The sequence below is a fragment of the Lampetra planeri genome, chromosome 35 (assembly GCF_965212315.1).
Source record: "Lampetra planeri chromosome 35, kcLamPlan1.2.h2, whole genome shotgun sequence".
In the NCBI taxonomy this organism is placed as follows: domain Eukaryota; kingdom Metazoa; phylum Chordata; class Hyperoartia; order Petromyzontiformes; family Petromyzontidae; genus Lampetra; species Lampetra planeri.
In genome coordinates, this window is record NC_136141.1 from 3,236,446 (window position 1) to 3,308,534 (window position 72,089).

The window sequence follows — 72,089 nt, forward strand, 5'->3', positions numbered from 1 at the left end:
CCAAAAATGTTTTTTTCCATTTTGAAAATAAAACATGCTTCAAATCGCTATAAACTATTGTCATTGTAGTGCGTATTTATTGTGGCGCTGCACTCTGATGTTGTAGGAGAAAACATTTATTAAAAAGTATTTAATTAAGTAGAACGTTTTGTCTATATTTATTTAAAGTTGCGCATTTTGATGTGACGTCACATTTCTCACCCCCCCCACCCGCCTCGTCACAAATGTCTGACCCCCCCCCCCAGGTGCGTGACGTCATTTATGGACGGCCCCTTATCTCCACCACTTCATTCATATGTACCATTGTTCATTCTTTTTTTTTAAAGCACATTAGTTAAGGCGCTTTATGAATCCCCTGAAGATAAGAAGAAACGGCGACCGCGTGGGTCGCGAGGAACTGATGGGATGACCTTTACGCTGGAATATAATTCGCTGTTTCTTTTTGCCCATTGAATTTAATGGCTCGTGTTTGTTGTTGTTGTTGCTGCTGTTGCTGTTGCTGCTACTACAGATAACTTTTTTTTGCCACAGGGCTGCCTAGATAAGAGTTAGTGCTGGGGTCTATCTCTCTCTCGCTCTGTATTCCATCTCCTCTCTTATTCCCCTCCCCTCTCTCCGTCTCCCATCTTTCTCAACCCTTTCTCTCTGGCTCTCGTCTCTTTATGAATCTCTAGATCACGGCTGGGGATCATTGCGATTACGCTCGGCACTGCTGGCTACTTGGAAGATGCCCCCCCCCGCCCCTTCTCGGTTCTTTGCGCCTAGAGGCAGTGACAGGGCCCAGCGGGAGCACGTTTCGCCGTTTTTCACGGAGGGTTCGCGGTTCGAACCAGGCCGACAGCCCTGGTTAATACTGCAGCTGTGTTAACCCAAAAAACGGCGTTAATCAGAGTTGGAGGCTGCATTTGTTAACACAATGGGGCCTGCTCAAAATTACATTTTAAATAGTTTTCTGGTCAGTTTTGTGTTGTGACCGAAACGTCGTGAGAATTGTGTTATGTTTTATTTATATTATTTTATTTCTATTCTACATGACTTTACCGAAAGATCCAAGAATCTAAATGCCACTCCGCACGGCTGCGTCTGAAAAAGAGCTATAGAGCTCAGCGGGGCCTCACCTGGTAAAATAAAAAAAAATTATGTTTAGTTGCAGATAAGTTAATAAAAAAAACAACCTTCGTACCAGAGCTCGATCCATAAAACGACATATTATTAAATTTCGATTTAAAGCTTTCGTGACTGCAGGGATTCATCTTCTTGGTTCCGTCCTCAGGTGGAGAACAGACCTGTTATCCACCTGAGGACGGCTGCTTGCGTTGTGGCCGAAACGTCGTGAGAATTATTTGATTATGTTTTATTTTTATTATTTTATTATTTCCATTTTACGTGACTTTACCAAAAGAACCAAGAAGACATTATTATTTCTCTCCTTCCCTCTCTCGCCTTCACGGAGCAAAGAGACGAGAGGACAACGAGGATTATACGCTCGACACGCGGGACCGGTCGCTTCTTAGCGACCACATTTTAAACCCTGAACGCAATAAATTGACTCATCCCACACCACCCACCCCCTGGCCCCCCACCCCCCGTCTCTCTGCCCCCCCCCATCCACCCCGCACGGTCAATCGAGAGGTCTCAACCCCAACCCCCAGGGATTTATTGCAAACACGGAGCCAGCGAAATCTCAGAGAGCGCGCCCGCCCTGCCAGAATAAAATAGATCCTCACCTTCATCGTCGTCGTCGTTATCACCATCATCATCATCAAGCCACTGCTGGATGAAGCCCTTCCAACCACAAATCGGTCGCCACTCTCCACCACCACCACCGCCCACCACCACCACCACCGCCGCCCGACTGCCCGGCGATTCTGCAATGTGATAATCCACCCAGTGCCCGCACGCACACATGCGTTGGTTTCGTCGCTCCATCTCCTCGGGTGACGAGCTCTCTCGGCGGTCGCGTTCCGTTCCTTGGCCGCCACTTCGTTGTTAAAAGCTAAAAACGATTCGGTTCGAATTCAGGCCGTAGACGGTCCGTGGTTATAACCGGGTTCTCAAACACAAAGACAAAGACCCCCCCCCCTCCGATATAGCCTTCGACAGGCTGTTGTGGCAAGTGCTGTTAGCGAGCAGCACCTATGAAAAACGAAAAACTTTTATTTTACCAGGTGTAAGGACCACTCAGCTGTATAGCCACATTTCGGAAGCGACCTGCCCACTATTGCCAGAACAAAATAAGTCGCTTCTCGTGTGTAAATGTAGAGCAGAAGACAGAGACTATAAACGCACGTTTCTAAAATATGGAGGGGAAAAAATCGGAGGATCGAACCAACGACCTCCTGTATACCAGGCGAGGTAGTTAACATCTCCTAGCCACCGTGATGATGATGAGAGAGAGAAACACGCAAACTTCAAATATACAGCAGCAGACGTATGGGTGGGGATCGAACCCACGACTGCCTGTATACCAGGCGAGGTAGTTAACATCTCCTAGCCACCGTGATGATGATGAGAGAGAGAAACACGCAAACTCCAAATATACAGCAGGCGTCAGGGTCGAGATCGAACCAACGACCTCCTGTATACCAGGCGAGGTAGTTAACATCTCCTAGCCACCGTGATGATGATGAGAGAGAGAAACACGCAAACTCCAAATATACAGCAGGCGTCAGGGTCGAGATCGAACCAACGACCTCCTGTATACCAGGCGAGGTAGTTAACATCTCCTAGCCACCGTGATGATGATGAGAGAGAGAAACGCGCAAACTTCAAATATACAGCAGCAGGCGTCAGGGTCGAGATCGAACCAACGACCTCCTGTATACCACGCGAGGTAGTTAACATCTCCTAGCCACCGTGATGATGATGAGAGAGAGAAACACGCAAACTTCAAATATACAGCAGCAGGCGTCAGGGTCGAGATCGAACCAACGACATCCTGTATACCAGACGAGGGAGTTAACATCTCCTAGCCACCGTGATGATGATGAGAGAGAGAAACGCGCAAACTTCAAATATACAGCAGCAGGTGTCAGGGTCGAGATCGAACCAACGACCTCCTGTATACCAGGCGAGGTAGTTAACATCTCCTAGCCACCGTGATGATGATGAGAGAGAGAAACGCGCAAACTTCAAATATACAGCAGGTGTCAGGGTCGAGATCGAACCCACGACTGCCTGTATACCAGGCGAGGTAGTTAACATCTCATAGCCACCGCGGCTCTTGGCCGTAGGCCAACATCCCCTACCATAGCAACAACGCGCTCTGCGCAAAGCCCAAACTTATCATTCCCTAGCAGCTTGAATGACGATGTCATTGACCTGCTGCGCATGTTCTTCTAATCCTCTTCCTGTCTCTCTCTCTCCCTCAACGTAATTCATTTTGCCCGCCTTGTGCTCTTCATCAATCTGTATTTTATGTGCCAATAAAGAAGCCATCGGCGCACATTCCAACGGAACGGGAAGGGTAGTGGGGGCATGGCGATCATGTTCATTTCGACTTGCTTGTGTACGTGCCCTCCGGGTAGCCCTGCGTGGTCTGTTGAACCCGCAACAATTTCGGTCCGTCCCATGACCCCGAACGCTGCCTCAAGAGTCTCGAAAGCGCACCTAGCCTGGCACGGGCGGCGCACTGCGGTGACATCAACCCCCCCTCCCGTCGTCCGCCGCCCCCCCCCCCCCCCGTGGCTTCAAGCGACCTTGGGGGTTTAACGCAGAAAGAGAGAGAGATGGAGAGGGGAATTTGCAAATGAGTTTGGGATGAGTGGCATTTTGATTTTGAAACTCGTGAGTTCATGCCGAAGGCCGAACCTCCTCCCCCTTGCGCCCCCCCTCCTCCTCCCCCTTGCGCCCCCCCCCCTCCTCCCCCTACCGCCACCGCTCGGTAAATGATGGGGGGGGGGGGGTGCAAAGGCTCTCAGCTGAGATGTGCTGACAGTGGCCACGCAGCCGCATTATCGTAATTAAAGGGCTTGTGCGGTACGGCCGACGGGTGATAGACTCAACACAATGACAAAGATTCCCCGTGTAGCCTTTAATAGGCTGTTGGGGCAAGTGCTGTTTAGCGAGTAGCATCTATGAAGGCAGCCGCGGCACGTGTGATTGTGTGTGTGGGGGGGGGGGGGACCACGCCCGGCCGCCTTTGTCTCTCTCCCCAGTGCTGATGTTGTATACACACCCTCCCCAGCTACTGACGTAAGGCTCAGTCGACCTGAGGAAGGCCCAGCAACGGGTTCAGATATTCGTCACTGACATTAACCGCGAGGGGGGGGGAGGGGGTGGGAATAGAACAGCGTGTCGCCGGGTTCGTCGCGAGCCCGTTGTGCGCTAACCACAATGCCACCGCTCACCAAAAACAAGACAACAACAACAACAAACGTACACACAGCCCGCCATCCACCCCCAAGTGACAGCGCTGACCCCAGGCTCGCGTAACGTGGCCCAGCGTCTGAGAGGTCACGGAGGTTCGCGGTTCGATACGGGTGGGCAGCCCTGGTGAACGCCGCGGAGTGCATTGGATCATACAACACCAACGTTAAAACTCTCACGACCCCTCTTCTTGGTTCTTTTGGTAAAGTCACGTAGAATGGAAATAATAAAATAATACAAATAAAACAGAATATTATTTTATTATTTCCATTCTACGTGACTTTACCGAAAGAATCAAGAAGATGAATCCCTGCAGTCACGAAAGCTTTAAATCGAAATTTAACTCTCACGACGTCGTTCGAAAAGAGTAGGCCACTGTGTGTCGGCGTCGTGGTAGAATTTCTTTTTCGTCAAATATTAATGAGAAAAATACCTGCACGAAACTCGATTAAGGAAACACCATTCCAGCAGGATATTGCCCAATTGCACGGCTGCCTCCAACTGCCCAGTTGCGTCCTTCTCAAGCCTCCTCTGCACCACCGACTGCGCGCTTAACCGTTTTCATCGCTCGCATCTCCACGAGAAAGAACATACTAATCTCTGGCTTAATATTTACGGATATCATTTTTTGTTTGTTATCGTTGGTGAAGGATTAAAACAGTAGCCAAAACAAAATCGGCACGTGGCATTGAAGGAAGAGGGGGGGGGCGGTGGGTGACTGGGGGAGGTAAGACGAACAAACCCGCCATGGATGACCTGTGTTAATGACGAGTGAAAACGCTGGGCCCCCTGTTTATTTTTCTTTCCCCAGCGCGATATGAAATGCCTCTCGTATTAATGGCTGCTGCATGGGTCTCACAGACGGGGCATCCGGCCTCAATCGCCGCTGACGAAGACCGATGACCGGCTCATCGCACCCTCCCCTCCCGTGTGCTCTCCGCACGGACACGCGGACACACGCGCGCGCGTGTGTGTCTCAGGGTGCCGCGGTGGCTAGGAGATGTTAACTACCTCGCCCAGTATACGGGAGGTCATCAGGCTCGATCCCGACCTGGGCGCCTGTTGTATATTTGGAATCTGCGTGTCTCTCTCCCCGTGGTCACGTGGATTTTCCTCCGGGTCCTCCGCTGTTTCCCTTCACATTTAGAATCAACATCACATTCTGTAAAATTGCCGATGATGCTGGATGTAATTGACCAGCGAAACGTCGTTACTCAAAAATTTCAAATGTTTGTGGATTCACTCTTTAACACACCGGTGGGCTAAAGTAGTGAACTATTTGTCTTTTGTCAACGTGACACTTTTTTACTGATTGGCCGTGTCGGGTGGTGGAGGGTTACGACACATTTATAAATAACGCGATCAAACCCAAAAACGTTTATTATGAATGATATTGGTCGTGAAAGCCTGCACGTGTTAAACGAACATCACTCGTTTAGAGTATTTGGCTGCAATACAATTCCACGTGGTGATGATGATGATGATAAGCCACTTCGTCGAGTTATCGTTTGTGGCCAGGTCGCTTCTGAATCAGTGGGGCCTTTAGCTGATTAGCAAAAAGTAAATTTCGATTTAAAGCTTTCGTGACTGCAGGGATTCATCTTCTTGGTTCTTTCGGTAATGTCACGTAGAATGGAAATAATAAAATAATAAAAATAAAACATAATAAAATACAATTCTCACGACGTTTCGGCCACAACGCAAGCAGCCGTCCTCAGGTGAAGAACAGGTCTGTCGGAAAGACGGCGTCTGAATGAACACCACTAAGCTTGGCAGCGTATATTTAAGCTGGGTTAGGGGAGGAAGGGCGCCTTGACAAAGACATTTGCATATCAACAGAGGAATTTAGCATATTTATGGCAAATGCAGATATGGGATTAGTCACTACTTGTGGAATGCGTAGGAGTGCGCGATGGAGAGCCATCGATGTTTTTCCGTTGTCAGGATGTCGCAAACACCTTAACCTTGATCAATCCACTGCTGGCTGAAGGCCTTCACAATCCGCCGCCAAACGAAAGTTACCTGGAAAGATTACACATTTTTATTTGTATTTAGTTACTGCAGCTACATACTATTAACATTCCTTCCCTTTATTAATGCTACCCCTATCCCCTCCCTTTGATGCTGCGAAACCTGCATAATGCACGGGCATATGACTTTGAAACCCCCCGCCCACCTCCTACGCATTTCACAAGTAGTACTAATCCCATATCTGCATTTTCCATAAATATGCTAAATTCCTCTTGATATGCAAATTATTTTGTCAAGGCGCTCTTCCCCCACCAACCCAGCTTAAATATACGCTCCAAGCCTGGGGTTGTTTCATTCAGACGCTGTCTTCCCGACAGACCTGTTCTTCACCTGCTGGCGTTGTGGCCGAAACGTCGTGAGAATTATTTTATTATGTTTTATTTTTATTATTTTGTTATTTCCCTTCTACGTGACTTTACCGAAAGAACCAAGACTATGATTTATTTAACTTTCCTATAAAGCGTGTACTCCGATCGCGTTGTTTGAATTGTCCGTCGTCGTAACGTTCTGCCCCCGTGTCCCTACTGGACACGTGTGCAAAGAGCTTCCGAACTCATCGGATTCCCCCCAGTAACAAATACGGATTCCGGTTCAGATGTCTGCTACATTAAAGCATAATTAACATCTGCACTCATTACACCACGCGGGCCTGCAGGCTTTAATCTCCTCCCCAGTCTATACCCACACCACGCACCACAAAGACGGTGCAGGAGAAGTGGGTAACAGACAAAAGCGGCAATGGTGGCAGCAAGGGGTAATGAGGTAATGTTTTATTATTTATTTTCAATTGTGCGCGAGTCACAGGTGCGCGCGCGCGTGCGTGCGCGTTGTGCTCAGGTTAATCAAGGCTCGTGTTCAACATCTGCGAGTCTTATCAGAGGGTGCTTTTGTTTGTGGCCAAGATTGTTTACAAAAAAAAAGACAAAAAAACATTTTCCGGTCGTGTGTAGCCGTGCAATAATCGAGCTCTGCGCGTTAAATTACAGCCGAGTCTTTATTAATCTCACAGAAAAATTGCGACTTTAGCATACCTGTCAACCCATACGGTTTACCCCGTATTCTTGTACAGGGAAATTGAGTTTTCAGGTCCATACGGCGTGCAACCGTTTCAATAGGCGCAAACTATTTTCTGTCTATTTGTTTGTGTTTCTCCCTTGTGATGGGACTTTATAGGATGAACGTTGAGATGTATAAGGGCACGGGGTGACCATTATTGGCAACTTGCAGCTCAGCACACGGCAGATGCCTGCGCAGCGCGACTCACGACCTCCTCTTGATACCAAGATCCAGGATGGTCATGACAATGCGCCGTTTCTCGGTGGCAGCCCCAACAGTCTGGAACGATATCCCTCTGCACATTCGCAGCATCACCTCAATCGCCTCCTTCAAGAGAGACTTAAAAACTCACCTCTACAATCATGCTTTCGAGCGACTCTGAGCTTGGCTCCGCGCCTCTGAGTTGCGGCCACTACGTCTGCAAATTTGCGCGCGTTACAAATTGAACTATTATTATTAAGGTCGGAATTGGTCTGTATGCTTTTAGAGAGGGGGGCGGAATTATTTATTTCTTAAATATAGCGCCGTTGCGAGGAACGCTACGCGTGTTGCAATCAAAACGCGCGCTTAAACGAACACCAAAATCAACGCGCTAATTAGGTAAATTGTATTAAGCTGTCGCGGGGAGCGCGTGATTGGGGGGGGTTGTACATTAGCCGTGCAATATGTCGAGTAATTAGCCGAGGCCATCCACGTTTGACAACACGGCGCAGCTATATTTGACTTCTGATTGACTGCGTCGGGTTTTTTTTTCATTCAAATATTAACTTGACATTAATAACTTGACATTCATACTCCACCCCCCCCACCCGGCTCCATCCAGAAGGTTGCATGGTTGATGGGATGTGTAAAAAAAAGCATTTTATATGCTACGTTGAGAAACAATTATGGGAAGAATGCCGAAAATGTATTTGGTGAAGCGACGTTGAGCGATTACTGTGCGTCGTTTCTCGTATCGTTTTGCGTGCAGAATTGGAACTCATTACTCTGCAGAAAGCCGATATTGCCTCTTTACGGCCGGGCAGTTCGCGAGCATTGTCCCAGGCAAGGATGCCTGACTCTGTGTGTGGCTGATGAGACACCCACATGTCGAAACCGGTGTAAAGTTTGTTGTTGTTGTAATAATTGTGTTGCTCCAAAGTCGCTGATAGGATGCAATCTCCAGAAAGGAAGACCGGGTTGCCGATGGGATGTATAAAAAAAAAACCCCGCTTATATTTATTCTGTTATTAACATTCTCCTACAACGACGCGTCGTGGTTGCTTATTTCGTGCGCGGTTAGAACTCTCGGAAGGGGTTGACAAACCCAAAACGCAAAAGGTTAAGTGGGTCCCTTTCGGGCAACTGGCATGGAAAAAAAATGCCATGGATGTAACACCTCTGTCGTTTTCCCTTTCGGCCAAATGCAGCGGCTGAAGGGGGATAAGGTCAGCAATTAATGTCAAGGTAGAGTTGAGCGGACAGCGTTACTCTTTACAATTGGCGAAATGCAAAGGGGCATTTACGCCGGGAGAAAATGAAGGCACTTTAGGCGCTGCCTTCTACTTAACGAGCTGATGGCAAATATTTCACCCTCCCAACGGCGGAGAGCCGCTCGTTTTTTCTCCGTGACACCGTTTCGGAACAAGCTGGGCCTTCGCAGTTTCAACATCGGAGTGCGTGATTTGTGTGTCTGTGTGTACGTGAGAGAGTGGGGAGTGGTGGTGCAGCGGTTAGCGTGCTGCACTATGAACCTGGCAGCCCCGGGTTCGATTCCCGCTCAAGGTCAACACCAGTGACGGTTATCTGAACCGGTCCTGGGCCTCCCCTAGGTCGACTCAGCCTCAAATTAGTACCCAGTGCGATGTGTAAACATCGCCACTAGGAAGACAAAGGCGGTCCGTGCGTGGTGCTGACCACCCACCCCCTCGTGTGCCGGCCTTCATAGGTGCTCGCTAACAGCACTTGCCCCTACAGGCTATTACAGTTATACGGGGGATCTTTGTCTTTTTGTGTGTGTGTGAGATAGAGTGCTCAATTGTATGTGATGGGAGTGATGGTGAAGTGGTTAATGTGGGGAGCGTTAGTGCAGTGGTTAGCGCGCTGCGCTGTGAACCCGGTGACCCGAATTGGATTCCCTAGGTCGACTCAGCCTCAAATGAGTACCTGGTGCGGTGTGTAAACATCGCCACCAGGGAGACAAAGGAGGTCGGGCGTGGTGCTGGCCACCCCACCCCTTCATGTCCCGTTCCGGCCGTCAAAGGTACTCTCTAACAGCACTTGCCTCTACAGTCTGTTAAGGCTACACGGGGGAAATTTGCCTTTTGCTTGCTTGTATCGGTTAGTGAATGCAGCAAACCTGGGTTTGATTCCCCGCTCACGGCGACTATGGGTAGAAACATATCTCAGCTGGTTCTGGGCCACCCCTAGGTTGAAGCAGCCTTAAGTGGGTGCGACGTGAACATTTCAGCACTGCGGAGTCGTCAGACGTGACCGAGTGCGCCGTTCCGACCTTAGCAAGTGCTCGCTAACAGCCCCAACGGGCTATTGACGGCGATACGGTGAGTGGATCTTTATACCCGATGTACCCTATAGCAGCGCATAGCGTTGTCATAACGTCTTCATCGCAAGACCGCTTTGCAGCCATAGTAATAGGTTGTTACCCTTTAATCTGGCACCAAAACTGACACCTTTATACAAGGGATCATGTTTGCAATAACCACAACACAAGCAGTCAAAAATGCAAACAAAAAGAGACAACTCTGATAATGATATGCACTGTCCTTGAAATTGATTGGTCCACACCCGAGATGGCTTTTCTTAGAGCCTAGTCTCCACTTGGTGTTGGACCAGATGACGCCAAAAGGCCAGTTTGTGTAGCTAGTGGGAGTGCAGGCGGTGCAACTGCACCAGCGGCCCATAGATGCCCAGGCGAAGGGTGTACACAGAGGAGGCGGGGGGGGGCTGGGGAATAGGACTCGTGCCAGCGAGGCTACTATGCCAATTTCTACAGCTAAATTCTCGCAATTACAATTATGCACGGGACTAATACTTCATAGAGCGTTCATCCTCGGAAATGGCTTTTCATCCTCGAAGTGGCTTTCCAGCTTCGACGGGAAAAGTGGCTTTGCACGAATTATCACCTGGGATTCTAATCGCTTTCGATGCCCATTGGCGGTCTGATTTTGACCGTTGTTTGAAGGCCGAATTCACACAAGGCTGGCACACACTCTGTGCGGCTCTTCCGATTGCCTACTGTGTGAGGCAGGCAGACGGATGTTGGTTGCTGTGAATCCGTCTGAAGAGCTGACCTGACTGTATAGCATCGGCCATTGACAGATATGGCATCAACAGCCCTGGGGGGGGGGCAGGGGAATGGTATGACAATGTCCTCTCTCAGCCCAATCGCTGGGAAGACTTTTATTGTTCTGCTAAGATGAACTGTGCGAACACCGCTGCTGCTGCCAACATCAGCAGTGGCCCTGCATACCAATCGTCTACTTTCAATGCAATCTTATCCTCTCCCTTTCGCTGCATACCAAGGTGAACTTGATTCTAGAATATCGCAGATGTGCTACAATACCGCGTACAGAGAGTCAGCCAAAACGGCGGGTTACCCGCGTGCAGCATTGCCTTGACATTTTATGTGGAAACAAAAAAAGGCAAAAGCGCAGCCCTGCAATTTTCTTGCTCATGCACTCTGCTTGAGGGAGCTCTAGAAAGCCCCCCCCCCCCCCCGATATCGACTCTTCCAAACTGGCCCAGGCTACTGGAGATATGTGACAAAGAGCTTTGCAGCTCATCGGATTACTGAAGTCTAAATACATATTCTGATTCTGATTTTTGGAGAGGTGGTAGACACTGCACACTCTACCTTTACCACAGCACGCGTTACCTGCCGATCAACTCCTAACTGCGAGCGCGCCCATTTATACTGCATAAAACGTGTAATCACTCCGGACGCATGCATTGTACAGGGTTTGACCATTAAACAATGGGAGAGGGTTTTTTTGGCACCTGTAATTTCAACCAGCATTCTGTAATGGTATTATCTGCAACCGGTCAGGAATTAAAACTGAAGGCATGTCATTTTAACTGAGCACATCCATTTACTTTCCTCAATATGAACGTTTTAAAATGTTAATTATTCTTTCTGACATTAACATTTGAAGTCAAATTCTAAATACCGTGTTCAGCCCTGACATTTGTATTGCATTACATATTTAATAGATGTCTTTGTATTCGTGAGTTGTAATTTTAGCTGAGGTTTTAGAAATAAAGACTTGTATAAATATATGTACATGGCATTATTATTTAATGAGATGCTGTGTTGCGCATGTGTATTCTTTACAGCCCCTTGTACGTGACTACGATCATCTTTCCACATTTGGAACCAATGACATACCGCAATCAGAAGTCACAATAATCAATTTAGGCTCTTTTATTAAACATAGGTCAACGGATATTTCATACAAATTACAAGAAACATATTCACAAGCAATTTTATCACGACAGAATTATAGTGCAAGACACAAAACTGTGACATCGGCATCGTTTGATGTCTTATATTCCCTTTGACACCGGCACATCTGAGCTGTGGCAGCCTGTGGTCATCACGGTACGGGTGTTTTTCCACTGTTCATGTTACTGAGCCAAGCCGGAAGCCGGAACTAAGACAGGCTGCATTGATCTCGCAAGACCATCGGGTTCAGATCCAACACAACGCTCGGGGCAGGGTTAATGACGTGCACAATGCGTCTGACGTCCGTCAGGCCAAGACTCAAAAAGACCATCACCGCGACATTTACGCGCGTCACGACGTCACGAATTGCGTGTGATGTCAGTGGCACAGCACGGTTTGTGCGATGGCAAAGCAACCCACGCTTCCACGACCCTGCTCTGCGTTGGCTTGGCATGGTCCCCAGCACGGATCAGATGTGCAAGTGGAAACACTATTTTGTATTTTACCAGGTAAGGCCCACTGAGCTATGTAGCTGTTTTTCAGAAGTCAACTGGCCACAAATGATAGCTCAACTAAGTGGCTTATTATTTGGGAATTTATAGCGGGCAAATACTCTAAACGCAAGTTTCTAAACGTGGAGGGAAACACCGGAGGGCCCTAAGAAAATTCTTGTGACCACGGAGACAACATGCAGACTCCAAATATACAGCAGGCGTCAGGGTCGGGATCGAACCCACGAACTCCTGTATACCAGGCGAGGTAGTTAACATCACGCCGTGGCGTCCGCTCGCCACCGTTGTTCCCACTGAATTCAGACATGCCTGAATTGTGCGTTGAAATGTTACCATTGAAATTACCACACAATCTGTCAGATGTATAGAATAAATATACATTTCCACACTTAACCTATTCATTCACAAAGGTGAATTGCTTAAAGAAATTAGTTTAACCGTTGACACGTTTTTAGGACAAATGTCCCCAAAATATATAAAGTCTGAGACCATTTCAGACGCGGCGTGCGTACGTAAGAATTGAACAGTTGCTCTAAAGCATGAAGGACGCTTTCAATCTGAAGCGTGCAAATTTCAAGGACAGCAACTGCTGATATCTGGCTTCTAACACACTTGGATAAAGAAGAAGAATACAGCCAGCACCTTGGGGGAAGAATTCCTAGGTAACCTAAACAGCGCGAAAAAATAAATTACAATAAGAAACAATATTTTTCCCATTGATGGTTGATGGGAGACCATCCATGTGGCTGAGTGAACATCGTGGAATTCTCGAGGCAAATGCTGCGTTTTCCATTTAAAAAAACATGTTATGCATTGTGAGCTGATACATATTTTGAAAATTAACCTTCACGCTTTGCAGAGTAATGTTACTGAATTTATAGCACAACAATACACTGTGTTTCAGCCGTAAATGTGCAGGCACACACATCTTAATCGCATTACCGTTTGTATTATTGGTTTATTTTTATTTCTTGATGACAACCATTGGCATCTGCCACCTTGTTAAATACATGGGTACATATGTACCAAACAGTGCTCCACTCTCTAGGGAAACATCAACTGGATAATTTTTTAAATGATAATTATTAATACGCGAACATTTAAAGGCAAACGATTAACGTGAAAACTGCAAGATGTATTCTCAAACATGAGGCAAAAACCGACTACTGTACTCCATGTTATTTATTTAGATGGGGGTTTTTTTTCAGATGCTTTTACCAGGAATGTTTCTTTCTTCAACAGATTAATAAAAGAAAGCACAATGCCTTTCGAAAACTCCGCACAAAATACAAATATACAAAGAAGCAAAATCAAAGAGTGCTTCGTTTCAAAGTATCTGTCTCCCGCTCAATGACCAGATCAATGTCGAAAGGCAAACAGTATTAGATTTCCACAAATGTGTCCTTATTTTTATCTACCCGGGGGTGGGGGGGAGCTGAGTCAATTTATAACTGGGACTTAAATTAGCGACTATCTCATTATGATTTGAGTTCTGCAGTTACAGAGCCATCCAGGCAGCATTTTTTAAACTCATATATATACTGCAATGGTTATCAATACAGTGGTGGTCCGTTCAACCTCCCAGCGTAGCAGTTGAAATGATAGGCAAGTTGATCCAATACGCCCCCCCCCACCTTTATGAACCAAGAATAAATAGGTACACCACAGTTCTAGGTGTGGTGGAGTAAAATGAGGGTACTTCCAGATCTTCCAAGATATCTGACCAGAGTGGAAAAGTAGGCCAAATACCCTCTAACGGGTCTCTCTAGAGAGTCTTTTACCATTAGCCCTTCTGCTAAGAGTGGTGTTGGCACGCCATTGCAGGGCTGCACCTTTATCTTTACTCAAAATGCAAAAGGACATTACTCAAATGAAAACAACCCCCAACTTTTAAGAATAAAATCAATTACGCAGCTTTCTTCCTGTGTCCCGTCACGAGTTTTTTCGCACGGATTATTAGTCACGGTCTGAATTAAAGATTAAATTTAGAACCAAACTATAAACTTTTACATTCATATTCTTGTCATTCGCTGTCGCGGTTAAATCTATCATTAATAATTCATAAGCCAGGCTGTGAGCCACGTGGACATTTATTGAACGACAAATTTAGTCACCTCCTTGTGATTGGCTAATTCGCACGAGAGAATATTCACTCGGGTACTATGAGAAGTGCTTCGGTAAACTATCTGCCAGGGAAAAAGAGGGGCAAATGAACAAAAAACGATTATTGTCATGTCTTTGTAAAATAAACACATTGTATTAATATCCTCTGCTCTTAAGACGTAGAATACTATGTCAACATATACAACTATCACGTACACACCCCCACAGAGAAGCAGTCCACACTTTATTTTTTATTGCACAGTAACACATTTTCTAGGGATGTTTATACATCTGACCTCATACCGGATATGCGACGTTATGCCGTACACCGTGAAGCTAAAAAGACATCAAACGCACAAGAGACAAAGACTCTCTGTCTAGACTTATAGACTGGAGGAGAAAGTATTATTTGATGAACACGTATTAAGGTCAGCATGGAATTTTGAAGGGGTGGTGTGGCCAGCCCAATGCCAGATACCTTGTGTCCCTACGTTATAGATGTGACACATCAAGTACACATTTAAGGTTTAGACGACTGTACGGGACACGTTCAGAAACCACTTTCCGCTGATGCTGGGAATATAACTCAGGCCACTGGTATCATGATATATTGTGCTAACCACTATACCACCGCTCCACAAAAGCAAAGCTCTCCTATATAGCCTACACAGGCTGCTGGGGCCAGTGCAATGACCACGCACAAAGGGGTGGTGGTGCCTTTCCAGTGCTGATGTGTACACACTGCTCCAGGCACTCACTTAAGGCTGAATCAACCTTGGGAAGCCCCAGACCTAGTTCACATATTTGCCACTGATGTAGACAGTGGCTGGGAATCGAACTCGGGTCACTAAGTTCGTAGTGTAGTGTGCTAACCACTATGCCAATACGCCACTACTACACACACACAGTATGCGTGGTAAAATAATGCATGCGTTCAACAGCTGTATTGGTATATGGGATCATGACTGAAATGTACGAGTAAATACATCCAAAACAATGACAGGCGTTTGAATTGATGGAGTATGATCTCAGATCATGATGACAATTTCCAATTTAAAATGTCACATTTCGACATCAGTGGTTCTAAAAAAGCATAACGAATTACGATTTGAAGGGGGTACATTACGCCCATGGCTATATATTGAGCCACTTTAGTTTTGGCGCAATCCTGTTATCCACGCTTGAATTACAGTTTATTTACTTTTAATAATGCTAAGAAGCCAACGCTCTGTGTCACTTTGACTTACAAAATAAAAATTTCAGTGGCCTAAAAGTAACATTGGCCATAGCCAAGTGGTTGTCTTAACAGTACGGTGCTATGTTTATCGTTAAACACTAGAATTACTGAGAATCTGGTTTTCCCATTTATGAACACACATTTCAAATAAAAAGTGTGTGTCTACCTCTTCAAACGAGCGTGGGGCAGGAACCATCTCTGTTGATGACCTTGAGCCAAGGACAGAAACTCCATAATTCTATAATGGGAGCCAATCTGTCCATAGGACACTCACTATTCATACTGCTCCCTAGGTTTTCGTGGTTGTGTTATATGGCTCTCCAATGTGTGTTTGTCGTTGTACCACACGTTGTTTTGGTATGATGTCCGACGTTTCGCTATACGTGCTGTGGAGCTCCTTCCGAGTCCTGGAGAAGCTCCCGGCACGTGCAGCTAAACGAGTTAATTATCGGACATAACGCCGAAACAATACGCGGCATAACCCCAAAAAACGTCAGACAACCATCAGCGGTTGACTTCCCACGAAGTGAAAATAATTGTTTTTTCAATCACGGAGGGAAGCTGGGCCGAGTTGACTGCTGATCAGGATTTGCAACCTTTCCATTGCGAGTTGAGTACTCTTAATAACAGTGTCAAATTGAAAAATATTACCACCATAAAATTGAGAGTCAAGGTGTTTTATCAGTGAAAACGTAATATTAATAACCAATTCCAGTGGTTGTTGGAAAAACACCACCCAAGATATGAATGAGGCACAGTGAATTATTTGACATTATGTGCATCAAATCATGAATGTAACAATAAGTGATTTAATATATCTGAATATCGTATGTAAAATATACATTTACATGCATGGGGGCTCCGATAGGCATTCTTCCCTCGACACGATGCCAAATTTACCAATCATTGTCTCATCTCTGCAGCCTTAACTACCTTTGTACTGAAGTCGCTCTTTATGATGTGGTGTGTTTTTTTCACATTCAGAAGAAAAATCTGAAGAGACAATTTTCTATTTGGGTCATGAAATTTGTGGGTGGGGCAATATCTTTGGACGTTTTGGTTTGTTTTTTAACCTAAGCCCACAAAGGTTTTGCATTTGGAGGATGTCACGTGTGCCGAATCCAAATATGACATCAGATAGTCAGTAACTCATCTTCTCAGTTACTTTTTAGGAGAATATGACACAAAATCCAAAATAATGCAGACACAGCCTTCGACCAGTTTAAAATATATGACTGCAGATTTGGCTCTCTGATGTGTTTTTGGCAGGCCCTACCATCTGTTGTTTGGCACGTTGTTTGTCATTTAGCTCTGCGTGTTGGTAGAATCGTTAGTAACTGAATTCAACCGAAGAAGCTACCAGCACTTGGAACGAAACGTCAGACCCCGTACCAAACAACATGACACGAAAACGCATAACTGTATAGCACAGCTGCAAAATCCTGTGCAGTAATGTTACTGTGTTGTGTACGTCTGTGAAAATAGTATCATCCCTTTACCTTGAAGTAGATCTTGCATCGCTCCAACAGCACCCTCCATTTCAGCTCTGTCTTCTGAACATCAGTCATTTGGGAAAATTCATCCACCTGCAAAGAAAGTGCCATTATGTTGTTATCACAAAAGCAATATACACTTTACATGAAAAACATGCTTTCAAAGGCCATGTTGCCTGATCTCATTAGACCTCGAAAGCTAAGCGGATTTTAGGCTGGATAGTGCTTGAATGGGTGATCACCACGCACAAAACTATTGTTTTAGGCCACTGTAATGGTTGCGTTGTTAGCAGGGCACAGTGCAGCAAAATTAATCGTTTGCTCAAACATCTTCACTCATCTCATTCATCAAGTCTCACTGACTAGCAGAGTGACGTACGGTCAAATAACCTTCACGACCCGCACAGCCTTGGAAGGTCCTCATTCAGCAGTGGATTGACAAAAGGGACATATATCTACATGTTTTCAAGAATCAAGTTCAATATTGATAAAATAGGATGATGCCGTAGCGTGTCACTGTTAGCTCATTGGACTTGTTTCTTTCATAAGCGGGCACGTTTATCAAATTTCCCCCCACCTCAATCCAACCAGCATCATAAATTGATACACCACAGTTAGCCGACCAGCAAGTCGCACGTGGTGGTGCAGGATGTCTGACCAGCGTGGAAGAGTGGGTCAAAATACCCTCTAGCCACCTACCTCTAGCTAGCCAAACAGTCACTTAGTTCACGATGGGTAAAGCCCATAGAGCTAAGTATATCTTTGTCAATGGCAATCTGGCCAAAACGGCTGTATACGATAGCAAGACCTCCCCTCAACTGTGGCGTGAGCATTCAATTGCAGGGTTTCACCTTTGCCACCTAATCGTGGCACAAAGTTTGTGAAAGATGCCAAATCCACCTCACGTTTTTGCTCGTCTCAGGCTATGCATGACGCCTGAATTTATTAACTGGAACGTGACTGCAGTGATTTCATCCTCAGCGCTTTCTCCAGCAGATGGGCAGATGCAGTCCAAGCAACCTCCCATGAGAACTGGTCTGCTGGGAGACTCAGCACTGGTGCATTAACATCGCCACATGCTGCCTCTGCGCTCCATTTATCAATTAATTCACCTGCATGTGTTATCACCTGAGACTGGACAACCTGAGGCACACTGTATATATTCCTAGAATTGGAGCAATGAGCCATCGATGGTTATAATAACATATTCTTTGGTTCTTTCGGTAAAGTCACCAAAAATAATATATCACGACGTTTCGATCGCAACACAAGCGGGTCGTCCTCAGGCGGAAAAAATCCGTCACCATTTTTTCTGGCCCACGCACATTTTTTTCTAATTTGAATTACCACCGCAGCGAGGGATAGTGCTGGAATGTGAATTTACAATTTAACACCAGACGATCACCAGATAACCCACTGATGAATGAAAGCTTCCCCACGGTTAGTCATGGTTTTTTTTTGTTACCATACTTCACCACACTATTCAATGCGGGTCGGTGAAAGAGGGGAGAGACCAAGAACAGTGGTAATGTCACTTAAATTTTGATTTAAAGCTTTCGTGACTGCAGGGATTCATCTTCTTGGTTCTTTCGGTAAAGTCACGTAGAAGGGAAGTAATAAAATAATAAAAATAAAACATACTAAAATTATTCTCACGACGTTTCGGCCACAACGCAAGCAGCCGTCCTCAGGTGAAAACCAGGTCCGTCGAGGCGACAGAGTCTGAATGACGGACCTGGTTTTCACCTGAGGACGGCTGCTTGCGTTGTGGCTGAAACGTCGTGAGAATAATTTTATTATGTTTTATTTTTATTATTTTATTACTTCCCTTCTACGTGACTTTACCGAAAGAAACAAGAAGGGGTAATGTCACTTGTCACTGCTGATGTTAGCTGTGGTGCAGAATAGAAATCATGTCGTTGACTTGATAGTGAAGTGCACTATTTAATTCTGAACAACTCCACCCTACCACCATTTGATAAATAATAGGGATGTAATGATCCATCTCTTTCACAGATTGATTAATTATCATGCTTCGCGATCACAATTCAATTCATGAAACAATTATATAATTCCCATCGTGGTGCATGCATAATCTATAGTAGCTGAAGGGTTTGGATGAGCAAATCGTATCCGCTATGCAGCATACGAATTGAAATTCAGAAATAAATTATTCTCACATGCACGAGTTGATGTGTAAATCTTGAGCAAACAAAAATCGATATTCATTGCCAAATCAATGAATCGTTACGTCCATAGTAAATTGTGTTTTATCGTCCTAATCTGTATATCCAAAACGGCAATGCATGGTAATGAATCCCAAGGATTAAAACATATTTCAAAAAAGGTTTGCCACAAAGCGAGAATGCATCTAACATACGTGGCTAAAACTCAACACGTTCATCAAAACACTGCGGCCTTAAAATGGATATATAAATACATCGTAGCAAATGTTTCAGGCAATGGCCCTTTTTCAGACAACATGAAGAAGGGTGTTATGAAAAGGCCCAAAACGTCGCCTTTTATGCATTTCTTTCTCCAGTTTAAGGCCCCAGTGTTTATTCACGAACGTGTTGAGCTTCTTTTATTGCGCTTGTGCACCAGTATCAGCAATTAATTTTGTTGAATGTCCATAGCTGGTACATTTGCGAGCAGGTGAATGGCTGTTGCACATAAATGATGTTCTATTTGATGGGCTAGAAATCAGAATTTTGGCACAGATATAATCGAGACGATAAAAAACAAAAAATCCCAAAACGAAAATTATGAATTTTGTCTCTCCCCTTACAAATTTGGGTTGATGAAAATGCGCATATGGAGGCTTTGAAGGGAATCTCAATGCAAATGTTTTCAAACCTACACACGTTTGTACATAGGAGATGTAAAGGTGCCAAATCCAAATATGATATCACATTTTCTCAGCACATTTTAGACATCCTATCAGCCACATGGACTTGTGGGAGTGCATAATTCCAGCATCCTAGCTTCAACACAAGCAAACGCTGTACTAGTTTGACATTCAGTGTTTCATCAGCAGAGACAGACTTTCTTGAACCAATGCTGGTGAATTGCCAAACGTTTATAGGCATATTGCAGATGGGATGTATAAAACACCTTTACTTTTCACGTGAAAGGACAGATATGGGAAGGAGGCATATTGTGTGCTCATTTCATTTTGATACAATTTATCGGTGACATGACTCAGGGAGAAAACACGTAACTTTACATTCTTAAACAGAAATATAGTACACCTTAAAGTAGACAGAGCTGTTAGGGAGTGTCGTCAGAGTGAATATGGGTTGAGACTTGGGAAAATGCGGCAGATCAAAGTTTCACTGGCGGTTGACAACGGAAATTATGAGTGAAAGTGTGACCAGAGACAAACGGGGTCGATGTCATCCAGGAAAAGGCAAGGTTAGATTGTGTGAAAAAGTGGACTGGTGTGACATATGTCTGGCTGAAGCAATAGGGGCAGTGAAGAAGTGACTGGAGAAAGTGCACTCTGCAAGTGGGTACCACAATCATCGGCTATGATCAATCCATAAAGGCCTCCAAAAGCCATCAACATCTCTCATGATTCTGTGATGTAATAATCCACGTCACCTGATATTGCTCCATCTCTGCCGGTGGACGGAACCTCGTTACATTACTTGGTCGCCACTGCGTCATTATTCTCGATACATTAGCCACAATCTCTTCTAGCAATGCATCTTGCGCAAGGCTGCTTACTTTTCTTAAGTTTGCATGTCACAGACCTGCGTGTGTTCTATAATCCACGTCTCCCTCTTTCTGTCTCTCAATACTATTTTCAAGCAGACATATCTCCATGCTCTTTCTTAGACTCTTCAGTCATTGTTCCGTGTTTTTTTTGCTATCGACCATGTGTCTGAACCTCATGTCATAGGAGGTAAGTACGCACTAAATTAAGAGGCTACCACAGTCTCTAGATAACGGATGAAGGTACTGAATTAATAATTAATATTGCCTTCTGCCCGACTAATACAAAAGGGTGGGGCTGATGCATTGCTCTTACCGTGCAGCCCAGCATCTTTTCGGCCACGGCCCCTGTGACCCAGCAGTTGTTGAGGCTTCCGGTGCAGTCGGCAATCTCCATCGGCATCTCAAACTTCCTCACGGTGGCTGTGTTGTTGAGCAGAGTGGCGTCGCAGTTGTCGTTTGCGCACATCTGACTGTCGGGATCTACCGAGCACTTGCACAAAGAACTGCACGCAAAACCCGCCACCCCGCCGAAAAGAAAAGGTACATTGAAACATTAATAACGCTCATCACTCTCACGGATTAACTGGCCTCATCGCACAATAAATTAACAATCGTACCAGTATTGGAAATTTAGCAGCTGCTATAGTTTTGTTTAAAAAAAAAACAGGCAAAATATGGAAATATGACAAACTATCAATTGGGCTCTGGGTGTTTTGGCAGAGGTGTTTCGTTACGAAACACATTTGTATTTATGTGCTGTATAAATCCAAATTGTATTGCATTGCATATCTTTTATGGCCGCAGAGATATGGCAGGGCTGGATTTAGGTATCTTTGCCCCTGGGACGCAAGAGCTAGTTTGGGGAAGGAGTTGGTTCAGCATGAGCACGAGACAATGAGGGAAGGACTGAATAAACTGTCCTATTTTTCTTAATTTAAAAAATTGTCCTATATGTTTTTCATAGGCCTCTTTGGGGTCCTGGGCACGGGACAAATGTCCAATTTGATGCTGCGATGAGTACGCTCGACTGACAGGCAGCCGCGCGTGAGTTCAAATTCCGGATGGGGGTCAACTCGGCTTACAATCTCTCCGTGATCAAAATGAATAGTATCACTTTGTGAGGAGTCTACATTCATTGTTGTAGAGGGTCACTGATCCCACCGTAGCAATGTGAAATTTACACCACCAGCTCAGGGCCACTGGAAAAAAGATGCCTAAATATCAGTGTATGCATTCAGCAGAACCTTTATATTAGATTAGATGTATCCACAATACCAATAGGTCAAATTGAAGGGGTTAGATTCATGTGTTGGTAAAAAGTTCCTTTATTTTACGTTTTTATCGACAATGTGCTAATGTCTCCAAATCGCCAAGGCTATGAGTGTTGGCCATTTCCTTAAGACGTGAATGCATCCAATAGTGTCTCCCTGCCCATATATAGCCATGGCATTCGTAAGGTGAAGGTGAACCTTCATTATTTTTCCCGTTTTCTTGGCTGATGCTAAGTGTGGTTGCCTGCTAAAGAAATGTGAAAGTCATATTCGGCCCTCGGTAAGGAAAATATTATTTACCCCGTACTGTACAGGAGTCAAAATGTTTAAAGGGCCGCTCATGTAGACTATTTTTGAAAGGGCTAAACATGTTTAAATATAAGGGTGCCAGATCTGAGCTTTGGTTGTGGATGGAGTAACACAGTGCACCCAAACTGTGCAATAGTGTCTGATGTTCTCAGGCTCATGTTTGACCTGGTGTTGTCATGTTGGGAGTGTTATCAAAAAGGTTCCTCATCCCCTGCCCTATCGCCACACTAGACTCCACCACATACACGGCAAGGGCAAACAAAACACAACACCCATCTGCTTATTGAACGCAATTGTGGTCCCGAGTCGTAACAGTTCATTGAGTCGTAGCGGGGCGTGGGGTGAATCGGTACATGTCTAACAGCATTAAATCTCAACTCCGAGTCACGAATCGAGACTAATGAATCCTTTGAACCAGTGGGCGTGCGGCTTTGCACAGGGGAGGCTTAATAATTACCATCGTACGCTCATGACTTTGCTGGCACTGTCGTCGACATTGAGCATGGAGATGTACATGCACCCGATGCCGCAGACAGGCATGGGCGATTCTGACGCTTGGAGAGACACCTGCTTTTCCTTCATCTGCTCAATGGTATAGATGTCCTTTATGGTGTTCACTGAGAGGGATAATTAATGACAAAAATTGCAAGGGAGCAGACACGCCAATATTTTACCGCAATTCAAATCCGGGGGAAAAAAATAAAATTAGGGGGTGGTGTTGCTGATGGGCTGTCATGCTCGCGAATTACACTTCACGCGAGCAGTACTCACAGTCAAGTGTTTTGAGGCCTTCCGGAGAAATGTCTTCCTCAAAATTTCCTGCTGCAAAGTAGTCATTTGCATAAGTAAAGAGAAGCTGCGCCTCCTGGGTATCTGAGACAGAGGAGGAATTTGAGATGATTACTCTACACGTTCATTAGTAGTGTCGGCAGCATGTACACATGGTGCACTCTGAGGTATCCTTGTTTTCATCATCAGCTGTGGTCGATTCACTGCTGGATGAAGGCCTCTCCAAGCTGCTACCACCTCTCACGATCCTTTGATGTAATAATCTACCCAGCACCTGCACACTTCATTACTCTATCCCCTCGGTAGACGTGTTTTCACATGCATTATTTTTCTTGGCTGTCATCATTCTGGTTTGGTATGAATGAATACAAACTTGTATGATTTCAAGCAATTTGAAAAGAATACACATGAGATAACATTGTTTTTAATTTACGAAACAGTTGCATATTAGAACCCGCTTCAAGGAAGCAGTTTATTTTCTTAAATGAAATATTTGATATAAAAAAAAATGGTTGCGTGAAACTGATTTATATAACTGTATTTCGTGTTGCCGTATTGGTTCAAATATAATACTGCACTTAAAACCCGGTGAGTTTGACTCCGGGTCACGTACAACATTAGTGGTAAGTCATTTGTCCTCCACGATTCACTAAACCGCACTTGACCAGCATCGTGAATTATGGTCATACAGTCCCCATGGCCGACACAGTGAGGAAAGCCTTTTAGCCAGCAGTGGGTTGGCAAAGGGCTGCACGTTATTATTGTTAATACTGTTTCGAGTCAAACATGGCAAGTGAAATTCAAGCACTATCTCTCACAGATTCAACAGCCAGAAAGAAAAGGCATGCAGGTCTAGAACAAAGTCTCAATAATAATCTCATCTTGATTTGAATAATCTCATGTTGGCATGTTAAGAATGCTCGAATTACTGTCATGTTTTGTTGTTGAAGACACCATCTAGTGTGCAAAATATAAACTACTATGACCAGCCAATGACAAAGTTACATGGAAGCTAAGCAGGTTGAGCTTGGTTTGGTACTCTAATAAAATCAGTGTTGTCGACGTCTGTGGGGATACTCTGTCAGCAGGGGGAAGGGCATCAAAATGCATTGTTGTACTGTGCTATGCCTCAATGGCTATGCTAGCCACCTTCATCAACGAGCACTGATCAGTGTGGTGAATTATGGCCATTGGATTGACAAAATGACTATGTATGTACATATGCTATGAGTAAGGGTGGGCTGGAACAAAACAAAATGGCTGAAACTCCAATGCAAATTATGAAACTTTATATCCTCATGTAACTGGCAGGTTTACAAATGTTATGATCTCGTTTTTGATCAGTGACCACAAGTGTCAATTTAGAAGCAAATCCATGTGGTGTTTTTTTTTGCCACGTGGAAATTTCACATTCGTAAATACATGAAAAGGGCAAATGTTCAACACCACTGGCATGTCCCTCTCCAATTCTGTGGTGTAACATGCAATGACGTTTCTGCTTCTATAGCATTTGAAAGTTACATTTGGTGTTAGACACATGCACAAAGCCAGCCTCATTTTGCACAGAAATGTCAGGAAAATTCAAACAATCAGGCCATGTGGCATACACGTGCAGACTGCATGAAGTGTTTTAAACACACGCGATGGTATTTTTATATAATAAATAACGAAATAAATACGCGGTGAAGGAGCCTGTTTAATTGCTGTAATTACATTCAATATTTTTTTTTATAAAAGTGTGTAACAGTCCGTTGGTTGTGGCATTATTGGCAAGGGCTCTCTGTGAATATCAAAGCCTCAATTCACATTCAGTAGAGTACAACAGAATGGACTGTACAGTTAACTCTATATTATAATCCATCGGCTGATTAATCACACTTGTGAATTTTTTTTAATGAAATGTCCTTAAGAGCACGCTGGGTTCATTATTAGCTGCTCCTCACTCGTGGAGGGACATTAACTTAGTGCACACGTGACTGTGAATATTGGCAAGTAAAACAATTTAACAGAAAATAAAAACAGATTATGCATTCTGCATCTTCAACTCCATTCTATGTGGGTAAGCAATACATGTGTGTGTATAGCCAATTTATGTTTTTCATTATCCGTGAATTTGTTTAATCTGGGCCACTCCTCCACCCCACTGACCCCATTAGCCCGGATAACGAAGTTGACTGCATTTGCTTTCATATATGAACTGTGCTTATATACGCCTGTCTGTTGTCCAGTCAGATGGACAGAGGTGTTTCCCAGCATTTTGTCAGTTTGATAACAAGCTCCATCGTTCATCGCGTGCCTTTGCTCTTACTTGGATTGGTAGTGATGATGGTCTTGGAGATTGCTGTGGCAACCATGGACTGACGATATTTGTCAAAATTGACCTTCACGTCAGCCGCAAATATCACTGGACAAAAATGCAATGAAATGTCTCGTAAATGTTACATATAACAAATTAGCATTGCCATGTTCTTCATTTTTATGTTTTTATTCCAATAGGGAACATTTGAATCAGGTTGGTAATGTAATGCATATTCAATTGTGTGTCCTCTATTTAAAAGCCTAGTAACAGCGAGATAAGAAACAAAGGGCCCAATTTACAAGTTGTCAAATGTGTTTGTATAAAAGCATATCAGTGCCTCCGTCACCAAGAAGAGTGAGACGTAATAGCAGGTGGCTCAGCGGTAGAACGAGCGGCTCGCAATCAGAAGGTTTGCAAGTTCAAATACTGTTTGAAGGTTGACTCAGCCCATCGTCCTTTTGGGGTCGATACAATAAGTACTACTTCGTGGGGAAGTAGGGGTTGTCCTGAGGATAGACTTGCCATAGTAATATATTATTTCCACATCTGGCTCAGGGCTGTAAACAGAAGGTGAGCACCACCTCAATGCTCATTTAAATAAGGCATCACTTTAACTTGACTTGATGTATTTTGTCTGTTTTGGCGAGATGTTAATTTTGCCAAACATCTGCTTTTCAAGGAACATATAGCGGTAGCTGCACAAGGAAATAAATGTCATTAATCATAATTTCTACAACTGAATTGCAGAAAATTGTGACATTTACTCATGGAACTATGCCAGCGGCACACAACGACCTACCCTTGTGAATGATGTCACAGGGCTTCAAGATCAACCATCTTACAGCAAACAGAACCCGATGGTAACAATTCCCCTTGCCCATTACAGTACTAGGAAACTGTGGCCATGTAACCAGTGTTATACTCTGACAGAATACTAAATGTCCTCGTAGCAAGCCCGCTGTTCACTATGCTATGCAGCCTACATAGGTCAGAAGAGTCAAAGTGGTTGGTTTACCTCAAAGATGCACGGAGCAGTTGTCATCTTATTGTTACAACCCTGAGTCAGTGATGGCAATTCCACATTTCTATGGTGGGTGCTATGCCCACAGGGATATGTTGTCAGCGGAGGCCAGTGCGTAAAAATACATTGTTGTACTGTATTAAGCTCCGGCAGCTGTGTTCACTGCCATTACGAACTTGTGCTAGCCAGCGTAGTGAAATATGGTCATATAGCCCCCATTACCCACAAGTTGTGGCTCAAATAACCCCCAGTGGACTGACATGGTGGGGGAAAGGCTATCCTTAAGACGATCGCTGTTGATGTCCCACAAACTGGTCGTCATTTTATCAGCACCAAAGAGATGAAAGGTTGAGTCAACCCCTGACTAGGACTTAAATTCACAACCTTCTTATTACAAGCTGTCCTCTTTAAGCAATGTGCTAACTGACTGAATATACATTATAGCTACCAAATATTCTGAAAGGCTCAACCAGGACACATAGTGAGCCCATTGTCAGCCCCGCTCAATTGTACATAGCTATGACTATTCAATCTCCAGTCCTGCACAAACAGTTCGTGGCCTTGCTCTTTCTGACGGTAGGCCCTGCCTACAGCTAATACACCCTTCCCACTCTTCTGTCAACCACATCCATAACTCACGCAGCTCTGCCCTTTGCTAATATTAGAGCCTGAGGCCAGAAAATGTTTTACTGTGATAAAAATCCCGATTTTCCCAAAAGTTTTGGAATACTGGGACAGCATTTTTTCAAGTGGGATCCTTTGTAGCTTTAACCTATGTGCAGTGAATGCAGGAAATACATCGCAACAAAAAAACCTCGAATAATTACTCACCACACTGAGGAACATTGAACAAACGAAGCAAACATTCTTTGATGTTAAGCCTTTTAAGAAAAACATTTCACGTTCAAATGGATTTCTAGACTTTTTTTTATCCGCGTAATGTACCAAAAAACCAAGTGACAGCACAATAGGCTGTCACTTAATAGGTGCAAGTTGTGACAGATGCTGAGGTTGCACTTACATTCACCACAACTAGAATGCACATTAATTTCTGTTTGCACTGCCATTTCAGCTGTCAACAGCTATATGTGGGTTTTATGTGAAGGCAGTGAGACTTGGATTACACAGCTACAGCAAATAATGCTGGCTATAACAGTAACATATAAAATATTGCAAGAGTATAACTGTATCGAAGTGGCCTGGTGGCTGAGGGTTCAAAGCAGTGAACTGGCATTGCTGGGATTCTGGTTTAAGTCAGGTTTCTGGTGCCTGTTATTCAACCAGGGTTTCAATTGCAGCAAGTTAAGGGTCTCAACAGAGTCAGCAATGACTGACTACACATACAAAAAAAATTCAACAAATCTGACAAAATTCAAGTTCTAAGAGTTAAAAAAAATTGGTTTCACTGCCACCTAACGTTTCTTTGTCGTGTTCCTAGTGAATTGACGGACCAAAAGGAGGGACTAAGCTCCCATCCCAGTGAGACCTCGAATATTCGTATTTTATTGATATTTACCAGACATCATGTTTAATATTTAAAAAAATATTATTAATGTCGGGTCCTATTTAAGAAAGCTTGTAATTTTAGAACTGCCCCACCTTGGGATGCTTCTAGACCTGCATCTGCCATAGTGTGGATAAAAGAGGTAATTTGATGGAATCTCATATATAGTTTGGTGATATCTCCTTCTGCAGGCTGTTCTCTGCACTGCTCTGGATGATTCATGAAAGGAAATTTCTTTATCTCGTGACACGATGCCAAATGCACAAATGTAATACTTATTCGGAAAATGGTGGACGAACAATGTATTGCTTCGTCTATGCATAAAACATATTTTGAATCACAATAGAATATTCTTGGTTCTTTCGGGAAAGTCACGTAGAAGGGAAACAAGAAAATAATAAAAATATAAAACCGCCACTTTTTTCAAATTTTCTTGCCGTGTTTTTCACACCTGATGATGATTGCTTGTGTTGCAGTCGAAACGTCGTGAGAATTTAGTTTTATATTTTTATTATTTTATTGTCTCCCTTCTACGTGACTTTACCGAAAGAACCAAGAATATGAATCCCTGCAGTCACGAAAGCTTTAAATCACAATAGAATAGTTAAACAAACCTGTTTTCCGAGGTTCCCACGTCTGTGCAAGCTGGATAGCTTCTTTATTCCAGCTAAAATAACATCATAACATGTTTCATCAATAGAAATGAGTATAACAATGGCATGATAATAAACAATGTATTTTATCAATGAAACGCTCAGTCTGAAGACTCTCTTCAAGAGCATCCCTAAGTGAGATGGCTAAGTAAAATGCTCTGTCAATTCTTTAAGGGGTGTTTTTTTTTAAGTGGGCTAAAAATCGATAGCAAATCCACACGTGAGAGGATGTAGTACTAAAATTCCATGCAGGTGGGTTCGCAAACCTAGTTTCTGTACTCCCATCCTCCCAATACCTCACAGCCTAGGGGATTATAGAGTTTAACAAATCGACGCGATCCACAAACCGTTACCGGGTTAAAAGTACACATTGACAAACACATTGCAAATCCCGCTGTGGCTGATGACAAAATGATACATGCTCTGCCTGACATCTTTGCAATTGTAAATGAGTGGAAACTAATAAGAGCCCTTTGCATTATTTAAAAGCTACGAGAGCACTGCAAGCTGCACTGTTATTCGATTGGCCGGTCGCATGTGGTAGGGTAAAAGTGTGGCCAGCACGCCTCTTCTTCCAAGATGCTTTGCCAGCATGGAAGGGTAGACCAAAATACCCTCTATATAGGCTCTCTAGAGCTCCCTGTAGTGTAGGCCCTTCTGCTAGCAATGACATGAGTAAGCAATTGCAGGGCTGCACCTATTACCTATAGCACTGAAAGTTTTTAGGCTTCAAATGTGCAGATTAAACGCCGACACGGTAGATGGGTAATGTTCTTTACAGAGAAGGGCAAGTGTGGCATACATTGTTTACATGGGGGATAGTTTTGCACAGTGTAGGAGAGTTTGACTTTTATTGTATTGTTTTGCACTCTAAATCTATAAAACTTACAGCACAAAATGAAACGAGTTGACAGTTTCATCAAAGAGGATCACATCACAGTTCTGTCCCGGCCTGTTGTCCTTGGTTACGAAAGATTTTGGCTCTGAAACCTGGTGACATGAGAACGTATGTAAAAAAAACTGTCGATAACAATGCACTTAGAACGAATGGTGGCACACGTGACAAATGCATTTCAGTGGACCTTGCCTGAGGTTTTTTTTTCTGTAAGCCAACAATTTCAGCCCGCTTGTCTCTCCAGATTGTGCTATTATAATCTATGGCTTGAATGCATGTCTCAGTGTTTCTGATATGTTGTGAGAGCAATGCTACTACTGACCTCCAGACTGTCATCAACGTTGTCTGACTGTTTGAAGATATCTAGCGCACGTCACTATGTGCATCCATACGCCATGATGTGTAAGTGTGGTAAAATTTTACCAATGATTACCAGGGTACATGTCGTATTCGATATTGAACAAAAAACATCTTTCATGGTACGTGCAATGGATACATATGTTTAGAGTAAATAAATGGTAACATAATTGGTACCTGAAAAGAGAATAACATAAAAATAACAGGATCTGATAATTGTTTTTTTACCCTTTTATCTGTCAACAAAACTGACAGCTTTTTTACAATGAGTCATGTTTGCATTGACCACACACAATACCTGCGGTCGGAATGCAAACAAAAAACACAACTCTGATAATGAATGCACTGTCCTTGAAATTGATTGGTCCACACCCGAGACAGCTTTTCTTAGAGCCTAGTCTCACATGGTGTTGGACCAGATGACGCCAAAAGGATAATTTAATATATCTGGCAGTGACAAGGCCCAGGGAGTGCTTTCGCTTCTTGTTGCATACAGTAGGTTCACGGTTCAAATCTGGCAGGCTTCCTTGGCTTACACTGCAGGTGTATTCACAGGTAAGATACATGCCGTCTACTTCACAGTTGACCTTATTAATCCTGACATCTTTTGAAAACAATAGACATTGTATGCTGGTGTCAAGGTCCAATTTACCTGAAAATTATTCAGTTGGTATCGCACATAGCAACATCATCCCCGACTGTGAAACTACTGCAGGTTATGTCTGTGAAGCATGGCACATACGTAATAACCTTGCACTTTAAAAATGGCGCGAATAAGAAATTCATTAAATGATTAATTTTACGGGTTTTGTTGTTGTTACATGGTCACTTAAAGAAAAATCTCGACTTTTGGTTGGATTGCCCTTCTTCAGGCAATTCTGAGGCTTGCCAATTTTTACTCGGAAATTATATAATTGGCTAAAACCGCGTAGTAACATTGCCTCCTATTGCAGACTACAATCGTCAGTAAAACATACCACCATGCTAATAGCCTTGAATTAGAAGAATGGCAAAAATATCTGTGCTAACGATTTGATTGAGTCTTAATTAGTCTTGGTAGGTAAACATGGGTGGTGTCAGATTATGGACTCACTTAGGTGCAATGAGTCTTCAATGTCATATATGTATTTGAATGCATCGCAGAATTCAATATGCAGATTGCCCAACTGAAGTATAATGAGTGTTCTCATTGTGTGGACATTTAACAGTTAGCCAAATGTGATAGATTCAACCCGCTGTAATAAATGGCAATGTGAAATTACATAAGCATTTGAATATCAAAAGGTTTGCACAGTGTCCTGGGTTTTTGTACGTTTGAATGAGGCTATGTGAAATGCTAACTGCTGTGTTTTTAATTGTTGTTATTACGCCAAATGTGTGAGCAATACATAATCCATCAAACTATACACGCCTATATATATGACCAGCAGCATGTATGTAAAATACACATATGGACTAGGGTATTTTCACTAAACCTACATGTGTTTGCCTGTGAACCCAGTAACTATATGGGAAGGAAGCTTTTGTTTATCGTTATTAACATTGACGATACTTAATTATTATTTTGTGTTACGTATTACGTAATTTTGCGTCAAACTAGGACCTATTTCTTACAGAAATGGTCCATGCCCATAAACAACGGGCAATTCGCCAGCATAAATTTAAGCAAGCCTGATTGCTGATGGACACTGAATGTTGAAACTGGTCCAGAGTTTGCTTTCAGATCGTTATCGGAGGTCAAGCCTTGCATTAAGGGCAGGATAATTATTAATTCGAGCCTCAAAAACGTGTTGTATTTGCCTGTTTGCAAATCAATCGTAAAAGCTGGACAACAGACTATGTAGCATCATACCACTGAGGCTGTGCCCTGTGAATATGAAATGTTCAGCGACTGGTTTTGTGTGATCAGCAAAAACCCAGGTCACCCTTGCAAAAAGAGGCAATGTTTAAATGGGTTTACATTATTTCATTTCCTGGTTAAATCAAGGATACAAACACACAATCATTGGCATAACCTCTCTGGTATTCCCTGAATCTGTCTGCTGGCCAGCTCTGGGTTTCACCAATGTGCATGGGCAGGGCATTTTCTGCATGAGGCGCAGTATGTACAGCACAATGGTCATAGAACACGCAAATTCACGATTTGTGTAGCTATTTTGTCTGTCATGCCAATTTTTTGACGGATGTACAGCAATTTCTGTGCAAAACTTAAACTCATTCCACCACTACTTTTCACTTAATTTACAGAATGCCCTTAACTAGGAGGTAGGGTTAGTAATAGTATGGGGTTAGGGTGTTATCTAATCATGGCATTTTCATCTCTCATCATTTATCATTGCCATCAACATCATTTATCCATCATCAACATCATATATCATCCTCATCTGTCATCATTTATCATTCCCTTAATCTTCATTGGCCATATTATTATAATCACTGCCTCATCATTGTCACCATTATCTGCATTCTCATCATGATCATTGCTATCCTCTTCATCATTATCGTTGTTTTAATTCGTGCTTAGCCATCTTTGGATTCGTGCCATATTTGTACACTTTGAGGGCAAACAGAACAACCCTCACGCATAAGCACATTATGCGTGTATGTGTTTGCATAGGTGCTCGTGAAACAGCATTTACCCCAACTGTCTGTGTAGGCTATACAGGGTATCTTTATCTTTATGTGAGATGGACAGAATCTGATTGGTTGGCCAGGTCTGTTAGCAGGGCAAGCGTGTTGACGTCAACAAGCATGACTCCAAATCATTCTCGACACTCCCCTTGGCTAATTGGGTTGGAGTAAAAAACTGCTCCACATATTTTTGTTACACAGTTGCTAATTGCAGGCCCAAAGGCCCAACGTTTCAAGCAGCCAGTAACAAACGGCACTATAAAAGTTGTAATAGATAACATTTAACACGTTTCTGGAAATGAGCAGGAAGATAAGAGCGTGGGAACAAAGTTGAACAGTACGAGGAGAGAAAACAGAAAGACCTACAGTGTGGTGGTTGAAAGCAGTGTGGATGAAACAAAATGCTTAGTCTGGTAGACCGAGTTCTCAATATGAATGAATGGGTAAATAAATAAACTTCACGTGAACATTTAGCAAAGTAGTAGTGATAGAATAGTGATAAGGAAGTAACTGACCGCAACTGACTGGAGAGAATTGGCGAATGCCGGTTCAATCAATCTAAATGTTTGTGATTGCGATTGTGAAAATGTATTGATGGAACCATCTCTCGCTGTAAACCTCAATATTTCCTGAAGATGACCAGTTGGATAAAATGTTAAGATATTTCTTTCCTTTCAGTGAAAGTATACACAACACACTTTTCTAATATTTACTAAACTATTATTTTATGTAAAAGTTCACTGAAGCAGAAGCTTGATAATAGCCATGTCTAACATCTGCAGTTTCCAAAAATAAAATCTCGTTTTAGTATCACAACTGCAGTATTATAGCACTAAAAACGTTCTGAATAAATGTATAAATGGTGTTAAACAGAATATTGAGCAATGTATTCATTCTATTTCTGCTTTAAAAATAATTTTCTGCATCAGATCAATAAATGAAAAAATTACAAACACTATCTGCCATTACATGCTTCATTTCTATATACAGATATTCATTAATCTGACTTATTACTCCTGGGTGTATAGATTTTTTTGAATGGAACCTAAATACATCCATTATAGCATTTTCCAGATGACTCATATGTTGCCAGAACCCCAGAAATGAAATGTCTTATCTCTTGAAATAATACTTGAAGCCAAAAATATATCAAATAAACAATAAATTAGCAGTTAAATTTCGATTTAAAGCTTTCGTGGCTGCAGGGATTCATATTCTTGGTTCTTTCTGTAAAGTCACGTAAAAGGGAAATAATAAAATAATAAAAATAAAACATAATAAAATAAATGTTTTTGTTTGCATTCCGACCGCAGGTATTGTGGTCAATGCAAACATGACTCCTTGTAAAAAAATGTGTCAATTTTGTTGCCAGATAAAAGGGTCAAAAAACAATTATCATAATAAATTAGCGGTTATATTGGGGAAACGAAACGACATGTGTGTCTCTCTGTGTGTCTCTCTAGGTGTGTCTCTGTGTGTGTGTGTCTCTCTCTCTGTGTCTCTCTGTGTGTGTCTCTCTCTGTGTGTCTCTCTCTTTGTGTCTCTCTCTGTGCGTGGGTGTGCCTCTCAGTGTGTGTCTCTGTCTCCTTCTCTCGATGTGGTGTTGTCCCTCGTATGTTTCCCTCGTTTTCTAACCAGCTGAATGTCTCACTAGCACAGCCATCGCTGCGTTGGTTCATTTACATTGACATGCTAATCTCTCACAATACAATGGCCACCCCCTCAGCTCTCGCATCAAACACAACCCTTTCCACCCCCCCCCCATCTCGGTTCCCATCTTTGGATTTCCCTCTCACTTAGGCATAATCTCTAGCTCCCACCTTCTTGCCCGATGCGGCAACCCCCCTCTCCCTCCCTCTCGGCTCTATATATAAGGACTTGTTTCAGCAGCCTGTTTCTCTCTCCCACCTGAAGGTGATTGCTTGTGTGTGGCGATCGAAACGTCGTGATCTATTATTTTTTCTACCTACGTGACTTTACCGAAAGAACCAAAGATTCAGCATATAAAATGTGTATACAAATTCGAATGATTTATGTCTGACCACAGGTGCTTCCAAATTTGGTAAATAAATAAGAATGTAAATGTATTTTTCCGAGATGTAATTACCATGGCCAATAAAAAAGGTTCATTTGTGGCTTTTATACATAAAACAGCATGCGATGGCTCACTAGCTCTGACATTGCGGCGATGCAACTCTTTCACGTCCAGTGAACGGTGTGATTTGATAACGCTCCATGACATTACTGAGCCAAGGTCCGGTTCGCACCGCCAAACCCTTGCATTATGCCACTTCAGCAGCGACAATTAGGCTTAGCGGCTGAGCTATTGAATTTGCAGGTGGTGCAACTACATCAGAGTTCCAAAGACCAGGGGGGCCCAGGCGGTGGCATACAAAGAGTTGGGGAAATTGAAAATTGGACAGTGGGGGGCAATTACATTTCTTGTGGCAGGGTCCATACCAACCATGCTACGCCACCCCCTTTAGCATCGGGGAATGGGCTGGGGGGGGGCTTAGCCTTCTGCTGAAGTCTCAGCCCCACTTCTAAATTACAATAATCAAGTAAAAAAAATATCGGTACAATATTTAACACCATTGCTAGTTTTCCCTAATATACATATGGGTTGAGAGCTAGAGCAGAATGCATGAAAGACAAAACAAATTCATATCATTACTCATTCTGTCTAGCGTTTCACATTTGTTTAAAGTTTGTTTAACATTGACTTTGTCATTTAAACATCGTCACGCCACAGGGCTGCACTCCGCCACTAAACTAAGCTGCAGTAAAATCCTAGACCGCCGGCTACTTACAGTCCTGACACCAACGAGGATGTTGATGACTTCTCCTTGCAAGTTCTGGCCATTAGCGAGGATGTCAGAGAGTGTGTAGTAATCGTGGCTTTCCTTCGTGGGCAGGTGCAAGAGAGGCATCATACTCGAGCCTTCTTCTCCGAAGCACAAAGTCACAGCAGAGTGGTTTTCGCTGATAGTCAGTTTGTAGGGGCTGAAGATTGTTTAGCACAGGAAAAATAAGATGCATGTGCTATAATAAAATGGCATTCTTTTCAAAACGGCAACGACGTGACATCATTGCTATTCAGGTGTCACACTGGTTTAAAAATACTTCAAGCAAAATGAGTACCAATTATGATTACAGTGGCGACTATTATTTTTAAATGTAATTGTTAAGTGTCAAAGAACAGGAGTCCATAATTAAACTGCTATAATAACAAAATGTTATTTTTACAGCAGGAAATCAGCTAACACTGATAAGCAGAGGCAAGGCTGTAATTTATTTTTTAAACAAATTATGTAACGACGTACAGATTACGCAATGCTGCCAATCGGTCCTATTTTATGTGTCAAGTTTTTAAAACACATATATAACATTTGCTTAGCATAGGCCAAAAGTCCAAAAAACGCCAAACGTCCAGCAACAAACGGCACTACTGAAGGTGCAATATATGTAAAGAGTTTGTACACTGTATTTATTACATTGCACAAGGTTTATAAGAGATTGGGAAAAGAGATCATGGGAGAGAATTCCGAAGGCGAGCCGTGTTGGGAAAGATGCAAGAAGAGAAGTGCTTTGACTTGCAGTGGTTGAACGCAGTCTGGACGAGGTGGAAGTCATGAGTCCTCAACGTGGCGGAGGAATCAATGACTGAACTGTGACCCTGGTATTAGTGATAAAAGATTGATGAGGAGATGACTGACTGCCGGTGAGTGAGTGACTGGAACGAACCCGGTGAGTGCTGGCTCATCAATCGAGCCAACTGCTTTACGCTGGATCCCATCAAGTGCAGAGAGATAGGAACTGGGTGCGCCAGCCCATATGTGATACTTATGGCGATACCCCAAGGTACCAAATAATACAAAATGGCCGAGGCAATTAAATATTTTATTTCTGGGACACTATTTTTTCCAGGGGGTGTACTTGACTCCGCGACTGGGGTACCAATCAATCCGAAATCAGTGCTACTCCGCGATGTCGAAACGCAGCGAGGACGATTGCGCTGAAACCCTGAACACTCGTATGCACCATAGTGCATCGTGTACAGCTCGTTGAGATGAGTCGATTGCCGCATCCTCGACCATCAATAGACTAAAAATTACTGCATCACGGACATTGTGCGAGAGCCGGGGTACTATAGTACCCCGGGGTACCGCCATAAGGTTCATATTACAAAAAATATTCCAACTTAGGCCAACTAATGCTTTTTAGTGGCAGCAGTCATTGAAATACACAAAAAGGTAGCTTATGTAATGCCTGCTCATTAACATTTAACACACACTACCTTGGAGTCCATGGCCTGAACTTCTCATCCTGTTCGATATCCTTGTGTCGGACAAGGGGATTCTGGACTTTCACTTCACACAGAAACAAAAATAGCAATCGTTAAAGAATACACAAATCCAACATACAAATAGCTATAATGTCATATACGTACTTAGGTTGTGTAAAAGCTTTCCAAATAGGTTTGAAGCTGTGTTAGTAAGAAAGAATGTTACATTGACTTTCAGGAACACTAATAATTCGCCCTTAATACCACAACAGTAACATATTAAAAGGTACACCGCAGTGATGTTCCCGGACTGTTCAAGTAATGAAACTTGATTTGAAGCTTTCGTGACTGCAGGAATTACTCTTTGGTTCTTTCGGTAAAGTCACGTAGAATGAAAATAAATTAATAGAATACGACGATTCGACTGCAACACAAGAAATCGTCATCTCTCTGTCAAATTTAGTTCTACCTGATGACGATTGCTTGTGTTGCAATCGAAACGTCGTATTCTATTATTTTATTTATGTTCAAGTAATGCTCTGGGAAAATCACTTGCAAATCATTTTTTTCTTATGAACTGAGCTTTTTTCATCATAAAGAAAGCTTTGAATACGTGTCACAGTCCAGGTTACAAGCCTAGGTACATATATACATACACAAAATAAAGAGCAATGTTTTTTTACTGTATTTTCCTTTAATGATTAAGGCACATTTAAAGTGTACAAACTATTAGTCTCATGAAATTTAAACGTATGCTTTTTTTTACAACAGTTACTTACCAACTTCTCCAATCTTGAAGCTTCTTGATAGGTTGTGAATGAATGTATCGTCGCCCCAACATTCCACATTAATAAAATAATTTGGGGAATCCCGCAAAACAAAATCAAAGGTGAATCGTTCTTTTTCAGGATCTGCAGACTCGCGCAAATCAAACAAAGCTTGACGTGAGCACTGCGAGATTTGAACTATACGAGTAAATCATGTTTGTATTTTCCCCCCCGATTATATTCCAATTGCGCTGCTATCGACGTCAGATGAAAATGTGTCCAGGGCATCACCGCGTGCTCGTAAAACAGGCTCTGCAAGATATTATCATGGAACTACTTTTAAGAGTCCCTTCAATTACCGTTTAGCCATGCTAGAGGTGCTGCATTTGATCACATACACTCATATTAATATAGTATAGAGATGTTCCTCGCATAGCAGCGTACTGCATGGGAGCCGAAATGTAAATCGTAAATGATGATGGCAGTCAAATGGTGAAAGACAATGTGAATTCCTATTGCATCTAAATGTCACCGCATCTCAAGATGCTCTACAGAAAGTAGACATATTTATTTGTAGAAATAATTTGGCAGTCATAGGCAGAGTAAAAAAGGAAGGTCTTGAACTTGAACATGTGCAGGAAGTTGACAGCACGAATGGCTGGGGAAATAACATGGTTAACAGTAGCCTTGTTACCAAAAAATACTTATTTAAAATGACTTGAAAAAATACGAAATAAAATTAAACAAATGTAATATGCTTGGTTCTTTCGGTAAAGTCACGTAGAAGGGAAATAGTAAAATAATAAAAATATAAAACAATTAAATTCTCACGATGTTTCGACTGCAACTCAAGCAATCATCATCAGGTGTGAAATCAACAGCAATCAAATTTGTGGATTTCACACCTGATGATGATTGCTTGTGTTGCAGTCGAAACTTCGTGATAATTGTATTGTTTGTTTATATTTTTATTATTTTATTATTTCCCTTCTACGTGACTTTACGGAAAGAACCAAGAATATGAATCCCTGCAGTCACGAAAGCTTTAAATTAAAAGGTAATACGATGGGTTTTTTGTGTGTGTATGTGCAGCCATTGTTGGCTAGGGTGTTACTAACAACTCACTACACAAGAGAATCAAGATTAATCATGGGTGGGTGAAATCCAGAGTCGAATCCAGAATCTGTGGTGCCATCTCAACGCAGTTTCCGCCCACTAAGCCATTCTGTCACCTCCATGAGTACATTTTCAATAATGCTGTTATGGTCATTGTGAAAAGTGTTGCAAATACTCAACTTTTTCGACTTCGACATCCTTTTGGATCAGTTTTCCCAAGAATGACACCTAGAATTGTCTAAAATTAAAACAGTACCATTATTTTAAGGATGACTGCATTCTGCACTGTTATACATATTTCAGTACACGTGAAAATGCAACAGACATAAATGCAATTGAATGTTTCCTTATTCTTCGGGTTGTTGGCATTTTCTGGCAACACACATCATCATGGGTGACAATGGCCCATTCACACACAAACAAGTAATCACAATGATTTATGTAAGATAAAGTGATATAGCGTCATTACAGGTAGAACAGATACAAATGAACCCACGTACTACATTGCCATACCCTGGAAAACTAGGCGATTGCGACACTGACGCTCACGGGAAGGGAGAGAGTTTCCCAAATGTTTGTGTTCCACCAACACTCGCTGCCAAAGTGCTGGATTACACGCGTGTGCCACCACTGCCAGACCAATACATATATTGGTTTATGCAGTGAGGCTTCACTTGGTGTGTAAGCAGTTTGGGTACGTGAGGTAAAACCTTAGTTGATTACCATATTAATAACATTTGCTCATGTGCGTGTTGGCCAACTTCAACCTCTGGCAACTTTAGCCATACCAAATTTGCAATAGATCAGAATTAAATGTGTAAACCAAATTATATTATTGGGAATGTACATATCAGCCTAAATAAAGCCTATATTTATTAGAGACATCAATGTACACTGGCATTCAGACAAATAATTTGAGAAAACCTTTGATGGCCGCTTGTAGAGTAAGCGGCTCATAATCAGAAGGTTGCGAGTTGACCTTGCCCATCATCCTTCTTGGGTGGATAAAACAAGTACCAATTGGTTGGGATGTCAACAGTGGTTCTCCGATTGAGACTCGCCCCCGCTGAAGGATTGAGGAATTTCCACCACTGACTTCAGACTTAAACAGAGGATAAGTACCGCCTCAATGCTAATTTGGGGAAGAAATCACTGACTTTGAGTCACAGACCAGCTGTGCACATTGTACACGCGACACTGGCTGTATCATTTAAACTCTGGAACTAACCGAATTACTCTATAAATCGTCCATGATTGAAGATTGTCAAGAGCGCATCGGGTAAGTAATAAATAAATGCATTTTGGATATGAGAGTATGGATTTCCACATGAAATGAAAGTGCACTGGGCTTAGTTACCCTTCCAATCCACACCGTTATCACACCGTCTCAATGTTCCAGCATACCCCCCCCTCCATCCCATGATTTATAAACCCAAGGTCCTGAACATACCAACCCGTGCGGTGCCCAACAAACGTAAATTATAATAAACGCGCGAGCTTGCTTACAACATTCATTGCACTGGGGTGCAGTTCTTCAATGGTAGTCTTGCTTGAAGGTGTTGGTCTGTAAGTCATTGTGCTGTCCATCACCACCGCCACCACCAACAACCTCTCCTCCACTTGCAGTAGAAGCAATCCTAACACCTGGGCCATATGAAAGTGAATATCACAATTTGCTCGTCATTAATACTGCTCTAAAGAGGACAACGCACTGGACCGTAATTACATACAGATGCAGGACCATATATATTTTCCATCTTTTAGTTAGACATTTTTTTTGGCGATACTGTTGTTGGCAGTGGCGCACAAATAACAAAAAACCGTAATACATGTCACTAACAGGGCCAGAAAAAATATGTACACCGTATATAAAAATAGGAGACATTTCAAGCAATGGTCCTCATTAATAGTAGAGAAGTGCCATCGCCCGAAACGTCGGCTATCATGTTTAGTAAATACTTTATTATTTAGGGCATTGTTACTACCAAATGTGGAGGGTTTTTTTTGTAATTCGTGCATTGAATTGCACTTGAACAGTGGCCCCGTTTCGTCAATGGACTAGCGGACGAAGCGGTGTCTTACCAACGCTTTGCGAATCGTTTGACCATACTTCACCACGCTGGCATTACCTGCCAACCCATACGATTTACTCTGTATTCTTGCACAGGGAAATATAGTTTTCAGGTCCATACGGCGTACGGCCGTTTCAATTGCGGGCATAAACATTTTTTGTGTCTATTTCTTTGTGTTTCTACCCTTATGATGGGGACTTTGTAGGATCAACGTTGAGATTTATAAGGGTCACGGGGTAACCAAGAATGTCTAATTTGGTCTGTAATAATGTAGGGCACTGATAAGGGGTTGACAGGTATTTAGTGGTGAGTGTCTATTTGTGTTTCTCCTTTGTGATGGGACTTTGTAGGATGCACATTGAGATTTATAAGGGGACACGGGGTAACCAATAATCTCTGAATTTATCTGTAATAATGTAGGGGCATTGATAAGGGGTTGACAGGCACGCTTTCGTCAATAGACTACTGGACGAAGCGTTGCACAGACGATTTGCTAATCGTGCAATACTTCACCACGCTGGTCATTGCGTGTTGAGCGCGGATACGAGAGCATAGATGAGTACGGTACAACGATGGACCTTTGCTTGTACTGCCCAACACGTAGAAGATGTGCAATTGGTGGTTGTACGGATCGTTTAGTCATATAAATCAAATATAACCAATATAGTAAGCCTTATAGATTACAGAAAATGCACGTCACATATATTATTCGTATAGGCTATAGTTATATATTATATCTTACTTATTGTGTATACACACAGATGCCATTCGCCACCACCAAGTGGGAATGACGGTGCTTGTGCCAGGCTAGGTGAACAAGAATGCCACGTTTAAGAACGAGCTTCAGAAAAGTTACCTCAAAGTGCTGTCGAGACTTAAGTTTAAATTCGGTTACGGTAGATGCACTGCTGTTGTGAGGTAAAACATTAGCATTTAAAGTGATTTGTCCAGCTGCATAAAACTCATGAAGGGAAACGTCCCTTTATATTTAGAAGTAAAAATGAGGAAACATTTGTTTAACGACCACCGTATTAAAATGCAGCAAGGTTTAAAGTACGTATTGTCTCCAATATCGTAAAGAATAGTTTTTAATATGCTCGATACTTACAACAGCCAATGTAATTGTATTTACAGCTTCATATACAAACACAGCTATGGAAAAAATTCTCGCCGTTTATAACTTACGACATACACAACAGAGTCACGGTATGCAAACACTAATAATAATCACAAGATTACTTCATAAATATTTTGTTGTTTAAATTGTTTTCATGTAAAGGAATGCACGGGGTTAAACGCACGTCCGTTGCCTTGGCGACAGCTCTCGCGTTTCCCGCCAAACTGAGAAGACGTGGCTCGCGCGAGTGACGTCACCGCCACTCAATCAATCGGCCAATCACAATCTTTCATTTAAGACTGCGGGAGGAATCCGATGAGCTATGAAGCTCTTAAAAAAATATTCCAGTATGGGGGGGGGGGGGTCAACAAGTTACGACAGTAAACAATACATGAAGAGAAAAAAATGATAGGAATGCTAAAAAATATTAGAGAACATGGTAATCAATTCCTTAAATCAATATAAATAAATACATGATTTATATAACATCGATTTATCACGATCGACCAAGGCGGCAAAGATAAAGAACAATAAAACAGTCCCAGACCCACAGCAAGATAACAAACAGCCCTTCAATATTCTTGGTTCTTTCGGTAAAGTCACGTAGAAGGGAAATAATAAAATAATAATAAAATTATACTTTTTCATTAGTATTTTATTATTTCCGTAATAAAAATAACATAATAAAATAATAAAAATAAAACATAAGCATGTTTTATTTCTTTTGGGGGGGGGGGGGGGCAGAGCTTTGTGACGTCATATTTGAGGGGGGGGGGTCTGACTTTTTGTGACGCCGTGTGACTAGGGGAGGCGGGTCCAAAACAGTCTAAAATCGCGTGACGTCATTTATGGACGGCCCCTAAGTTAGAAATCAAATTATTATCAGTGCCATACCTTATTACAAACCAATTCAGACCAAATGGTCATCCCGTGCCACTTATAAATCTCAACGTTCATTCTACAAAGTCACATCACAAGGAGAGAAACACATACAAATAGACAAAAAAAGCTTTACTGTTGTAAAACAGGAAACGTGACACATATTTATGATCGCTTTATTTTACAAAAAAACATCGTTGCAAAATGCTCGTAAAGTAAGACACACCCAAAAACTTACAACCGGTGTCAGTAAGGTTTCACAATTGTGGTCACACACCCAAACCTACCAGATTATACCTCACCCCCCAACATCCGACAGGAATGTGTGTACTTATGCAATACTTAAATACTTTCTTTATTTATGTTTGGTGACTTACTGACTACCTTTTTTCTTCTTTGTTCTTTCGGTAAAGTCACGTAGAAGGGAAGTAATAAAATAATAAAAATAATAAAATAATTCTCACGACGTTTCGGCCACAATGCAAGCAGCCGTCTTCACCTGAGGACGGCTGCTTGCGTTGTGGCAGAAACGTCGTGAGAATTATTTTATTGTTTTATTTTTATTATTTCATTACTTCCCTTCTACGTGACTTTACCGAAAGAACCAAGAAGATGAAACCCTGCAGTCACGAAAGCTTTAAATCGAAATTTAACTACCTTTTCTCTATTTTGCACTCAAATCGTTGTTTGTATTGTTTGTTGATGTAACGTTGTTGACCCCTTGACCCTACTGGACATGTGTGGAAAAAAGCTTCATAGCTCATCGGATTCCTCCTCCAGTCTAAATGTGTTTAGTTTTTTGTTCTTCCCACGCACCTCTGATTAGCACGGTAGGCTATGTACGGTATAAAAAAATACTTGAACATCCATACATTCCGATTCTGAATCTTACAATGCAGACAATATTGGCTGTAGATTTAACTGTCACGCTCAAAATACGTCGCATCTGATTGTGCGCGAAATAATTATTCGATTTGTGCAAGTTACGTGAGAATAATGTAACGCGATAAAACAATACCAAGACAATGAAAATGGAGTTTACAAAAGAGAAGCAGGTTCGACATGGCCTCTGGTCCAAGGATTTAAATGGAGTCCCCCAAATATCCCCAAGTTTTTGTAGTCCAGGGTCTGGGCCCCTTCTAGCCCAATAGGCCCTTGTGAATTTGAATTTCCTGCACACTCCAATTTGCACGGTTGGCTTACGTACGTGGATAAGTTCAACATACAATACATACATAAACTCATTATGTCCACCACTTGGGCTGAATTGTTTCAACAGGTCTCTTTCGAGTAGTCTGGATTGCAGGTTTTTCCTTAACATCAGAGCATCTCACGTTCCGAAGATGAATAAAAAAAAAACGCGGAATCTTAATTTTACCATGATTTATTCAAAGTACATTACGCACACACAAAAGCGGTATATTTTAAAGGGAAATACCATATCCATACGGTACACTTGATATTTTAAGCAACATACTCATAATAAAAGATTGCTAATGTTAAATCAATGCGCTCGTAAAAATCTAAGTGACCCAGCGTGTTCATACATTTTCAAGGGTCATCAATTCCTGATGTGTATGTGTTTGTCAATCCGCTGCTAGTTGAAGGCTTCCACACACCGTGCATCATGGGGATTTGTTTTCACCAGACTTCACGTTGCTCGGTGCGGTTTGGAGAAGGGGGGACGGGGAGGCTCGGAATATGTTCAAATATCACTCGCCACCGATGTTGCAGACACGGTTCCTTGTAAAAAAAGGTTTCAGTTGTGTTGCCAGAAAAAATGGGGGAAAACCCTATTCCCAACATAAATCATGTTAATTACATATGTTTACACTGTCAACTACACCCATTAAACACCACCACTTTAGAATGTGGCATAGAATAATAATCATACGACTAATCTTTGACAGCACTTTGTCAATCCAATGCTGGAGGAAGACTTTTGCACGGTGTTTGTCATGGGGGCTGTTTATAGTCATACTTCACCACACTGCCCATGACTTGGGATCGAGCTCATGTTGCCGGGTTCACAGCGCAGCGCGCAATCTGCAGTGCCGCTGCTCCCCCCCCCCCCCCACATACATTGCCGCATGAATACTCCCGAGCAAAATGAGCAAACGTACATCAGAATTACCTCGGGGTTGAATCTGCTAGGCTCATAATCAACGTTTTTGGGTTTAGATCGCGTAATTTATAAATGTGTCGTAACCCTCCACCACCCGACACGGCCAATCAGTAAAAAAGTGTCACGTTGACAAAAGACAAATAGTTTCACTGCTTTAGCCCACCGGTGTGTTGAAGCGTGAAACCACAACATTTACAATTTGAGTAGTACGACGTTTCGCTGGTAATTGCATCCAGCATCATCGGGCAATTCGCCGTGTCGGGTGGTGGAGGGTTACGACACATTTATAAATAACGCGATCTAAAACCAAAAACGTTGATTATGAATAATATTGGTCGCGAAAGCCTACGTGTTAAACTGATCTGCAAGGCTGTTGAACGCATTTCTAAAACTCTTAAAATCAGACGATAATGTTTCCACAGCAGTCGAATTTCTCCAAAGGTTATTACACAGTTGATGATGACAAAAATAACGCTGCCAACATCACAGCTGCGTGATTGAGTAAACAGTCAGGCCTACCAGCTAGCTACATTATCACAGCAGAAGTGCCTAATTGAATTTCCATATCACGGCCAGAGTAATCAAGTCTATTATGTAAGTTAATAAGAAAAGCTATTCTGTATTAAAATTGGTTTCCTTTTGAATAAACTTTTTATCAATCTTGATTGCTCTTCTTTCTTTCAGCAAACTTTAAGATGATGGGTTCTTTCGGCTCGAGTAGTCCTCTTATGCCAATTTCAGCCGGAATCTGCAAGAGGCGATAATGAAAAACAAAGCAGAACACACTCGCAATGAATTCACTTGGGCCCTGTAAAAGTAGGAGTGTGTGACTGTACGTCGAAATTGTCTGCGCGACTGAAAGAAAACGTGATCCATTTATTTTAGATCACAAGATGCGTATATGTATTTTATGAAGTTGTTTCAGATTGGGGTTGTTTTCGGATACCAGATTTGTTTAGATTTTTAAGGCCGATTTCAGACCTTTATATCAGATTCAAATGACACTAAATGAAATAACTGGAGACGTTAATTGTTCCATTTATAAATTTAACACAAGGCTTGCTCAGTAAAGCAATAATCTCAACGTCAACATTTTGTACATTTAAATAATTTTGACAACATTTTGAGCCATGTTTTGTCGAAATTATGTTGCGAGAGGGCAGTTTTCGGCAGGAAATGCATCATGGAAGTAACACCACGAACGTGACATCACTTCTTGTGTCGTCATAACTTCGGATCAATCCAGAACCAATTTTTATTTTCAGATCGTCCTAAATTTAATCTGCAAACCCGATTTTCAGATTTTTTTTTTCTCGTAAATCCAAATATCAGGAACTCGTCCCAAAATATCTATATAATCCTGTCAGCTGTATTCCAACACAGCGGCAAGTGAAATTGCATTAGGCCGTCCGTAGTTCATGAAAATTGAAAGTGTATTTTTTGCAGATTCTTTTCACGCCCGTGAATGTGTGCTGCTGCCCACAAAGGTGGGGGCGGTGGCGGGAGCGGGGGGGTGTTGAAATTTTAGGTTATATAACTGGCAAAGTTGCATGTGGTCTACAACACTGTGGTAAGATTTAACTTGTTTAAAATCGAACTCTTTCTTACCTTTGTCTCTGGGCAAGTGACCAATGTGAAACGCCTCAGCAGGCTCACGATGGCGATCTTGACGTTGATGAGAGCAAAACGCATCCCAATGCAGTTTCGGGGCCCAGCGCCGAATGGCAAATAGCAGTACTGATCCCTCTGCTCTCTGGCCTCCTTGCTGAATCTGTCCGAAATCGAGATCAACAACATGGCAGAGGCTCGGTCTCATTTGCAGCAGTTTGTTATGTAGGCTAGCCGTAGTCTCAAGCCGCACCTCACCATAATAAAGGCTCAGTCATTTGTTATGTAGTCTAGCCGTAGTGTCAAGCCGCACCTCACCATAATAAAGGCTCAGTCATTTGTTATGTAGTCTAGCCGTAGTCTCAAGCCGCACCTCACCATAATAAAGGCTCAGCCCTTTGTTATGTAGTCTAGCCGTAGTCTCAAGCCGCACCTCACCATAATGAAGGCTCAGCCCTTTGTTATGTAGTCTAGCCGTAGTCTCAAGCCGCACCTCACCATAATAAAGGCTCAGCCCTTTGTTATGTAGTCTAGCCGTAGTCTCAAGCCGCACCTCACCATAATAAAGGCTCAGTCCTTTGTTATGTAGTCTAGCCGTAGTCTCAAGCCGCACCTCACCATAATAAAGGCTCAGTCCTTTGTTATGTAGTCTAGCCGTAGTCTCAAGCCGCACCTTACCATAAAAATAAAAAGTGGGCCGTTCCTGGCCCATCCCCCCCTCTCAACCAGTATATATACGGAGTAGTATCTCTTGTAATCTCTCATTTACTTGATACAGCTATCGTGCTGTGACGGTTCCACCTGAAGACGGAAGCTTGTGTTGCCTCCGAAACGTCGTGATTTAGATTTTTATTTTATTTTGCTTTTATTAACTTAAATTTTTTACCTACGTGACTTTACCAAAAAAACCTAAGAATATGAATCCTTGCAGTCACGAAAGCTTCAAATCTAGAACAAAATGGGACTTGTTTAAAGCTTCCACTGTAAATTCCAACGTGATATCGTTTTTTTGTTCCTTCATCACAATGCTAAATTGTGCCTGTGGTCGACACGTACATTTACGGTTTGTAAAATCAAGAGAGATTTCAAAACGGCATTGAGGGGGGAAAAAAATAATGAAGACCTTAGTGGTATAGGTGAGCTCCCGATAAACCTCGCCACAAAATACGTTGTTTTGCACTCGCAGAAAAAAACAAATTGGCCCACACACTTTGCTGCAACGCTTCATCCTTGGGGGCCGGTGTTTCACAACATCCGTGCGGAGTTTCACAACATCCGTGCACGACCCACCAAACCTCGCTGCTGCTGCTGTCTCCACAGCACCGGATCACAGGTTAGCCACGTTGCAGGAGCGCAGCCAACACCGCCGCCCGGCTAAACCGACAAAAACTACGCAGTCGGACCGGCGGCGAGTTATTACCGTTCAGGCCGGAACGCCGTGGGGTCATCCCAGTGCTCCGAGTGACGGTGAATGACAAACACGGGAATGCCGATGACCGTGCCCTTGGGAACAGGGATGCCTCCCAGCTCCACGTCCATCTTTGCTATACGTTCCAGCCTCCCGGCTGGCGGGTACAGACGCAGAGACTCACTAACCACCATGTCCAGGTAAGGCAGCTGGGACACCTTCTCATATGTGACCTCCTCCTGTAAAGTCACAAACAAAGTCAAATAACCCCCCACCCAATCCCCTGTATAGCTTCAACAGACTGTTGGGGCAAGTGCTGTTAGCGAGTAGCACCTATGAAGGCCGGCACGGCACACGAGGGGGTGAGTGGCCAACACCACGCCCGACCGCCTCTGTCTCCCCAGTGGCGATGTTTAACGCACCGCACCAGATGCTCATTTGAGGCTGAGTCGACATACGAGAGGCCCAGGATCGGTTCACATAATCGTGACCAGTGTTGGCCATAGGCAGGAATCGAACTCACTACCGCTCCCCAAACATGAGCACATGCCTTCCACTGGTTAGAGAAAAATTGGTACGACATGAGGTAATAAAGGAGATGATGATATATGTGGAATTTCTTTCACACCATACATAGCCAACCGTGCTAATCGGAGGTGCGGGGGAAGGACAAACTAAACACAAAAAGCAGTTCTAAAGAAATGACTTTTCAATCTATATTTAAAAGCGCATAACTCCAGTGGCTTCCTGATATCGGAAGGAAGAGCGTTCCAGACGGCCGCAGAAGCGCATCTGAAAGCGTGTGATGCGGTGACCATCTTTGTTCGACGGCTAGCCACAATCCGCTGCAGCGAGTATGACCGGAGTTTGCGTGATAGTTTATGTTTCTTGACAAGGTCAGCGAGGTATTGTGGTTCAATTGTGGCAAGCACTTTGTGTCTAACGAGCGCAACTTTAGAACGTATTCACAAACACGGTGTCGGATCGTGCAGTGCCCGTCACGACATGCGCCGGATGAATGTTGTACACAACGCCGCAGCTGGGCAATGTTGTTTTGATGACCGACCTCTGGCGGCAACGTGGCATCGATCTCCTCGAAGAGCTTGTCCTGCACGTCCGCGTGCACGGCCAGGTTGTAGGCGATGTAGGTGAGTGTCACGGCCGTCGTCTCGTAGCCCGCCAGGAGGAACACCATCGCCTGGGACAAGATCTCGCTGTCCGTCAGCGCTGCAATCCGCCAAGGCACGACGGACGGACAGACGGACGCACGGACGGACGGACACGCCGGGTCACGTGGCGTAACCGTAAATTCGTACAGCCGCTCGCAAGTCCGCTCGTATCGCACGCCGCCGCTGCAGATCCACGCGCGCTGTTAGTGCTGTCCGGTAACTTACCTGCGCACCGTGACTTTGTACAAGCGTACACATATCCGACTATGACCACATATCCGCCAGTTCCCAGCGAGTTGGAATTATGCGACGCTGCATGGCACTGTACATTTCAATGAAAGTAAAAAAAATATATACATATATTTTTCATGTTTGCTCGATGTTTTGCTTTCAAATTGGACATGGCCGTTTTACCTTTGTACGGGATGATGCCACCGTGCTCGTCCAACAGCGAATCAGAAATCTGAGCATCGACCATGGTCTGTAGGAAGTCCACCCTGTCCTGTGGGGCGGAATCACAGAATCACAGCCACCGATGGGTGTCCACACGTGCACAACATGCGCGGGGCAGATCTCCCGCTCCGTGGCTTCCACATATCAAAATTGTAATATTCGTCGTGATATCACATCACTACTGGTCCCCCCGCCCCGCTGACTGGGCCCTCAAAATTACGGGCACGATGCTGCTCCCCGTTCGTGCAGTTACATCCACCCTCGATATCGCTTAATGCCACACGCGGGGCAATTTACGTATATCGCGCAATTGCAGCCGGGTCTTCCCTTTGCAGCCGTATCTTTAAGATTTAAAACGTCGGCACACAGCGTAGCAACGGGAACGCGTGCGCGCGCGACGATTATTTGAATTCCGACCTCCTTATTAACGTTTGCAAACTGCACCGTGGAGATTTAAAACAAAAAGCATTCGAAATGCGCGATGCGTTCCGTCGCGCTACGCTCGCGGCGCCTAATTAATATTACAGAAGAGAGTTTTGCCGCGCCGCGTACAAATGAAACGTGAACGGCCGTTTGTCTTCGTTGACACGGTGCGGATTTTTCAGTGCACAATTGTCATTAGTCTCTCGTGTTGAATGTAGTCGTGCCGAGCTACGAAAGGAAAATTCACGTGGACAAATGTACGGCTGTGCATTTAGAGCATGCTTAAACGATTCACCGCGAACTCAATGCATCATTACGTCACATCTCAATCATTCCTCCAATGCCCTGCTGTTTGTTAAGCCTAGGGGACTCCCATGTGGCAGCTGTCGTTGTGCAGCACAAGTTGAACTCAGCACTACTATGTGGGCATTATGTATGCATGTTGAGCTTCTTTCGGACCGTAGGTAGCCAACCCAACGTTGACCCAACGTTGACCCAACGTTCCATTTTTTTTTTTCACTGGGCTGACCCATGACGTACCGTGTGCTCGCCCTTGCGACGTTCATTCTTCAGGCGTTGCAGGTTGGACATGAAGAAGGATAAGACGTCATTGGGAAACATGCTGACGTTCATCCGGACCAGCAGCGGGGTGACGGCCGGGAAGAATACTGCGCCGCGAGGGGATAAACGCAACGTGAGAAAGAGCATCGCACCGATGCACGCGTATGCACAGTTGTACCTCCTGGTTATCGATCCAGCTACTGGGGCACCACCGTGGCGAGATGTTAACTTCCTCGCCTGGTGTGCAGGAGAGTCGTGGGTTCGATCCCGACTCTGATGCTTGTATATTTGGAGATCACGTGGATTTTTCTTCGGGTCCTCCATTTCGTTTCTCCACATTTAGAATCGGCGTTGCGTTTAGAGTGCTTGGCTGCTAGAAATTTGCACGTGATGACAAGCCACTTCATTGAGCCATCATTTGTGGTGGCCAGGTCGCTTCTGAAAAAGAGCCACGCAGCTCAGTGTGCCTTACCTGGTAAAATAAAGAAAATAGTTTGAGTACTATTATCAAACTTGACGGCCGATCCCTAAAGTACAGATAACGTGAATGAAGAGGTAAACGTGCAGCCCTGAAAGTCATTTCTGGTAGAAGTGCCTCCACTAAAAGGCTAGTTTGGCCTACACTTCCACTCTGTCAAGACGTCTTGTAAGAAGCGTAAGTAGCCAACTTCCTTGCCCCAACACATGCGACCTGCCGATCATGGACGACCTGTGGTGTTACCCATTTATAGCTGCCGGGTGGACGGAGGCGGGCGGAGGGATTGAGAAACTTGACCCCCTTTTGTTTCAACGGCCGCGCCCGTAGTGCGTATTTAGGGGTCGGCACGGTTTGAACCGACTCAAACTGGTTTCAAATTGAGCAATCCAAACCAAACCAGCGACGACTGAACCAAACCAAACCAAAACCAAACCAAACTAAGCTAAACCAAACCTCTTAAGTTGGCTTGAACCAAACTAGTTTGAGCCGGTTCCACCCTGTCCAAGCCAAACCGAGTCGGTTTTCGTAGCCCCAAACCAAACCGAACCAGTTCAAACAGAGCCAAACCAAACCGATTTGGTTCGGTTCAAACCGCGGTTTGGTGGTTTGAGCCAAACCGTGCCGACCCCTATGCGTATTAGAACCGGCGGCCGATTCCACGTGCATCGGAAATTCGAGGGGACCCGAAGCATGTATGGAACATACGTTGAACTTCTTTCGCACCATACGTAGCTATCGCGCCAATGGGAAGTGCAGGGAAACGACAACAAACTAAACGCAAAAAAAAAGCCGTACGCATTTAACGTGATTGGCATTTTACATCTGATAACTTTGCACGAAAGTGCTGTTATTCCCAATGAGATTTTTCTATTTTATTTCTTTAACTTCCAACCTACCATTACCATTATTATTTCATTTTAAATCCCGTGACATCCACAATGGCTCAGAAGCTAATGAGACCCACAGGGCTGAGCCAGGCTCCTTGGTGAAAATAGTCAACTAACCATTGGCCCAACAGCTGTTATGGTTTATTCGGCATACCGAATATTAATTCATTCTGCTCCAAAGGCCATAATTTTAAGTCGCTGATGTACGATCGAATTAGCCGATTGCTACAGTGGCTTTTAACGGGCAGTACAGTTGTGCCAAACCTTTCTCCACTGTTTGGTTAGAACCCATTTCAAATCGGTAGCTGTAAACAAAACAAAACATATAAATAGCACATTTGCTTTAATGACACAGTGCTCCCCGGCAACGCATGAATGAGTTTGCATCGGATTCATTGCTTATACGGAGTGCTCTTGCTAAAAACATCTGTTGTCCCAGCAGCATTTGTTAAACGAGGCCGACTTTGCTGATGAGACTCCAGAGGTGTGGACTCGAGTCATGTGACTTGGACTCGAGTCAGACTCGAGTCATGAATTTGATGACTTGCGACTCGACTTGGACTTGCATAACAATGACTTTGTCCCACCTATGAGATGTGGACTCGAGTCATGTGACTTGGACTCGAGTCAGACTCGAGTCATGAATTTGATGACTTGCGACTCGACTTGGACTTGCATAACAATGACTTTGTCCCACCTATGAGATGTGGACTCGAGTCATGTGACTTGGACTCGAGTCAGACTGGAGTCATGAATTTGATGACTTGCGACTCGACTTGGACTTGCATAACAATGACTTTGTCCCACCTATGAGATGTGGACTCGAGTCATGTGACTTGGACTCGAGTCAGACTCGAGTCATGAATTTGATGACTTGCGACTCGACTTGGACTTGCATAACAATGACTTTGTCCCACTTCTGTGAGACTCATTAGAAGCCTTGGAAACCGGACCAGACTTTTCTTGCTTTAACAAATGCTGCTTGATAATACTGGTCGACAGACCCAACGGGCCGATGGGACTAAATACATTCTAGATTTGAAGCTTTCGTGACTACAAGGATTCATACTCTTAGGTTTGTCGGTAAAGTCACGTAGGTAAAAAAAAAAATAATAAAAAATAATAGAAATAATAATAGAAATAAAATAATATAAATCACGACGTTTCGGAGGCAACACAAGTCTCCGTCATCAGGTGGGACCGTCACAGCTAGATTTACTGTCTTATTATTATTATTTTTTTCCTACGTGACTTTACCAAAAAACCGAAGAGCATGGACGAAAAACATATTTGAATTTTTGAGACGGAAATACGTTCTGGTTTAAAAAAATAAAACACTTCAAAAAAAGATCCCATTCTGCTCATCTCATGCTCACCCTTCAGTGGTGGTGCTGGTCTATCGCGGGCCACAATACGTAATATTTTGACAAGATCCCAGCGAGATGGCAGCAGTGACAAAGACAAGCGGCGGAGAAGTTGGTCGGATTAATGTAGACATAAGGTGGAGCTGTAGAGAGTTGAGCGAAGGGAGATGCAGGCGGACAGGACAAGAGATAAGAGGATGTTATTCAGCTCGTTACGTTTGTACGGACTTGAATTTTTAGCGGATGTTTGATGCACCCTTATTTTCCATGAATCCGGGGTCCCCCTTGAGCTGACCGAGGCACTACGCCTCTGCTTGCTTTGCTGATATCGAACGCCACCACCACCACCCACCTAACAACGAGGTGGGACGTAAATATAGGCCGACCTGTGGGAGAAGCCTCGGGCCTGCCATGAGAATGTGGAGTTTCTTTCCGATGACTCGGGGGCCAATGGGAGAAATGAGCACTACACGATGCTCATCTAAGCATGAGCATGGGGACACTTAAAAGACGTTGGCCTTTTTTTTTTACTTGAGCCAATGTCAGTGTAGCGTACCACAGCCTTTCTTTTTTTATGTTTGCCCCTGGCTACCATTGCGCTTTATGACATTGCCGGTGCACTCATCTTGGATGATGCAATATTCGTTCAACGTTTTCTTGTTGCTGCACGATTACTTCAGGGCCCTATGTAGAAAATCTGGAAAAAAATGTTTTAACACCGCCAACACCCCCCCCCCCACCACCACTACTTGGGAAATTTCCAGATCCGCTTCTGACGCAACATGACCCTTTCACCGAGAGCCCAACGCCTGACTTTTGCCTCACCTCGGCTGCTTGTGAGCGGGTCATGCTAACAAATGAACCCCCCCCCCTCGCCAACAACAAATAACAATTTACAGCCACAGCGCCGCAAGCCCAGGCACGGGGAGGCACGATGCAAACAGATGGCGCCGGAAGTATTTTATCGCGTGGAACTTGGAACGTGGGCCGTATTTTGATAAGAGAGCCGTGCGGCGAGTGCACGGCAGCGAGGATGTCTGCCTCCCCACTCGGCACTGTCTCTCTCAAGCCCTTCCGGGGATGGAAAGACGCCGGCCCCCGGCTGGGATACCGCGCGGGGGAAATTTTGAAAGGTGGTCGGCACGCGAGGGTCCGGCGGTGGTGGGTGGGTGGGTCCAGGGGGTGAACGTCGGAGCCACGTGTGTGGCCAGCCACCCGGTAACGACGCCTTGGGCCTGTCATGAGAATGTGGACGCAGGCCCCGGCTGGGATAACGCGCGGGGGCAATTTTGAAACGTGGTCGGCCCCACGGGGGTCCGGTGGTGGTGGTGGGTGGGTGGGTCCAGGGTGTGAACGTCGGAGCCACGTGTGTGGCCAGCCACCCGGTAACGATGCCTTCTTCAGGCCCCGAAGCGGGCAGCACTTTCGCTCGAGGTAGGAGCTTCCTGCTAACAACCTGACCGATGGCGGATGTAAATCTCCAGCGAAACGTGGGCACCCATTTGAAGCTTTGCGAGATTGCTCTCCAATCATGCCGGCGATGCTGCTGCTGCTTGAGCGGCAATGAATTAGGCATGTTTTTGATTCATGTGGAACTTTTATTGCTGCTACTCCCTGTCCTGAGCCCTCCAGCTACGAACAACCTCTATAACTACTATCACTACCCCTATCACTATCACTATCCCAACCTCTATAACCACTATCACTATCACTACCCCTATCACTACCCTAGCCCCTATCACTACCCCAACCCCTATCACTATCCCAACCCCTATCACTATCCCAACCCCTATCACTACCCCAACTCCTATCACTGCCCCTATCACTATCACTACCCCAACCCCTATCACTACCCCTATCACTATCACTACCTCAACCCCTATCACTACCCCAACCCCATCACTATCACTACCCCAACCCCTATCACTGCCCCTATCACTATCACTACCCCAACCCCTATCACTATCCCAACCCCTATCACTACCCCAACTCCTATCACTGCCCCTATCACTATCACTACCCCAACCCCTATCACTACCCCTATCACTATCACTACCTCAACCCCTATCACTACCCCAACCCCATCACTATCACTACCCCAACCCCTATCACTGCCCCTATCACTATCACTACCCCAACCCCTATCACTATCCCAACCCCTATCACTACCCCAACCCCTATCACTGCCCCTATCACTACCCCAACCCCTATCACTGCCCCTATCACTACCCCAACCCCTATCACTACCCCAACCCCTATTACTATCACTACCCCAACCCCTATCACTGCCCCTATCACTACCCCGACCCTTATCACTACCCCAGCCCCTACCACTACCCCAATCACTACTCCTATCACTACCCCAACCCCTATCACTACCCCAACCCCTATCACTATCCAAACCCCTATCACTACCCCAACCCCTATCACTGCCCCTATCACTACCCCAACCCCTATCACTACCCCAACCCCTATCACTACCCCAACCCCTATCACTACCCCAACCCTTATCACTACCCCAGCCCCTACCACTACCCCTATCACTACCCCTATCACTACCCCTATCACTACCCCAACCCCTATCACTACCCCAACCCCTATCACTATCCTAACCCCTATCACTACCCCAACCCCTATCACTACCCCAACCCCTATCACTACCCCAACCCCTATCACTACCCCAACCCTTATCACTACCCCAGCCCCTACCACTACCCCTACCACTACCCCTATCACTACCCCTATCACTACCCCAACCCCTATCACTACCCCAACCCCTATCACTATCCTAACCCCTATCACTACCCCAACTCCTATCACTGCCCCTATCACTACCCCAACCCCTATCACTACCCCAACCCCTATCACTACCCCAACCCCTATCACTACCCCAACCCCTATCACTACCCCAACCCTTATCACTACCCCAGCCCCTACCACTACCCCTATCACTACCCCTATCACTACCCCTATCACTACCCCAACCCCTATCACTACCCCTATCACTACCCCTATCACTACCCCAACTCCTATCACTGCCCCTATCACTACCCCAACCCCTATCACTACCCCAACCCCTATCACTACCCCAACCCCTATCACAACCCCAACCCCTATCACTACCCCAACCCTTATCACTACCCCAGCCCCTACCACTACCCCTATCACTACCCCTATCACTACCCCTATCACTACCCCAACCCCTATCACTACCCCAACCCCTATCACTATCCTAACCCCTATCACTACCCCAACTCCTATCACTGCCCCTATCACTATCACTACCTCAACCCCTATCACTACCCCAACCCCTATCACTGCCCCTATCACTACCCCAACCCCTATCACTACCCCAACTCCTATCACTTCCCCTACCCCTATGTAGCGTCGTTCTACGAGAATCTTTATTTTTCTGTATCAGAATATGTAGACTGTAGGAGGAATCTGATGAGCTATGAGGCTCTTTTTCACAGATATCCACTCGGTTGCGGGTAAGAACGTTACAACAACAACAATACAAAGACACGACAGTCGTGCAAAGTACAAGAAAGGTAAAAACAAATCACCCAAACACATAGAAATACAACTAAACCATCCTACCAGGCAAAGCCCATCGAGGTATTAACTTATATTTTTTAGAAGCGACCTGACCACAAATGATAGCTCAACAAAATGGCCCATCACGTGGACATTCATAGCACCAAAATAATCTAAATAATCTAACACAGCTTCAAACGTTATTGGAACATTAGGAAATCGTTGACACAACCCAAGTACAGGTAGTCCCCGAGTTACGACGGTCCGACTTACGATATTTCGATCTTACGATGGTGATAGCGATACGACAAAATTGTAAAATAATGAAAAATTTCTCGCGGCAGGCAAACGCAGCAGCGTACGAGGTACGATACTGTACGTTGGGACGTTGCCGGGATGTGCGCATCTCCCGCCTTTCTATTAAATTGCAGTTCATATATATAGGTAGGCTAAGAATTTACCTTGTTTTTTTTACTTTACATTTTACTGTGCAATACAGTATTGCAATTAATAAATACATACAGTATATAGTTTATACAGTACGGTACTGTAAATTGCTCTGTTTTGCTAAATTATCACCGTTCTTTAAGACTCCTGGGTAGGCTAGGCCATCTTGGACTTACGATATTTTTGACTTACGATGGGGTCGTCGTAACGCATCTCCATCGTAAGTAGAGGACTGCCTGTACATTGTATCTGTGTGAAGTGAACGTCAAGAATCCCTTTTTCCGAACCAAGGATATCGAACAGGATGAGAGGTTCAGACCATGGACCCCAAGGTACGGGTGTGTACAATATCAATGGGCAGGCATTACATCAGCTACCTTTTTGTGTACTTGAATGATTGTTACCATGAAAAGCATAGATTTGACCGAAGTTGAAATAGTTTTGCTATATATGGTGGCGCATGTATGTGTGTGTGTACCGGTGATCATCAATTATCCGTCGGCATCAGGGAAGAGAGGGCTCAGGATTTTCAAAAACGCCGGATAATAACATCATCGTGGTTTAAAATAGCTTATTTTTGCACGTTATTCCGTGAAATTAAGTTTTCAGGTGTTATGTTTTTTGTGTTTTCAATTCGTTTACTATCTGCAATTGGCATGAATAAATATACAAATAGACAAAAATAAATATCCTACTTTTAAAAGTTACTGTTTACTGTACCGTACTTACCACTCTAATCTCGAAGACTGCATCACGGGGTGATGTATATACGTGCCGTATTTTCACCGTTTAATTTTTATGTAGTGTATAACAGAGGTGTGGACTCGAGTCATGTGACTTGGACTCGAGTCAGACTCGAGTCATGAATTTGATGACTTGCGACTCGACTTGGACTTGCATAACAATGACTTTGTCCCACCTATGAGATGTGGACTCGAGTCATGTGACTTGGACTCGAGTCAGACTCGAGTCATGAATTTGATGACTTGCGACTCGACTTGGACTTGCATAACAATGACTTTGTCCCACCTCTGGTGTATAATATACTGTATGTAATATTTAACCCTGATAATCGAGCATAGCTACTCTGTTTTGCCACGCACACGGTGCCGATCGCCGGACCGGTTCCACCATTTGGAGCGGTTTTGTAAGCCGGATAATCGCACGCCGGATAATCAATGACCAACGGTACGTTGAACTTCTTTCGCACCGCACGTAGCCAACCAACCGCACCAACCGGAGGTGCGATTTCACCCAGAGGGCGCCGGTTAAAAGAAACCCCCGCGGCTTTCGGACCGCCAACGAGACGCTGGCCGCTCCCCAGAGGTCGCAACCGGGAACCCGATACCCGTACCCTACCCGATACCCGGCTACCCGTACCCAGCCCGTTTGCGACCCTGGTGCGGCCGGGTACGGGCACGGGTAGGCCGTGAGTCACTGATGAGTAACCGTTTGTCACTCATTTCGGGTAGGGTACAGGTAGGGAACGGCTACCCGCACCCGGCCGGGTACGGGTACCCATTTGCGACCCTGGTGCGGCCGGGTACGGGTACGGGTAAGGAATCAAAACCCGTTTGCGACCTCTGCCGCTCCCTTACCGACGAGCAGCAGCAGGGGGTTGAACATCCCCAGCTTCGTCAGCTTGTTGATGTAGGCGACGAAGGGGTCGTGCTCGTTGCTCAGCGAGTTCACGTCGGCGCTGAACGCGGTGCTCGTGATCACGTCCATGCTGTACGCCCCCAGCAGCCTGCGGGGTGGGGGGGGGGTGAAAAACAATAGACAAAGATACTACCCGCCCCCAGTGAGCCTTACGTGGTAAAATAAAAAAAGCCGAATAGTTTAGTTTAGAGTAGCGCGGTGAAGGATAATAAATAATAAGTACGGGCAAATATCCCCCATGAGCCATATGGATGGTGGGGGGGGGGGGGGGTGATGGGGAGCCCTCAGCCAGCAGTGGATTGACAGAAGAGCTGTGCGTAGGAATTCCCTAAATAGAGTTTCGATATTGTGATCTGGCTGGGGGGGGGTGATCAAATACACAAAAAATAAACATTAGTTTTTTTTTATTTTACCAGGTAAGGCCCACTGAGCTATATAGCTCTTATTCAGACGTGAAGCGGCCACAAATGATGGCTCAACAAGGTGGCTTATCACGTGGAAATGTAAAGCAACCAAATACTCTAAACGTATGTTTATAACGTGGAGGGAAAAACCGGAGGACCTGGCGAAAAATCCACGTGACCACGAGGAGACAGACAACGCAAACTCCAGATATACAGCAGGCATCATGGTCGGGATCGAACCCACGACCTCCTGAATACCAGCTAAGTTCAACCCCCAACCGGGCCAGAATCTCAACCCCCGCACGGTCCATCTCGTGAGGGCTACATTGTGGGGCGTCAACAGTGCTTGTGGATTCTATATTTGAAGCTTTCGTGACTGCAAGGATTCATACTCTTAGGTTGATTCGGTAAAGTCACGTAGGTAAAAAATAGATAATAAAATAAATAAATAAAAATCATAGAAGAAATAATAGAAATAAAATAATAAATCACGACGTTTCGAAGGCAACACAAGCTTCCGTCTTCAGGTGGAACCGTCACAGCACGATTGCTGTATCAAGTAAAGAGAAATCCCAAGAGACCCGACCTTGTATATATACTGGTTGAGGGTGGGAGGAGCCAGGATGGCTGTGGATGGTTGTGGACTATGGAAAGACTGGCCTCCACCATAGCATTGTGGAATTGACACCGCCGCCTTAGGACGTAAGTGCTGCACAATGCTCGTTTGAGCACTTTTACTTGACTTAAAAAATTTAAATCATCATTTCAATATCGATTTGCATGCGCCGCGCTGAACACTGAACGCCAATTTACGTAAACGATTGGCACAGGACTGGGAGAAGAAAAAGAAAACCAGGCTATCAAAATATTGGCACACAATATTTACATGTCTTCGTGAGGTTCACTGGTGACGTGTGAGCAATGCATGCTAATGTGTCAATTTTACAATCTTTTATTTAAACAACTTTATCTCGCCCACGGCATCACAGGCACATGGCAAAGTGCCCGTAACAAGGTTGCTTTCTGAAATTTAAATTAAGCGCTTGGCAAGGAGAGGCTGTGTAACGGCTAAGGTGCAGTCCTGCAATTGCTTACTCATGGCACTGCTGGCTGAGTAAGCATCCACGAAGTGCGTGCCCACAGAGGGCATTTGGTCCACTCCACGGAAGTAAACTATTAAACAATTTGTTATTCTACCAGGTGAGGCCCACTGAGCTGAACAATTATTTTTTAGAAGCAACCTATCACAAATTATAGCTCAATGAAGTAGCCCATCGTGTGGTCATTTATTGCAGCCAAATACTCTAAATGTAGGTATAAAATAAAATAAATCACGACGTTTTGGGCACTCGAGTATGGATTCCTGCAGTCACGAAAGCTTCAAATCACTCTAAATGCATGTTTATGAATGAGGAGAAAACCGGAAGCCCCGGAGAAAAATTCACGTGACCACGGGGGAGAACATGCAAACTCCAAACACACAGACATCAGGGTCGAACCCACAACCTCCTGCATACCAGGCGAGGTAGTTAACATCTTCCCACCGTCACACACCTACCACGTTGACCAGACGTGTGGAGAGAGTTGGGTATACCCACACTTTACCCCACCACACGCGGATTGCCGATTGGCTGCGGTGAACACTGCCGGGTGAGGGGGGAGAGATTTGAGAAATGCGCGCCATCGTTTCAACCGCCGCGCGGGGAGAAAGAAAATCGAATCGGCGAACTCCGGATTGTGAGCCCAGTGCACTAAACCATTTCACCACCGCTGTGGCAGCCTCCCTAAGAGGCCTGGGGAGCTTGAACTCCTCGATTCACTCACTTCTTTGCATCGAAGCTTTGGCCGGCGTTACACTTCAACTCTGCCTGCTGCACGAGCAGGTCGCCATAGTGCTTGACGATGGGGAACACCTGAAGCAAGACCGAAAAAAGACCGAAAAAATTGGTGGCAGCAGCACGTCAGGGGGCCGATTCTTCCGCCGATGAAGACGCAGAGAGAGAGAAAGACACGTATAAAGAGAAAATAATAAATTAAATACTAGCATAGTAAATTAAATACTAGTATGCTAGTATTTAATTTATTATTTTCTCTTTATACGTGACTTTACCAAAAGAACCAAAGAGTAATTCCTGCAGTCACGAAAGCTCCAAATTAAGTATATAGAGAGAGACGTCTACCTGCACAGCGGTCCAGAAGGCCCATAGCTTGTTGGACAATAATGTTCACAAGCATATGTATATGTCCGTACAGGGACTCCTCTACTTATGAACGAGTTAGGTTTCAGAGATCTGTTCGTAAGTCGATGTGTTCGTAAGTCCAACTTACTATCGATTCCAAACATGTTCTACGGCGTGTACACTAAACACAGGGAATGGCTTTAAAAATTGTATGACCTCCTGTAGATGTAGATGCCGCTGGTTCTTCGTGTTCTGCAAATGTAGATGTCACCACCACCAATGCGCGGCGGTTGAACTTACAACTCTCGATCCGAACAGGCAACTGGACATACGGACAGATTTGTTCGTATCTCTGAAAGTTCGTACGTGGAATGTTCGTAAGTAGAAGAGTCCCTGTATGCTGAACTTCTTTCGCACCGTGCACAGCCGGCCGTGCTGATCGGAGTTGCGGGGGAAGGACAACAAACTGTGCACGACGGATTGAAAAAGAGAGCGCATGCCTCAGGCGAGACAGACCTTAGACCCTTGTCTCTGCGTAACGAGCGATTTGTTACAAACACTCCACCATGTTAGTGCACAACGGGCGTCCTGCGAGTTGACAGGACCACACAGGAAAGTGAACACGTTCTATAGGTAGCAGTATTTGTTCGGCGTTTTAAAATAAAAATGTACTTATACCACCACACAATATTACGCGTATGTGTTCGATGACGGGGCTTGTTTTGACGATACTTCGCAATGCTGGTCAGTGAAAGTTGGAGAAGGGGGCGGGGGAGAGGGGAGGGGAGGTGACCCAGGCCTGGTTCAAATAGTTGACCCTGGTGTGAGGCACGGCGAGGCCTTCATCCAGCAGTGGATAAAGGGCTGTGTATAAAAATCACTGTGAGTCAGTCTGTTCTCCGGCGCTACGCGATGGGTGTATTCTCAGCAAACGCAAAATGTATACATGGGGGTTGCAAGTGCTACGAGATCAAATTTTCACATTTTTAAACGAGCAAACATTAATTGATTGATTAAAATGTGTCACCGCGGAGAGTGCCCTTGAGATGGAACGCCTCGTTTGCAAATGCGCCCCACAGTGTCAACTGAGACACGTGCGGCAAATGCGCGGCGACGCACACCGTGTACACAGACGTTTTAAAACTGTCAACTTGTGCGGTAAATGCACTTGACATGATACAAATTATCCGGTGATTCTGCTGCTGCTGCTGCTGCTGCCGCTGCGTTCAAGGCGGTCGTGCACACAAGCACAGTTAACAACGACAACTTAGCACGTTAGTCAATAACAACACCGTGGCCTTAAAAGGAAACGTATATAAAGTGGCACATTTTGTTACGGGCTATGAAGTAGGCCCATTGCCCGGAACGTCACCTGAAAGAAACACCGCCTGTGAAATATAGGTTTTTTTTTACCTTTTAAAGCTGTCAGTTACACAAATCATAATACTCTTAGTTCTTTCGGTAAAGTCACGTAGGTAAAAAATGAAAAAAAAATAATAAAATTTTATTTTTTATTATTTTATTTTGTATACATTTTTATTTCATTTTTTACCTACGTGACTTTACCGAAAGAACTAAGAGTATGAATCCTTGCAGTCACGAAAGCTTCAAATCTAGAACAAATCATAATCTTTGTTTATGCTGGAGAAATCCGATGAGCTATGAAGCTCTTTTTCGGAAGATGTGCAGTCGGTGGCGAGTTTCCAAATGAGTGGCACTCACCACCGGTTCGTATAGAATCTTCTATCTGCCTCTAAGAGTTGCAACAGCATGTCGCAGCGCTACGCACCCGTTGCATCAGTACTACATCTCACACCGCCAAATGCACCTTTCAAAATTAACCACTTCCTACAGGAGAAATCCTCTTAATTGCGGCCCTATTATCCGCGACTCCTATTTATCCAGTAACAGCTGCAGGGTCCGATACGTTTCCCCATACGTCTGAGCGGAATGGCATTCTATCATCCGCACTTTTTTTCCCGTCAAGACAAATTCATCCTGTTATCTCCGCGGGGGTGAATCACTGCCCGGTAATTTTTTGTTATTTAAAAAAAAATTCATTCGTTGCCTCCTTATTCGTGGTGGAGAGAGTAACTGACGTCAGCTGCCGTTTGTGTAAAGATAAAATACAGGTAGTCCCCGACTTACGATATTTCGATCTTACGATGGCGATAGCGATACGACAAAATTGCCATCAACAACCTAACATCGTTCAAGTGTGCAGACGACAGACAGAATCTTGGTGAGTACAGTACAATATGATACGTTACGATACGTTCAATGCATGTATGATACGTAGCTTTAGCGATTTCATTTTAAGGTTACCACGATACGATACGTTCCAATGCATGTTAAAAAATTTTTATAGCAGATAGGATTGTTTCCTGAAAAAAACTTTCTATTAAATTGCAGTTCACATAGATAGGCTAAGAATTTACCTTGTTTTTTTTACTTTACATTTGACTGTACAATACAGTATTGTAATTAATACATACATACAGAATATAGTTTATACAATACGGTACTATAAATTGCTCTGTTTTGCTAAATTAGCACCATTCTTTAAGACTCCTGGGTAGGCGAGGCCATCTCCGACTTCCGATATTTTCGACTTACGATGATGGGGTCGTCGTAACGCATCTCCATCGCAAGTCGGGGACTACCTGTATGTAAAAATGTTGAATCGATATATTGCGGCCAATGATATCATCTCGAGTGGCTGCTGGCACGCGGGCGGGCGGGCGAGGTGACACGAACCCATTACGTACGACGAATATAAAACGGCGGCGGTTCTCGCGCACAAAGCTTGTCGACGCACGTGCCGCAATATTCAGAATGCGAACGTGCACCCCCTCCACTATTCACCTCCTTGAGTTTCCCCGTGCTGAACACGGGGCTGAGCACGCTCCGAATTCGCTTCCACTTCTCGTCCTCCACCACGGTGAGGGCGTCGTTGAGAGGCCCGTTGAGCTGAAAGTTCTGGGAACACAGCGGGCAGGCGGGCATAAAGGTTTGCATAATGGATAAGGAGGTCTCATAGTGCAAATGCTTACCCCGAGCTCTCAATACTCTGATGGTGCGCTGTCTTTGAGTTGTACGCCTTTTGGCGTCATCTGGTCCAACACCAATGGAGACTAGGCTCTAAGAAAAGCTGTCTCGGGTGTGGACCAATCAACTTCAAGGACAGTGCATATCATTATCATCATCAGAGTTGTTTCTTCTTGTTTGCATTTTGACTGCTTGTGTTGTGGTTATTGCAAACATGATGCCTTGTATACAGGTGTCAGTTTTTGTACCAGTTGAAAGGGTAAAAACCTATCACTATGGATAGGGGTGCCGCGGTGACGAGATGTTAACTATGTCGCTCGGTATACAGGAGGTCGTGGGTTTGATCCTGACCCTGCCGCCTGCTGCTGCACATTTGGAGTTTGCACGTCTCTCTCTCTCCCCGTGGTCGCGTGGATTTTTCTCCGGGTCCTCCGATTTTTTCCCCTCCACTTTTCGAAAGCCTGCGTTTAGATTATTTGGCTGCTATACATTTCCACCTGATAAGCCACTTTGTTGAGCTATGTAGCTCAATGGGCCTTACGTTTGTAAAATAAAAATAGCTTCGTTTTAGATTTTCACGTGCCATCTCTTGGACTACTCCAGTCTCCCAGCGACCCGGAAAATATTATTGGAGAGATTAAGCCCTGTGCTTGTGTTCGCACGTGAAAGTCGCAGCGAAAAGGTACAGAACTTTCTGATACAAATGCCCACTCTGATCAATGTTCCTTCTGATATCAAAGCCCCCTTTCCCCCCCCCCCCCACTGCCCCCCCCCCCCCACTGGCTCATAACTCATTTGTGAGATAAAGAGCTTTACAGCTCATAGGATTCCTCCAGTATGAACATTCAGATTCTGATTCCTGGTCGTTGAGCCTCCCAGAAATATTTCGATTTAAAGCTTGAGACGCTGTCTTTCCGGCAGCTCTGTTCTTCACCTGAGGACGGCTGCTTGTGTTGTGGCCGAAACGTCGTGAGACTGTTATTTGATCGTGTAAATTGTATTATTATTTAATTATTTCCCTTCTACGTGACTTTACCGAAAGAACCAAGAATATGACCTCCCAGAAATGCCGTAGATTTTTTTTTTGTTATGAACTCTGCACGTGAATGTTGAGCCTGACCCTGCGATTGGTGAAGGTGCTGTAGCAGTCTTTGACCAGGATGGTCTTGTAGAGGCTTGGGTCAGCCACCATCAGCACCGGAGACCTGCCGTCGTAAATCCTGTAAAAAAAAAACATTGAAATAAAGTGCTTAGCCAAGGATTTTTATTTTATTTTTTTACAGCTGTTCCCTTTTCCAACTGACAGCATTTTATTTCGTGTTAAGTAAAAGGCGTGAATATTGACCGTTTCTTGTCGCATTAGTATGACATGAGCAGGCGATTTGGCCAGCCGCTGCACTTGCGTGCGCACGGCCGGGTCTGCATTGAACATGGGTACAGTAGAATATTGATTTGAAAAGCGTTTGAATGAAACCACACAGCGGGCCATATTTCATGCCAGCCACATGCCGCTCCGCACAAGACTCATTACATACACACAGCGGTGCGAACGGTGGATTTCCACTCTGAATTTGCGACAATGCGGTCCTGTTCTATCACAGCAAAGAAGCATGGTTGCCTTGAGGGGGGGGCATGGGAACGATTTTGAAATTACGTGAGCAAAGCAATCATGCCTTGTAGCCGAGGAGGACCCTAATCAAGGCACAATGGGGTCCCATGAAGGTCATTAATTGAAGTTCGCAGAAAAAAAAGTCTTGCCCTCCCGTCCAAAGGTTGGAGGTGGCTGTTGCTGACCCGCTCCCTTCCTACCCCACCCAACACGTGTTCGCTTTGACAATAAACGTGCAGTAAAGAGTGCAAAGGTGGAGTCCCGCAGTTACTTTGCTCATGGCACAGCTGGCAGAAGAGCCTCGACTAGTGGGAGCCCTGGAGAGCCCTGCTAGTCCAGAGGGTGTGTTTGGCCTACTCTTCCACGTTGGCCAGACGCTTTGGAGGAGGTGGGAGCACCCACACTTTACCCCACCACACGTGACCTGACAATCGATAACTAAGTATGGTGTAACCCACATACTGTACACTGCTCTGTGTGTGCGTACCGAGGCGGGGAGGTCTAAGAAGCTTGCACCGTCGATTCAACCGCCGTGCCGGGAAATCGAATCGAACTGGCGACCTCCGGATTGCAAGTCCAGTGCGATGAACTTTACACTACAGAGGCATTGCGAGATGTTAACTACTTCGCCTGGTATACAGGAGGTCGTGGTTTCAATCCCGACCCGAACGCCTGCTGTATATTTAGAGTTTGCAAGTTCTCCTCGTGGTCGCGTGGATTTTTCTCCGGGTCCTCCGGGTTTTCCCCCTCTACATTTAGAATCGTGCGTTTCGAGTGATTGGCTGCGATAAAAATTCACGTGATGATAAGCCACTCCGCTGAGCTAGTATTAGTGATAGCCAGGTTCCTTCTGAAAAGAGTGAAATAGCAGCTCAGTGGACCTCACCTGGTAAAAAAATTAACCCGTAAAAACAAAGTTTTTCACTATAAATCCTTTATATGCGTGGCATCGGTTATATTTTATTATTCATTTCTGTTTTTCTTGAGTAAGAGTTTCATTTTTATCACATTGATATTTTAAATGAAATATTAATTTTTTTTTCCTAAAAAGTGGAAAATTTTGGAAAAATGTTTTCACGAAAATAAATTGTCACGCACAACGAGTCTGTGTGCAAAATGTCAGCTCGATTGGATTACGGGAAGTGGGTTAAAAAACGACCGAAAGATTTGCACGGTCGTAAGCGCGCAAGCAAGCAAGCAAGTGAACTTAATATAAAGGATTTAAAAAACTAAAGTTCAGATTTTAATAGTTCTACAGTGCTTGTGGTTTGAGGTCTGTTTTGTAAATGCAGTGCAGTTTAAAGACCCACACACACGTATACGCACATCGGAATGGAGTATTCTATACACGCGGGCCAGTGGTTGTGTGCTTTAAAAGTAAGAAAAAACTCACCCCCAAATCTTCCCGAATTTCTCCCGGCACTCCATGTCAAATTTGAACCAGCCCTGTCGGCGTAAGAAAGAATGAAACACACGCCATCAAAGTGTCGACGCCGCCGCGGTAATACGGCGAGAGGTAAACCGTGAAGACGATATGATTTACTACACTTACGTCGGAGGTCGCAACCGGGTACCCGATACCCGTACCCTACCCGATACCCGGCTACCCGTACCCGGCCGGGTACGGGTACCCGTTTGCGACGCTGGTGCGGCCGGGTACGGGTACGGGTATCGGGTACCTGTACCCGTACCCTACCCGATACCCGGCTGGGTACGGGTAGCCGGGTATCGGGTAGGGTACGGGTACCCGTTTGCGACCCTGGTGCGGCTGGGTACGGGTACGGGTAGGCCGTGAGTCACCGGTGAGTCACCGTTTGTCACTCATTTCCCAACGTCTTGTCTCTTCTCACAATTCAAGTTCCTAGAATCAACCCACCCGTGCCTGCAACATGGCTTCATCCCAGAGGTCGCAATCAGGTACCCGATACCCGTACCCTACCCGTACCCGGCCGGGTACGGGTACGGATACCTGTTTGCGACCCTGGTGCGGCCGGGTACGGGTACGGGTAAGGAATCAAAACCCATTTGCGACCTCTGACTTACGTCCATTTAAGACTGAAGCAGCATTTTTCATAATTCTGGCAAATCTCGACATGAAGGTGGCTGTTGTAATCACCGGCGTGCCGTCACGGCACTCGAATTACAAATGCTGTGGGTTTACTTCCCAACACAAACCGTTGCGCTGAAGTAGAAACTAATTTTCGATTTAAAGCTTTCGTGACTGCAGGGATTCATCTTCTTGGTTCTTTCGGTAAAGTCACGTAGAAGGGAAGTAATAAAATAATAAAAATAAAACATTAAAATAATTCTCACGACGTTTCGGCCACAGCGTCATTCAGACGCTGTCTCCCCGACAGACCTGGTCTTCACCTGAGGACGGCTGCTTGCGTTGTGGCCGAAACGTCGTGAGAATGATTTTATTATGTTTTATTTTTATTATTTTATTACTTCCCTAGAAACTAATTGGCACGTTTTGTTAACGTGACAAACCTTACTAGTCTGCTTGGTTTTTTCGGTAAAGTCACGTAGAAGGGAGATAATTATTGCTGCTAATCCTACATCCTACATAATGCTCCTACGCATTCCACAAGTAGTGACTAATCCCATATTTGCATTTTCCATAAATATGCTAAATTACTCTGTTGATACGCAAATTCCTTTGTCAAGGCGCTCTTCCCCCCCCCTAACCCAGCTTAAATATACGCTGCCAAGCTTGGCAGTGTTCATTCAGACGCTGTCTTTCCGACAGACCTGTTCTTCACCTGAGGACGGCTGCTTGCGTTGTGGCCGAAACGTTGTGAGAATTGTATTATTTTATTATGTTTGATTTTTATTATTTTATTATCTCCCTTTTACGTAACTTTACCGAAAGAACCAAGAAGATGAATCCCTGCAGTCACGAAAGCTTTAAATCGAAACCTTACTAATTTGTCTGTGTCGGGTTTAACGACACATTCATATTTACGCGATCTAACCCAAACAAAAAACCTTTACGTATTATTTCTCGTTTCAATGTTACAATTACCTTTCTGTACTCAAGGAAGGTGCCAATGAAAGGATATGGTCTGGGCGTAGGTATATTGAGCCGTTTGAAGAAACTGTAGGGCCACATTGCATATCTGCAGATGAGAGAAAGAGAGAGAGCGAAACAACGACAACAGTTGAAACGAAGGCAGGGCTGTGGCAAAAAGAAATGACACCGCAAAACAACTTTGCAAAGGACACCCGCCTGGAATCGAATCACCCGGAATTCGCACACAGCCTAATCCAGGGCACGGCAACCAAAATAACAAGAAGAGCCATTTCTTTCCAATTCGGTACAAAATTCAGTATTTCAAGAGCCGCAATGCATCTGAGTACATACTGTACTCATGTACATATCGTCAAGAAGCAGCCGTAAAGAGCCGCATGCGGCTCCGGAGTCGTAGGTTGCCGACCCCTGCCCTAATCAGATCTCGACAGCAAAGCAGGTTCGAGCCTGGATTTGTTTAGTTTGCATATTCCCACCCTGCAATGATTTCCTGTAATTGCCGCCACCGCTCATGGGTTTTTGGCGGTGGCCATCCTTGCAACAAAGCTGCTTATGGCTCAATAATTGGCCTCACAGGCTGGAATAATAAAGTCTGAGTCAGAGGATTAAGCACTTGCATTGGCAACTAACGGGCATAAAACAAGTGTTGTAGGCTGCTGCGGTTGATAAGCTGTCAGGGTTTTGCCCATGGGGCCACACCTCCTTCATAAATGGGCAATTAAGATAAGCTCTAGGAGTGCGTGCGATTATGGACATGCCACCCGCATAGTAAACTCAAGCAACGCACACGTATGTACGTTCAGTCAGCACTGCGCTCGTTTATAACGCAACAAGAATTTAAAATATCTCATGATAATTGGTTCTTTACCCTTCTATCTGGCAACAAAACTGACACCTTTTTGTTGCCAGATAGAAGGGTAAAGAACCAATTATCATATTTTTACTGGCAAATGAGGTTCCCATAGAGTTAAAATATCTCCCCAAGAAGCAAAACTAAAATCATGAGATCGTTCCGACCGGCATTGTCCGTCGCTGAGAAACAACGTGTGCGCCGTACGCGTAACCAACCGTTGTGCTACATTTCGATGTAAAGCTTTCGTGACTGCAGGGATTCATCTTCTTGGTTCTTTCGGTAAAGTCACGTAGAAGGGAAATAATAAAATAATAAAAACATAATAAAATAATTCTCACGACGTTTCGGCCACAATGCAAGCAGCCGTCCTCAGGTGAAGAACAGGTCTGTCGGAAAGACAGCGTCTGACGCTGTTTGTCTGTCTTTCCGACAGACCTGTGTTTCACCTGAGGACGGCTGCTTGCATTGTGGCCGAAACGTCGTGAGAATTATTTTATCATGTTGTATTTTTATTATTTTATTATTTCCCTTCTACGTGACTTTACCGAAAGAACCAAGAAGACGTTGTACTGCACTTCCCATGCGTCCGAACAGCATCGCAAAGAAGACGCAAGACTCACGTGGCTGTGAGACCCAGCAGCGTGGCGATGAGGACCCACGTTTCGGCGGAGAGGCCCCATAACCACGGGTCACCCATGGCTTTTGTTCTTTGCCTCCTTCACTGCAGAAACCTCCCTACCTGGGGTGCACACAGTCAACGATGAATGGTGGTTAGTAGGTGAACAGGTCCCTCTGTGTGTGTGTGTGTACGTGGGGAGCGGTAGTGTAGCGGTTAGCGTGCCGCGCTCCGAACCCGGAGGCCGATTCCCGCTCACGGCCAACGCCAAGGGGCCGTCCATAAATGACGTCACGCGATTTTGGAGGATTTTTTAACCCCCCCCCCCTCGTCACACGGCCTCACAAAAAGTCAGACCCCCCCCCCCCTCAAATCTGACGTCACAAAGCTCTGCCCCCCCCCCCCCCCAAAAAAAATATAAAACAGGCTTCAAATCGCTTTCAATTATTGTCATTGTAGTGCGTATTTCATGTGGCGCTGCACTCTGATGTTGTAGGAGAAAACATTTATCAAAAAATCTATTTAATTAAGTAGAACGTGTTGTCTATATTTATTTAAAGTTGCGCATTTTGATGTGACGTCACATTTCTCAAACCCCCCCCTTCGTCACACATGGTCACAAATGTCTGACCCCCCCCGCCCCCAGGTGCGTGACATCATTTATGGACGGTCCCCAAATGACGATTATCTGAACCGGTTCTGGGCCTCCCCTAGGTAGACTCAGCCTCAAATGGGTTACCCGGTGCGGTGCGTAAACATCGCCACTGGGGAGACAAAGGCGGCCGGGCGTGCTTGTTGGCCACCCAATTCCTCGTGTGCCGTTCCGGCCTTCATAGGTGCTGCTACTCGCTAACTGCACTTGTCCAAACAGTCTGTTAAGGCTATACGGGGGATCTTTGTCTTTGTGCCCGTGTGCCACTGTTTTGTCGTGTGTGTGTGTGTGTCTGTAGTGTTGATGTGTGTACGTGTGTGCAGCAAGTCCTTCGCCATCGAGTCAACATTGGGGGGGGGGGGGGAAACTTCCAGAGGGTCCCCCCCCCCCCCCCCAGAAAAAAATGTTTAAATTTGAAAAGAATTTCCTGCCATTTCCTGCCTAAAATAAAAAAAACTAACACGTAGGATGGATTTTTTTTTACAATAATGTTTAATAGTGTATTGTATTACATGGCTCTGTTTTTTTCTTTTTTTACCTTTTCTTGTTTCAATGTATGTAATGGCAGAGATTAGGGATTAATAAAATACAACCATAACCACAATCACATGAACAGAAATCTATTTTATAGCAATATATTGGGGGAGGGGG

General features: G+C 44.4%; 2 protein-coding genes across 2 annotated transcripts in view; both read right to left on the reverse strand.

Annotated features, from left to right (window-relative positions):
* Positions 1-11,859: 11,859 nt before the first annotated feature.
* Positions 11,860-42,253, reverse strand: MEIOB (meiosis specific with OB-fold). Its single transcript, XM_078610951.1, has 14 exons — positions 42,232-42,253; positions 40,365-40,502; positions 39,039-39,096; positions 37,755-37,886; positions 36,988-37,060; positions 35,501-35,693; positions 29,697-29,797; positions 28,769-28,821; positions 25,639-25,734; positions 23,313-23,414; positions 22,999-23,158; positions 21,275-21,464; positions 17,248-17,334; positions 11,860-14,594 (listed from the first exon to the last, which is right to left on the reverse strand). Exons 2-14 carry the CDS (start codon positions 40,443-40,445, stop codon positions 14,499-14,501), a joined length of 1,422 nt encoding a protein of 473 aa, XP_078467077.1. The 5' UTR covers positions 40,446-40,502; positions 42,232-42,253; the 3' UTR covers positions 11,860-14,498.
* A 2,647-nt stretch (positions 42,254-44,900) lies between these two features.
* Positions 44,901-72,089, reverse strand: part of LOC144730275 (cytochrome P450 3A56-like) — a 30,892-nt gene continuing 3,703 nt past the window's right edge. The window contains exons 2-14 of the mRNA XM_078610952.1: positions 70,791-70,909; positions 69,312-69,405; positions 67,680-67,732; positions 65,798-65,897; positions 64,495-64,608; positions 61,274-61,362; positions 58,985-59,133; positions 50,653-50,780; positions 49,651-49,738; positions 49,134-49,294; positions 48,080-48,306; positions 46,660-46,822; positions 44,901-45,799 (exon numbers count right to left, since the gene is read on the reverse strand). Of these exons, the coding sequence (XP_078467078.1) occupies positions 45,707-45,799; positions 46,660-46,822; positions 48,080-48,306; positions 49,134-49,294; positions 49,651-49,738; positions 50,653-50,780; positions 58,985-59,133; positions 61,274-61,362; positions 64,495-64,608; positions 65,798-65,897; positions 67,680-67,732; positions 69,312-69,405; positions 70,791-70,867 (1,536 nt within the window). The 5' untranslated portion in view covers positions 70,868-70,909 and the 3' untranslated portion in view covers positions 44,901-45,706. The remainder of the gene's footprint in view (positions 45,800-46,659; positions 46,823-48,079; positions 48,307-49,133; positions 49,295-49,650; positions 49,739-50,652; positions 50,781-58,984; positions 59,134-61,273; positions 61,363-64,494; positions 64,609-65,797; positions 65,898-67,679; positions 67,733-69,311; positions 69,406-70,790; positions 70,910-72,089) is intronic.

Bases quoted from the DNA above. Each gene is read 5' to 3' on its own strand.
- MEIOB (XM_078610951.1), bottom strand. From the start codon at position 40,445: ATGGACAGCACAATGACTTACAGACCAACACCTTCAAGCAAGACTACC. The intron at 35,694-36,987 runs GTAGTGTGTGTT...AACAATCTTCAG, and splicing joins TTCAGGCCATGGACTCCAAG to CCCCTACAAACTGACTATCA. The intron at 28,822-29,696 runs GTAAGTTTTATA...ATGTTATTTTAG, and splicing joins AACTCGTTTCATTTTGTGCT to CTGGAATAAAGAAGCTATCC.